The 72,089-nt window shown below is 46.2% G+C and overlaps 1 protein-coding gene across 1 annotated transcript; it reads left to right on the plus strand.

Moving 5' to 3' along the window:
* The first annotated feature begins 2,640 nt into the window (after positions 1 to 2,640).
* NEURL4 (neuralized E3 ubiquitin protein ligase 4) lies at positions 2,641 to 46,888 on the plus strand. The gene is made up of 14 exons (XM_056551945.1): positions 2,641 to 2,665; positions 14,511 to 14,656; positions 15,110 to 15,325; positions 27,596 to 27,694; positions 30,311 to 30,448; positions 30,523 to 30,687; positions 41,060 to 41,218; positions 41,320 to 41,499; positions 41,580 to 41,673; positions 43,367 to 43,471; positions 44,064 to 44,208; positions 44,284 to 44,393; positions 44,465 to 44,624; positions 46,241 to 46,888. Exons 1-14 carry the CDS (start codon positions 2,656 to 2,658, stop codon positions 46,443 to 46,445), a joined length of 1,932 nt encoding a protein of 643 aa, XP_056407920.1. The 5' UTR covers positions 2,641 to 2,655; the 3' UTR covers positions 46,446 to 46,888.
* Positions 46,889 to 72,089: the final 25,201 nt, after the last annotated feature.

A 72,089-nucleotide genomic window follows, 5' to 3' on the forward strand; every position in this document is an offset into this window, starting at 1 on the left:
ACATCAGTGTCTACAGGGACTGAGGCGGCCATCTTGTCCTCACTGCTTTATACATCTCTGTCTGACCACCATACATCAGTGTCTACAGGGACTGAGGCGGCCATCTTGTCCTCACTGCTTTATACATCTGTCTGATCACCATACATCAGTGTCTACAGGGACTGAGGCGGCCATCTTGTCCTCACTGCTTTATACATCTGTCTGATCACCATACATCAGTGTCTACAGGGACTGAGGCGACCATCTTGTCCTCACTGCTTTATACATCTGTCTGATTACCATACATCAGTGTCTACAGGGACTGAGGCGGCCATCTTGTCCTCACTGCTTTATACATCTCTGTCTGACCACCATACATCAGTGTCTACAGGGACTGAGGCGGCCATCTTGTCCTCACTGCTTTATACATCTCTGTCTGATTACCATACATCAGTGTCTACAGGGACTGAGGCGGCCATCTTGTCCTCACTGCTTTATACATCTCTGTCTGACCACCATACATCAGTGTCTACAGGGACTGAGGCGGCCATCTTGTCCTCACTGCTTTATACATCTCTGTCTGACCACCATACATCAGTGTCTACAGGGACTGAGGCGGCCATCTTGTCCTCACTGCTTTATACATCTCTGTCTGATCACCATACATCAGTGTCTACAGGGACTGAGGCGGCCATCTTGTCCTCACTGCTTTATACATCTGTCTGATCACCATACATCAGTGTCTACAGGGACTGAGGCGGCCATCTTGTCCTCACTGCTTTATACATCTCTGTCTGACCACCATACATCAGTGTCTACAGGGACTGAGGCGGCCATCTTGTCCTCACTGCTTTATACATCTGTCTGATCACCATACATCAGTGTCTACAGGGACTGAGGCGGCCATCTTGTCCTCACTGCTTTATACATCTGTCTGATCACCATACATCAGTGTCTACAGGGACTGAGGCGACCATCTTGTCCTCACTGCTTTATACATCTGTCTGATTACCATACATCAGTGTCTACAGGGACTGAGGCGGCCATCTTGTCCTCACTGCTTTATACATCTCTGTCTGACCACCATACATCAGTGTCTACAGGGACTGAGGCGGCCATCTTGTCCTCACTGCTTTATACATCTCTGTCTGACCACCATACATCAGTGTCTACAGGGACTGAGGCGGCCATCTTGTCCTCACTGCTTTATACATCTGTCTGATCACCATACATCAGTGTCTACAGGGACTGAGGCGGCCATCTTGTCCTCACTGCTTTATACATCTGTCTGACCACCATACATCAGTGTCTACAGGGACTGAGGCGGCCATCTTGTCCTCACTGCTTTATACATCTGTCTGATCACCATACATCAGTGTCTACAGGGACTGAGGCGGCCATCTTGTCCTCACTGCTTTATACATCTGTCTGACCACCATACATCAGTGTCTACAGGGACTGAGGCGGCCATCTTGTCCTCACTGCTTTATACATCTGTCTGATCACCATACATCAGTGTCTACAGGGACTGAGGCGGCCATCTTGTCCTCACTGCCTTATACATCTCTGTCTGATCACCATACATCAGTGTCTATGAGGACTGAGGCGGCCATCTTGTCCTCACTGCTTTATACATCTGTCTGATCACCATACATCAGTGTCTACAGGGACTGAGGCGGCCATCTTGTCCTCACTGCTTTATACATCTCTGTCTGATCACCATACATCAGTGTCTACAGGGACTGAGGCGGCCATCTTGTCCTCACTGCTTTATACATCTGTCTGATCACCATACATCAGTGTCTACAGGGACTGAGGCGGCCATCTTGTCCTCACTGCTTTATACATCTCTGTCTGACCACCATACATCAGTGTCTACAGGGACTGAGGCGGCCATCTTGTCCTCACTGCTTTATACATCTCTGTCTGATCACCATACATCAGTGTCTACAGGGACTGAGGCGGCCATCTTGTCCTCACTGCTTTATACATCTCTGTCTGACCACCATACATCAGTGTCTACAGGGACTGAGGCGGCCATCTTGTCCTCACTGCTTTATACATCTCTGTCTGATCACCATACATCAGTGTCTACAGGGACTGAGGCGGCCATCTTGTCCTCACTGCTTTATACAGAGGGGATGAAAAGTTTTGGCCCCCAGGAATAATCTGTATTAATGCATAAAGAAGCCGAGGAAAGATGGAAAAATCTCCAAAAGGATCAGATTACAGATTAGAGATTCTTATAATATGTCACCAAAAGTTACATTTTATTTCCATCATTTACATTTCACAATAACAGAAAACAAAAAAATGGCGTCTGCAGAAGTTTGTGCCCCCTGCAGAGTTTATAGCATGTACTGCCCCCTTTATACAGCTGAGACCAGTGTCATGGATTGTTCTCTATCATCTGGGAAGACCATGTGATGTCATCTCATAAATGCCCAGACTCATCTGACCTTGCCCCAACAATCAGCACCACGGGTTCTTCTAAGCAGTTGTCTAGAAATCTGAAACTGAAAATAGTTGACGCTCACAAAACTGGAGAAGGATATAAGAAGATAGCAAAACGTTTCAGGTGTCAATATATAAAAAGAAAAAGGAGCTGCAGCGCCTCGTATAATCCTGCGAATGTACAGGAGGTGGGGGAGCAGCTGTCCGGGAGACTGTCACCTAATGGGCGCAGGTAACGGTCACATAACCCCCAGTAACGGTCACATAACCCCCGATAACGGTCACATGACCCCCCGGTAACAAGATCACATGACCCCCCGGTAACGAGATCACATGAACCCCCGGTAACGGTCACATAACCCCCGATAACGGTCACATAACCCCCGATAACGGTCACATAATCCCCAGTAACGAGATCACATAACCCCCGGTAACGAGATCACATAACCCCCGGTAACGGTCACATGACCCCCCGGTAACGAGATCACATAACCCCCGGTAACGAGATCACATAACCCCCGGTAACGAGATCACATAACCCCCGGTAACGAGATCACATAACCCCCGGTAACGAGATCACATAACCCCCGGTAACGAGATCACATAACCCCCGGTAACGAGATCACATAACCCCCGGTAACGAGATCACATAACCCCCGATAACGAGATCACATAACCCCCGGTAACGAGATCACATAACCCCCGGTAACGAGATCACATAACCCCCGGTAACGGTCACATAACCCCCGGTAACGGTCACATAACCCCCGGTAACGAGATCACATAACCCCCGGTAACGAGATCACATAACCCCCGATAACGAGATCACATAACCCCCGGTAACGAGATCACATAACCCCCGGTAACGAGATCACATAACCCCCGGTAACGGTCACATAACCCCCGATAACGGTCACATAACCCCCGGTAACGGTCACATAACCCCCGGTAACGGTCACATAACCCCCGGTAACGAGATCACATAACCCCCGGTAACGAGGTCACATAACCCCCGGTAACGAGGTCACATAACCCCCGGTAACGGTCACATAACCCCCGGTAACGGTCACATAACCCCCGGTAACGATCACATAACCCCCGGTAACGATCACATAACCCCCGGTAACGATCACATAACCCCCGGTAACGATCACATAACCCCCGGTAACGATCACATAACCCCCGGTAACGGTCACATAACCCCCGGTAACGGTCACATAACCCCCGGTAACGGTCACATAACCCCCGGTAACGAGATCACATAACCCCCGGTAACGAGATCACATAACCCCCGGTAACGAGATCACATAACCCCCGGTAACGAGATCACATAACCCCCGGTAACGGTATCACATAACCCCCGGTAACGAGATCACATAACCCCCGGTAACGAGATCACATAACCCCCGGTAACGAGATCACATAACCCCCGGTAACGAGATCACATAACCCCCGGTAACGAGATCACATAACCCCCGGTAACGAGATCACATAACCCCCGGTAACGAGATCACATAACCCCCGGTAACGAGAGCACATAACCCCCGGTAACGAGATCACATAACCCCCGGTAACGAGATCACATAACCCCCGGTAACGAGACCACATAACCCCCGGTAACGAGATCACATAACCCCCGGTAACGATCACATAACCCCCGGTAACGATCACATAACCCCCGGTAACGGTCACATAACCCCCGGTAACGAGGTCACATAACCCCCGGTAACGAGGTCACATAACCCCCGGTAACGGTCACATAACCCCCGGTAACGGTCACATAACCCCCGGTAACGATCACATAACCCCCGGTAACGATCACATAACCCCCGGTAACGATCACATAACCCCCGGTAACGATCACATAACCCCCGGTAACGGTCACATAACCCCCGGTAACGGTCACATAACCCCCGGTAACGGTCACATAACCCCCGGTAACGGTCACATAACCCCCGGTAACGAGATCACATAACCCCCGGTAACGAGATCACATAACCCCCGGTAACGAGATCACATAACCCCCGGTAACGAGATCACATAACCCCCGGTAACGGTATCACATAACCCCCGGTAACGAGATCACATAACCCCCGGTAACGAGATCACATAACCCCCGGTAACGAGATCACATAACCCCCGGTAACGAGATCACATAACCCCCGGTAACGAGATCACATAACCCCCGGTAACGAGATCACATAACCCCCGGTAACGAGATCACATAACCCCCGGTAACGAGATCACATAACCCCCGGTAACGAGATCACATAACCCCCGGTAACGAGATCACATAACCCCCGGTAACGAGATCACATAACCCCCGGTAACGAGATCACATAACCCCCGGTAACGAGATCACATAACCCCCGGTAACGAGATCACATAACCCCCGGTAACGAGATCACATAACCCCCGGTAACGAGATCACATAACCCCCGGTAACGAGATCACATAACCCCCGGTAACGAGATCACATAACCCCCGGTAACGAGATCACATAACCCCCGGTAACGAGATCACATAACCCCCGGTAACGAGATCACATAACCCCCGGTAACGAGATCACATAACCCCCGGTAACGGCGTGGAGGAATGGCCGGCCGATGGAGCTTTGACCAGAGACTCTGGCTGGAGGTCCAGTAGCGTAATAGACAGAAAGGAAATAACAGGCTCCAACCAAGGGCGCCATTCCTTATGGATATAATGAGGATTTACTATTCCTTATGGATATAATGAGTGGATTTACTATTCCTTATGGATATAATGAGGATTTACTATTCCTTATGGATATAATGAGGATTTACTATTCCTTATGGATATAATGAGAGGATTTACTATTCCTTATGGATATAATGAGGATTTACTATTCCTTATGGATATAATGAGGATTTACTATTCCTTATGGATATAATGAGGATTTACTATTCCTTATGGATATAATGAGGATTTACTATTCCTTATGGATATAATGAGGATTTACTATTCCTTATGGATATAATGAGGATTTACTATTCCTTATGGATATAATGAGGATTTACTATTCCTTATGGATATAATGAGGATTTACTATTCCTTATGGATATAATGAGAGGATTTACTATTCCTTATGGATATAATGAGTGGATTTACTATTCCTTATGGATATAATGAGAGGATTTACTATTCCTTATGGATATAATGAGAGGATTTACTATTCCTTATGGATATAATGAGGATTTACTATTCCTTATGGATATAATGAGAGGATTTACTATTCCTTATGGATATAATGAGAGGATTTACTATTCCTTATGGATATAATGAGAGGATTTACTATTCCTTATGGATATAATGAGGATTTACTATTCCTTATGGATATAATGAGGATTTACTATTCCTTATGGATATAATGAGAGGATTTACTATTCCTTATGGATATAATGAGAGGATTTACTATTCCTTATGGATATAATGAGAGGATTTACTATTCCTTATGGATATAATGAGGATTTACTATTCCTTATGGATATAATGAGGATTTACTATTCCTTATGGATATAATGAGGATTTACTATTCCTTATGGATATAATGAGGATTTACTATTCCTTATGGATATAATGAGTGGATTTACTATTCCTTATGGATATAATGAGAGGATTTACTATTCCTTATGGATATAATGAGAGGATTTACTATTCCTTATGGATATAATGAGGATTTACTATTCCTTATGGATATAATGAGAGGATTTACTATTCCTTATGGATATAATGAGGATTTACTATTCCTTATGGATATAATGAGAGGATTTACTATTCCTTATGGATATAATGAGGATTTACTATTCCTTATGGATATAATGAGAGGATTTACTATTCCTTATGGATATAATGAGAGGATTTACTATTCCTTATGGATATAATGAGAGGATTTACTATTCCTTATGGATATAATAAGAGGATTTACTATTCCTTATGGATATAATGAGGATTTACTATTCCTTATGGATATAATGAGAGGATTTACTATTCCTTATGGATATAATGAGGATTTACTATTCCTTATGGATATAATGAGGATTTACTATTCCTTATGGATATAATGAGGATTTACTATTCCTTATGGATATAATGAGAGGATTTACTATTCCTTATGGATATAATGAGAGGATTTACTATTCCTTATGGATATAATGAGAGGATTTACCATTCCTTATGGATATAATGAGGATTTACTATTCCTTATGGATATAATGAGGATTTACTATTCCTTATGGATATAATGAGGATTTACTATTCCTTATGGATATAATAAGAGGATTTACTATTCCTTATGGATATAATGAGAGGATTTACTATTCCTTATGGATATAATGAGGATTTACTATTCCTTATGGATATAATGATAGGTTTTACTATTCCTTATGGATATAATGAGGATTTACTATTCCTTATGGATATAATGAGGATTTACTATTCCTTATGGATATAATGAGAGGATTTACTATTCCTTATGGATATAATGAGAGGATTTACTATTCCTTATGGATATAATGAGGATTTACTATTCCTTATGGATATAATGAGAGGATTTACTATTCCTTATGGATATAATGAGAGGATTTACTATTCCTTATGGATATAATGAGAGGATTTACTATTCCTTATGGATATAATGAGAGGATTTACTATTCCTTATGGATATAATGAGGATTTACTATTCCTTATGGATATAATGAGGATTTACTATTCCTTATGGATATAATGAGAGGATTTACTATTCCTTATGGATATAATGAGGATTTACTATTCCTTATGGATATAATGAGAGGATTTACTATTCCTTATGGATATAATGAGGATTTACTATTCCTTATGGATATAATGAGAGGATTTACTATTCCTTATGGATATAATGAGGATTTACTATTCCTTATGGATATAATGAGAGGATTTACTATTCCTTATGGATATAATGAGAGGATTTACTATTCCTTATGGATATAATGAGAGGATTTACTATTCCTTATGGATATAATAAGAGGATTTACTATTCCTTATGGATATAATGAGGATTTACTATTCCTTATGGATATAATGAGAGGATTTACTATTCCTTATGGATATAATGAGGATTTACTATTCCTTATGGATATAATGAGGATTTACTATTCCTTATGGATATAATGAGGATTTACTATTCCTTATGGATATAATGAGAGGATTTACTATTCCTTATGGATATAATGAGAGGATTTACCATTCCTTATGGATATAATGAGGATTTACTATTCCTTATGGATATAATGAGGATTTACTATTCCTTATGGATATAATGAGAGGATTTACCATTCCTTATGGATATAATGAGGATTTACTATTCCTTATGGATATAATGAGGATTTACTATTCCTTATGGATATAATGAGGATTTACTATTCCTTATGGATATAATAAGAGGATTTACTATTCCTTATGGATATAATGAGAGGATTTACTATTCCTTATGGATATAATGAGGATTTACTATTCCTTATGGATATAATGATAGGTTTTACTATTCCTTATGGATATAATGAGAGGATTTACTATTCCTTATGGATATAATGAGGATTTACTATTCCTTATGGATATAATGATAGGTTTTACTATTCCTTATGGATATAATGAGGATTTACTATTCCTTATGGATATAATGAGGATTTACTATTCCTTATGGATATAATGAGAGGATTTACTATTCCTTATGGATATAATGAGAGGATTTACTATTCCTTATGGATATAATGAGGATTTACTATTCCTTATGGATATAATGAGAGGATTTACTATTCCTTATGGATATAATGAGAGGATTTACTATTCCTTATGGATATAATGAGAGGATTTACTATTCCTTATGGATATAATGAGAGGATTTACTATTCCTTATGGATATAATGAGGATTTACTATTCCTTATGGATATAATGAGGATTTACTATTCCTTATGGATATAATGAGAGGATTTACTATTCCTTATGGATATAATGAGAGGATTTACTATTCCTTATGGATATAATGAGGATTTACTATTCCTTATGGATATAATGAGGATTTACTATTCCTTATGGATATAATGAGGATTTACTATTCCTTATGGATATAATGAGGATTTACTATTCCTTATGGATATAATGAGAGGATTTACTATTCCTTATGGATATAATGAGGATTTACTATTCCTTATGGATATAATGAGGATTTACTATTTCTTATGGATATAATGAGTGGATTTACTATTCCTTATGGATATAATGAGAGGATTTACTATTCCTTATGGATATAATGAGAGGATTTACTATTCCTTATGGATATAATGAGAGGATTTACTATTCCTTATGGATATAATGAGAGGATTTACTATTTCTTATGGATATAATGAGAGGATTTACTATTCCTTATGGATATAATGAGGATTTACTATTCCTTATGGATATAATGAGAGGATTTACTATTCCTTATGGATATAATGAGAGGATTTACTATTTCTTATGGATATAATGAGGATTTACTATTCCTTATGGATATAATGAGGATTTACTATTCCTTATGGATATAATGAGAGGATTTACTATTCCTTATGGATATAATGAGAGGATTTACTATTCCTTATGGATATAATGAGGATTTACTATTCCTTATGGATATAATGAGGATTTACTATTCCTTATGGATATAATGAGGATTTACTATTCCTTATGGATATAATGAGAGGATTTACTATTCCTTATGGATATAATGAGTGGATTTACCATTCCTTATGGATATAATGAGAGGATTTACTATTCCTTATGGATATAATGAGAGGATTTACTATTCCTTATGGATATAATGAGGATTTACTATTTCTTATGGATATAATGAGAGGATTTACTATTCCTTATGGATATAATGAGGATTTACTATTCCTTATGGATATAATGAGAGGATTTACTATTCCTTATGGATATAATGAGGATTTACTATTCCTTATGGATATAATGAGGATTTACTATTCCTTATGGATATAATGAGAGGATTTACTATTCCTTATGGATATAATGAGAGGATTTACTATTCCTTATGGATATAATGAGGATTTACTATTCCTTATGGATATAATGAGGATTTACTATTCCTTATGGATATAATGAGAGGATTTACTATTCCTTATGGATATAATGAGAGGATTTACTATTCCTTATGGATATAATGAGTGGATTTACTATTCCTTATGGATATAATGAGAGGATTTACTATTCCTTATGGATATAATGAGAGGATTTACTATTCCTTATGGATATAATGAGAGGATTTACTATTCCTTATGGATATAATGAGGATTTACTATTCCTTATGGATATAATGAGAGGATTTACTATTCCTTATGGATATAATGAGAGGATTTACTATTCCTTATGGATATAATGAGTGGATTTACTATTCCTTATGGATATAATGAGAGGATTTACTATTCCTTATGGATATAATGAGTGGATTTACTATTCCTTATGGATATAATGAGAGGATTTACTATTCCTTATGGATATAATGAGAGGATTTACTATTCCTTATGGATATAATGAGAGGATTTACTATTCCTTATGGATATAATGAGGATTTACTATTCCTTATGGATATAATGAGGATTTACTATTCCTTATGGATATAATGAGGATTTACTATTCCTTATGGATATAATGAGGATTTACTATTCCTTATGGATATAATGAGTGGATTTACTATTCCTTATGGATATAATTAGAGGATTTACTATTCCTTATGGATATAATGAGGATTTACTATTCCTTATGGATATAATGAGGATTTACTATTCCTTATGGATATAATTAGAGGATTTACTATTCCTTATGGATATAATGAGGATTTACTATTCCTTATGGATATAATGAGAGGATTTACTATTCCTTATGGATATAATGAGGATTTACTATTCCTTATGGATATAATGAGGATTTACTATTCCTTATGGATATAATGAGAGGATTTACTATTCCTTATGGATATAATGAGGATTTACTATTCCTTATGGATATAATGAGAGGATTTACTATTCCTTATGGATATAATGAGGATTTACTATTCCTTATGGATATAATGAGAGGATTTACTATTCCTTATGGATATAATGAGGATTTACTATTCCTTATGGATATAATGAGGATTTACTATTCCTTATGGATATAATGAGGATTTACTATTCCTTATGGATATAATTAGAGGATTTACTATTCCTTATGGATATAATTGGTGCGCCAGTATATATCGATTGATTTAGTTCCTGAGATACATGATGTAGCTGGTGCTGCAGTTCAGACGGGATTTCATTTGGAAATGGTCTCCTTTGGTTCTGGATGTCAATTTGTTTTTAGCGTTTATAGTTGTGTCTGCACTCGGGGGTCATGTTTAAAAGAGCCTAAAGGAACAGATAGGAAAGAGTGAGAATTGGGATTTTGTTTGGTTAGTTTAGTTTGCTGGGGGCTAACATATTTTTGAGAGATTTTGATTTGGTAGTTTGTGGTTTGGATTTTTATGACCTCTCTTATATAGGGGTCTAACCTTAAAGGGGCTCTCATTTTTTTGTGATCAGAGCTAAAATTTGTGATAAAATTACTTCTAAAATGATCATTAAAATTCTTGGATTGTGATAAAATAAATTCCTCTTTTGGCAGTAAGCAGGTCTGCTGGTCATGTGTACCTGCTTTTTGTCTGGCATTTATAATTAGAGATTTTGGGTAGCCCTTCTTCTTAACCCCTTAAGGACTGAGCCCTTTTTCGCAATTCTGACCACTGTCACTTTAAGCAATAATAACTCTGATGTTTTTACCGAATATTCTGATTCTGAGATAATTTTTCGTGACATATTCTTCTTTATGTTAGTGGTAAATTTTCGGCATTACTTGCATCCTTTCTTGGTGAAAAATCCCAAAATTTCATGAAAATGTTGAAAATTTAGCATTTTTGTAACTTTGAAACTCTCTGCTTGTAAGGAAATTTGATATTCCAAATAAATTATATTTTCCTTCACAAAAACAATATGTCTACTATATGTTGGCCTCATAAAATGGACACATTTTTAGTTATTGAAAAAATTTGAGGGCTTCAAACTGTAGCAGCAATTTTCAAAATTTTCATGAAAATTGCAAAATCTGAAGGGACAGATGTTACAGAACTACAACTCCCAGCATGCCTGGGCAGTCTTGGCATGCTGAGAGTTGTAGTTTGGCAACATCTGGAGGGCTACCATTTGGGCACCACTGTACTAGTGGTCTCCAAACTGTGATCCTCCAGATGTTGCACTTTGGCAACCACTAGAAGGGTAGCAGTCAAGATCGCTTTACTGCCACCTTTCTTTCACCCTTTCTTTCTTTTCTTTCGCACCACTGCAACCTCGCTTCTATCCCTCAGGATGATCGGGGCTGTCACTGACAGCTCCGATCATCCCTATTTTCTTGGTGATCAGGTCACCAGAGACCCAATCAGCCCAGAATAGCAGAGAATCGCATGTCTGACTTGACATGCGATTTCCTGCGATCGCCGACATGGGGGGGGGGGGGGATTGGTTTCAGGACCCCCCCTCCCCTGTGATGTGCCAGAATGCCTGCTGAATGATTTCAGCATGCATCCCGGTCCGGTCCCCGACCTGCTAGCGGCAGGGACCGGAATTCCCCTGGGCGTAGCCATACGCCCTCAGTCCTTAAGGACTTTAAAACGAGGGTGTATGGATACGCCCGCCGTCCTTAAGAGGTTAAATCTTGACAGCAGGGTTTTGCTCTGTAACATATAAGTTTCCTTTTTGGTACAATTTCACTGTATTCTTTTAAACTGGTCATAGGGAATATTAAGGAGCCACTTATCATAATGTGCACTTTTAAAATCAAAATAACTGTTGCTATCGACAGGTTAAAAAAACGTCTGTGTCTCCAGTGTATTATCTTTATTGTGTGACATCACCATATCTAAGAACTCCGCATGATTTAGAAGCATATTGCTTGGAAAGTGTTGGTGTTAATGTCTGTAACAAATATGTCTTGTCCCCCCCCATACAATAAGAATATCATCAATGTATCTATTGTACCATACACATTCGGATGCGAACAAATAATTATTCATAAAAACCCATCAAAAGATAAACTAGGTGCAAATCGCGAGCCCATCGCTGTGCCACATTCCTGTTTGTAGATGCGACAAAGTAATTGGGATTCAAGATGATTCGGACGCCTTCCAAGATACATTTTAGTGGCGTCTGTGACATGTTGGTGTCTAATTCCAAAAAATGTGACACTGCGGCAATTCCTACCTCATACTCAATAATAGTGTATAAATATGTCACATCCATGGTGAGAAAGAAGTAATGAGGTTGTCAGGGAATGGTGAGTATGGTTAGTAATGAAGTGCGGTATCTCTGGTGTAGGGGGGTAGTGAAATGACATAGGCTGCAGAATAATATCAATGTGTCCGGACAGATGTGAAGTGAGAGTTGATGCCTGAAATAATGGGGCGGCCGGGGGGGGTTCAGCGTTCTTGTGGGGGTGTATTGGGTTCAGTGATGGTTAAATATTGCAGTTCTTTTTTTTACTAATGACCCTAATGTACTATGTCAGACTAATCGCCCCTCCCACTATACATCTGCAATTGAGAAAGGGTAATATCCTACCCGAAACGCGTCTTGCCCATGGATGTACATGCAGACCACTTAAATGCAAATAAAGTCTAAGTTCTGCTAAATCCATTGAGTCATCCATTCTTTTAATTTTTATTTTATTTCATTTTTACTTGTAAATCCACTCATTATATCCATAAGGAATAGCGCCCTTGGTTGGAGCCTGTTTTTTTTTCCTTTCTGTCTAATATCCTCTGTTAGGAATGTAATTAAGAAATGGCAGTCATCAGGAACAGTGGAAGTTAAAGCAAGATCTGGAAGACCAAGAAAATATCAGACAGAACAGCTCGCAGAATTGTGAGAAAAACAATTCAAACCCCACGTTTGACTGCACAATCCCTCCAGAAAGATCTGGCAGACACTGAAGTTGTGGTTCACTATTCCACTATAAAGAGATACTTGTACAAATATGGTCTTCATGGAAGAGTCATCAGAAGAAAACCTCTTCTACGTCCTCACCACAAAAATCAGTGTTTGAACTTTGCAAATGAACATATAGACAAGCCTGATGCATTTTGGAAACAGGTTCTGTGGACCCATGAGGTTAAAATTGAACTTTTTGGTCGGAATGAGCAAAGGTACGTTTGGAGAAGAAGGGAAACAGAATGTAATGAAAGAACCTCTGTCCAACTGTTAAGCATGGGGGTGGATCAATCATGCTTTGGGGGGTTGTATTGCAGCCAGTGGCACAGGGAACATCTCACAAGTAGAAGGAAAAATGGATTCACTAAAATTTCAGCAAATTTTGGATGCTAACCTGATGCCATCTGTGAAAAAGCTGAAGTTAAAGAGAGGATGGCTTCTACAAATGGTTAATGATCCTAAACACACCTCGAAATCCACGGGGGATTACATCAAGAGGTGTAAACTGAAGGTTTTGCCATGGCCTTCACAATCTCCTGACCTCAACATCATTGAAAATCTATGGATAGACCTTAAAAGAGCAGTGCGTGACAGACAGCCCAGAAATCTCTAAGAACTGGAAGACTTTTGTAAGGAAGAATGGGCAAAGATACCTCAAACAAGAATTGAAAGACTCTTGGCTGATACAAAAAACGTTTACAAGCTGTGATACTTGCCAAAGGGGGCAGTACAAGATATTACCTCTGCAGGGTGCACAAACTTTGGCAGACGCCATTTTTTTGTTTTCTGTTATTTTGAAAGTGTAAATGATGGAAATAAAATGTAACTTTTGTTGACATATTATAAGAATGTCTAATCTGTAATTTGATGCCTTTTGGGGATTTATCCATCTTTCCTTGGCTTCTTTATGCCCAAACTTTTGATCCCCACTGTACATCTGTCTGATCACCATACATCAGTGTCTATGAGGACTGAGGCGGCCATCTTGTCCCTACTGCTTTACACATCTCTTGTTCTCTCTGATCCAGTCCCCAGCGTGTCTCACCGATTCCACTCCATCTGTGGGAAGAACATGTCCGTCCTGTGTGATGGCACTCGAGCGGAGCGACATGCCAGTTACGGGGACGGCATTTTGTTTAGCAGTAGTGAACTCCTGGTCAGTGAGGTCTTTGAGGTAAGAGGCGTAGGGGTCACGTGGGGTCATGTAATATGTGGGGTCGTGATATGTGGAGGTCATGTGATATGAGGGGAGCCCGTGGGGTCATGTGTTTAGTCATGTGATATGTTGGGTTATGTGATATGTGGGGTCACGTTGGGTCATGTGATATGTGTGGGGGTCACATTGGGTCATGTGGTATGTGGGGTCATGCTTTGTCATGGGGTATGTTGGGTCATGTGATATGTGAGGGGGTCACGTTGGGTCATGTGGTATGTGGGGTCATGTTTAGTCATGGGGTATGCTGGGTCATGTGATATGTGAGGGGGTCACGTTGGGTCATGTGATATGTGGAGTCATGTTTAGTCATGTGGTATGTTGAGTCATGTGGTATGTGGGGTTATATGTGTATAGTGCGGACTGTACGGTATGGTGCACACTCCTCTAAGTTCTGCACCATTTTCATTCCAGGTAAAGGTGGAGCGTCTGGAGCCGCACTGGTCAGGATCCTGTCACATAGGGGTCACCTCAATCCCACCCCACGAGGCCCCCTTCCTGGGTGGAGGGCTCCCGCCATCGGCTATTGATCTCCGTACCCGTGTCACTTGGTTGGTTTCCGGATCTGAGGTTCTAAGGAACGGACAGCGCCTCCGGGAGAATTACTGCAGCAACTTAGAGCGGATTCGGGTAAGTGACCGCCGGAGGGACTATAGCTTCACATTAGTCATTGCTCTAGAACCCACTCCATCTGTGTGCGGAGTCTGGGTAGTAAGTGCAGGCACCATGTTCTCTGGCCAGAGTGCTCTTCCTCTTTGTCATTGATTTTGGTTAAATATCCCTTTCTTCCTATAATATACTGACCTAGAACATGGCTTCTTCCAATAATATACTTACCAAAAACATGGCTTCTTCCTATAATATATGGACCTAGAACATGGCTTCTTCCTATAATATATGGACCTAGAACATGGCTTCTTCCAATAATATACTGACGTAGAACATGGCTTCTTCCTATAATATACTGACCTAGAACATGGCTTCTTCCAATAATATACTTACCTAAAACATGGCTTCTTCCTATAATATACGGACCTAGAACATGGCTTCTTCCTATAATATACGGACCTAGAACATGGCTTCTTCCTATAATATACTGACCTAGAACATGGCTTCTTCCTATAATATACGGACCTAGAACATGGCTTCTTCCAATAATATACTGACCTAGAACATGGCTTCTTCCAATAATATACTGACCTAGAACATGGCTTCTTCCTATAACATACTGACCTAGAACATGGCTTCTTCCTATAATATACTGACCTAGAACATGGCTTCTTCCAATAATATACTGACCTAGAACATGGCTTCTTCCTATAATATACTGACCTAGAACATGGCTTCTTCCTATAATATACTGACCTAGAACATGGCTTCTTCCAATAATATACTGACCTAGAACATGGCTTCTTCCTATAATATACTGACCTAGAACATGGCTTCTTCCAATAATATACTGACGTAGAACATGGCTTCTTCCTATAATATACTGACCTAGAACATGGCTTCTTCCAATAATATACTTACCTAAAACATGGCTTCTTCCTATAATATACGGACCTAGAACATGGCTTCTTCCAATAATATACTGACCTAGAACATGGCTTCTTCCAATAATATACTGACCTAGAACATGGCTTCTTCCTATAACATACTGACCTAGAACATGGCTTCTTCCTATAATATACTGACCTAGAACATGGCTTCTTCCAATAATATACTGACCTAGAACATGGCTTCTTCCTATAATATACTGACCTAGAACATGGCTTCTTCCTATAATATACTGACCTAGAACATGGCTTCTTCCAATAATATACTGACCTAGAACATGGCTTCTTCCTATAATATACTGACCTAGAACATGGCTTCTTCCTATAATATACTGACCTAGAACATGGCTTCTTCCTATAATATACTGACCTAGAACATGGCTTCTTCCAATAATATACTGACCTAGAACATGGCTTCTTCCCATAATATACTGACCTAGAACATGGCTTCTTCCTATAATAATATACTGACCTAGAACATGGCTTCTTCCTATAATATACTGACCTAGAACATGGCTTCTTCCAATAATATACTTACCTAGAACATGGCTTCTTCCAATAATATACTTACCTAGAACAATCTTCTTCCAATAATATACTTACCTAGAACATGGCTTCTTCCAATAATATACTTACCTAGAACAAGACTTCTTCCAATAATATACTTACCTAGAACATGGCTTCTTCCAATAATATACTTACCTAGAACATGGCTTCTTCCTATAATATACTGACCTAGAACATGGCTTCTTCCAATAATATACTTACCTAGAACATGGCTTCTTCCAATAATATACTTACCTAGAACATGGCTTCTTCCTATAATATACTGACCTAGAACATGGCTTCTTCCCATAATATACTGACCTAGAACATGTCTTCTTCCTATAATATACTGACCTAGAACATGGCTTCTTCCTATAATATACTGACCTAGAACATGGCTTCTTCCTATAATATACTGACCTAGAACATGTCTTCTTCCTATAATATACTGACCTAGAACATGTCTTCTTCCTATAATATACTGACCTAGAACATGGCTTCTTCCAATAATATACTTACCTAGAACATGGCTTCTTCCTATAATATACTTACCTAGAACATGGCTTCTTCCTATAATATACTGACCTAGAACATGGCTTCTTCCTATAATATACTGACCTAGAACATGTCTTCTTCCTATAATATACTTCTTTCTGTAATGAACTGACCGATCTAGTATACACCCCTCCCCTCTCTGATTCTGTTTAGTGATCTAGTATACACCCCTCCTCTCTGATCCTGTGTAGTGATCTAGTATACACCCCTCCTCTCGCTGATCCTCTGTAGTGATCTAGTATACACCCCTCCTCTCTGATCCTGTGTAGTGATCTAGTATACACCCCTCCTCTCTCTGATCTGCTGTAGTGATCTAGTATACACCCCTCCTCTCTCTGATCCTGTGTAGTGATCTAGTATACACCCCTCCTCTCTCTGATCTGCTGTAGTGATCTAGTATACACCCCTCCTCTCTCTGATCCTGTGTAGTGATCTAGTATACACCCCTCCTCTCTCTGATCTGCTGTAGTGATCTAGTATACACCCCTCCTCTCTCTGATCCTGTGTAGTGATCTAGTATACACCCCTCCTCTCGCTGATCCTGTGTAGTGATCTAGTATACACCCCTCCTCTCTCTGATCCTTTGTAGTGATCTAGTATACACCCCTCCCCTCTCTAATCCACTGTAGTGATCTAGTATACACCCCTCCTCTCTCTGATCCTGTGTAGTGATCTAGTGTACACCCCTCCTCTCGCTGATCCTGTGTAGTGATCTAGTATACACCCCTCCTCTCGCTGATCCTGTGTAGTGATCTAGTATACACCCCTCCTCTCTCTGATCCTGTGTAGTGATCTAGTATACACCCCTCCTCTCTCTGATCCTGTGTAGTGATCTAGTATACACCCCTCTTCTCTCTGATCTGCTGTAGTGATCTAGTATACACCCCTCCTCTCTCTGATCCTGTGTAGTGATCTAGTATACACCCCTCCTCTCTCTGATCCTTTGTAGTGATCTAGTATACACCCCTCCCCTCTCTAATCCACTGTAGTGATCTAGTATACACCCCTCCTCTCTCTGATCCTGTGTAGTGATCTAGTGTACACCCCTCCTCTCTCTGATCCTGAGTAGTGATTTAGTATACACCCCTCCTCTCGCTGATCCTATGTAGGAATCTAGTATACACACCTCCTCTCTCTGATCCGCTGTAGTGATCTAGTATACACCCCTCCTCTCTCTGATCCTGTGTAGTGATCTAGTATACACCCCTCCTCTCGTTGATCCTGTGTAGTGATCTAGTATACACCCCTCCTCTCTCTGATCCTGTGTAATAATCTAGTATACACCCCTCCTCTGTCTGATCTGCTTTAGTGATCTAGTATACACCCCTCCTCTCTCTGATCCTGTGTAATAATCTAGTATACACACCTCCTCTCTCTCATCTGCTGTAGTGATCTAGTATACACCCCTCCTCTCTCTGATCCTGTGTAGTGATCTAGTATACACCCCTCCACTCTCTGATCCGCTATAGTGATCTAGTATACACCCCTCCTCTCTCTGATCCTGTGTAGTGATCTAGTATACACCCCTCCACTCTCTGATCCGCTATAGTGATCTAGTATACACCCCTCCTCTCTCTGATCCTGTGTAGTGATCTAGTATACACCCCTCCTCTCTCTGATCCTGTGTAGGGATCTAGTATACGTCCCCTCATTTCTGATCCTGTGTAGTGATCTAGTATACCCCCCTCCTCTCTCTGTTCCTGTGTAGTGATCTAGTATACACCCCTCCTCTTGCTGATCCTGTGTAGTGATCTTGTATACACCCCTCCTCTCGCTGATCCGCTGTAGTGATCTAGTATACTTCCCTCCTCTCTCTGATCCTGAGTAGTGATCTATAATATACTGACCTAGAACATGGCTTCTTCCAATAATATACTTACCTAGAACATCGCTTCTTCCAATAATATACTTACCTAGAACAATCTTCTTCCAATAATATACTTACCTAGAACATGGCTTCTTCCAATAATATACTTACCTAGAACAAGACTTCTTCCAATAATATACTTACCTAGAACATGGCTTCTTCCAATAATATACTTACCTAGAACATGGCTTCTTCCTATAATATACTGACCTAGAACATGGCTTCTTCCAATAATATACTTACCTAGAACATGGCTTCTTCCAATAATATACTTACCTAGAACATGGCTTCTTCCTATAATATACTGACCTAGAACATGGCTTCTTCCTATAATATACTGACCTAGAACATGGCTTCTTCCCATAATATACTGACCTAGAACATGTCTTCTTCCTATAATATACTTCTTTCTGTAATGAACTGACCGATCTAGTATACACCCCTCCCCTCTCTGATTCTGTTTAGTGATCTAGTATACACCCCTCCTCTCTGATCCTGTTTAGTGATCTAGTATACACCCCTCCTCTCTGATCCTGTGTAGTGATCTAGTATACACCCCTCCTCTCTCTGATCCTGTGTAGTGATCTAGTATACACCCCTCCTCTCGCTGATCCTGTGTAGTGATCTTGTATACACCCTCCTCTCGCTGATCCTCTGTAGTGATCTAGTATACACCCCTCCTCTCTCTGATCTGCTGTAGTGATCTAGTATACACCCCTCCTCTCTCTGATCCTGTGTAGTGATCTAGTATACACCCCTCCTCTCTCTGATCTGCTGTAGTGATCTAGTATACACCCCTCCTCTCTCTGATCCTGTGTAGTGATCTAGTATACACCCCTCCTCTCGCTGATCCTGTGTAGTGATCTAGTATACACCCCTCCTCTCTCTGATCCTTTGTAGTGATCTAGTATACACCCCTCCCCTCTCTAATCCACTGTAGTGATCTAGTATACACCCCTCCTCTCTCTGATCCTGTGTAGTGATCTAGTATACACCCCTCCTCTCTCTGATCCTGTGTAGTGATCTAGTGTACACCCCTCCTCTCTGATCCTGTGTAGTGATCTAGTATACACCCCTCCTCTCTCTGATCCTGTGTAGTGATCTAGTATACACCCCTCCTCTCGCTGATCCTGTGTAGTGATCTTGTATACACCCTCCTCTCGCTGATCCTCTGTAGTGATCTAGTATACACCCCTCCTCTCTCTGATCTGCTGTAGTGATCTAGTATACACCCCTCCTCTCTCTGATCCTGTGTAGTGATCTAGTATACACCCCTCCTCTCTCTGATCTGCTGTAGTGATCTAGTATACACCCCTCCTCTCTCTGATCCTGTGTAGTGATCTAGTATACACCCCTCCTCTCGCTGATCCTGTGTAGTGATCTAGTATACACCCCTCCTCTCTCATCCTTTGTAGTGATCTAGTATACACCCCTCCCCTCTCTAATCCACTGTAGTGATCTAGTATACACCCCTCCTCTCGCTGATCCTGTGTAGTGATCTAGTGTACACCCCTCCTCTCGCTGATCCTGTGTAGTGATCTAGTATACACCCTCCTCTCGCTGATCCTGTGTAGTGATCTAGTATACACCCCTCCTCTCGCTGATCCTGTGTAGTGATCTAGTATACACCCCTCCTCTCTCTGATCCTGTGTAGTGATCTAGTATACACCCCTCCTCTCTCTGATCCTGTGTAGTGATCTAGTATACACCCCTCTTCTCTCTGATCTGCTGTAGTGATCTAGTATACACCCCTCCTCTCTCTGATCCTGTGTAGTGATCTAGTATACACCCCTCCTCTCTCTGATCCTGTGTAATAATCTAGTATACACCCCTCCTCTGTCTGATCTGCTTTAGTGATCTAGTATACACCCCTCCTCTCTCTGATCCTGTGTAATAATCTAGTATACACCCCTCCTCTCTCTGTTCCTGTGTAGTGATCTAGTATACACCCCTCCTCTCGCTTATCCTGTGTAGTGATCTAGTATACACCCCTCCTCTCGCTGATTCTGTGTAGTGATCTAGTATACATACCTCCTCTCGCTTATCCTGTGTAGTGATCTAGTATACACCCCTCCTCTCGCTGATTCTGTGTAGTGATCTAGTATACACACCTCCTCTCTCTCATCTGCTGTAGTGATCTAGTATACACCCCTCCTCTCTCTGTTCCTGTGTAGTGATCTAGTATACACCCCTCCACTCTCTGATCCGCTATAGTGATCTAGTATACACCCCTCCTCTCTCTGATCCTGTGTAGTGATCTAGTATACACCCCTCCTCTCTCTGATCCTGTGTAGTGATCTAGTATACACCCCTCCTCTCTCTGATCCTGTGTAGGGATCTAGTATACGTCCCCTCATTTCTGATCCTGTGTAGTGATCTAGTATATACCCCTCCTCTCTCTGATCCTGTGTAGTAATCTAGTATACACCCCTCCTCTCTCTGATCCTGTGTAGTGATCTGGTATACACCCCTCCTCTCGCTGATCCTGTGTAGTGATCTAGTATACCCCCCTCCTCTCTCTGTTCCTGTGTAGTGATCTAGTATACACCCCTCCTCTTGCTGATCCTGTGTAGTGATCTTGTATACACCCCTCCTCTCGCTGATCCGCTGTAGTGATCTAGTATACTTCCCTCCTCTCTCTGATCCTGAGTAGTGATCTAGTATACACCCCTCCTCTCTCTGATCCACTGTAGTGATCTAGTATACACCCCTCCTCTCGCTAATCCTGTGTAGTGATCTAGTATACACCCCTCCTCTCTCTGATCCACTGTAGTGATCTAGTATACACCCCTCCTCTCTGATCCGCTGTAGTGATCTAGTATACACCCCTCCTCTCGTTGATCCTGTGTAGTGATCTAGTATACACCCCTCCTCTCTCTGATCCTGTGTAGTGATATAGTATACACCCCTCCTCTCTCTGATCCTGTGTAGTGATCTAGTATACACCCCTCCTCTCGTTGATCCTGTGTAGTGATCTAGTATACACCCCTCCTCTCTCTGATCCTGTGTAGTGATTTAGTATACACCCCTCCTCTCTCTGACCCGCTGTAGTTATCTAGTATACACCCCTCCTCGCTGATCCGCTGTAGTTATCTAGTAAACACCCCTCCTCTCTCTGATCCTGAGTAGTGATCTAGTATACACCCCTCCTCTCTCTGACCCGCTGTAGTTATCTAGTATACACCCCTCCTCTCTCTAATCCTGTGTAGTGATCTAGTATACACCCCTCCTCTCTCTGATCCTGTGTAGTGATCTAGTATACACCCCTCCTCTCGCTGATCCTGTGTAGGGATCTAGTATACACCCCTCCTCTCTCTGATCCTGTGTAGTGATATAGTATACACCCCTCCTCTCTCTGATCCTGTGTAGTGATCTAGTATACACCCCTCCTCTCTCTGACCCGCTGTAGTTATCTAGTATACACCCCTCCTCTCTCTGATCCTGAGTAGTGATCTAGTATACACCCCTCCTCTCGCTGATCCTGTGTAGGGATCTAGTATACACACCTCCTCTCTCTCATCCGCTGTAGTGATCTAGTATACACCCCTACTCTCTCTGATCCTGTGTAGTGATCTAGTATACACCCCTCCTCTCTCTGATCCTGTGTAGTGATCTAGTATACACCCCTCCTCTCTCTGATCCTGTGTAGTGATCTAGTATACACCCCTCCTCTCTCTGATCCGCTGTAGTGATCTAGTATACACCCCTCCTCTCTGATCCTGTGTAGTGATCTAGTATATACCCCTCCTCTCTCTGATCCTGTGTAGGAATCTAGTATACACCCCTCCTCTCTCTGATCCTCTGTAGTGATCTAGTATACACCCCTCCTCTCTCTGATCTGCTGTAGTGATCTAGTATACACCCCTCCTCTCTCTGATCCTGTGTAGTGATCTAGTATACACCCCTCCTCTCTCTGATCCTGTGTAATAATCTAGTATACACCCCTCCTCTGTCTGATCTGCTTTAGTGATCTAGTATACACCCCTCCTCTCTCTGATCCTGTGTAATAATCTAGTATACACCCCTCCTCTCTCTGTTCCTGTGTAGTGATCTAGTATACACCCCTCCTCTCGCTTATCCTGTGTAGTGATCTAGTATACACCCCTCCTCTCGCTGATTCTGTGTAGTGATCTAGTATACATACCTCCTCTCGCTTATCCTGTGTAGTGATCTAGTATACACCCCTCCTCTCGCTGATTCTGTGTAGTGATCTAGTATACACACCTCCTCTCTCTCATCTGCTGTAGTGATCTAGTATACACCCCTCCTCTCTCTGTTCCTGTGTAGTGATCTAGTATACACCCCTCCACTCTCTGATCCGCTATAGTGATCTAGTATACACCCCTCCTCTCTCTGATCCTGTGTAGTGATCTAGTATACACCCCTCCTCTCTCTGATCCTGTGTAGTGATCTAGTATACACCCCTCCTCTCTCTGATCCTGTGTAGGGATCTAGTATACGTCCCCTCATTTCTGATCCTGTGTAGTGATCTAGTATATACCCCTCCTCTCTCTGATCCTGTGTAGTAATCTAGTATACACCCCTCCTCTCTCTGATCCTGTGTAGTGATCTGGTATACACCCCTCCTCTCGCTGATCCTGTGTAGTGATCTAGTATACCCCCCTCCTCTCTCTGTTCCTGTGTAGTGATCTAGTATACACCCCTCCTCTTGCTGATCCTGTGTAGTGATCTTGTATACACCCCTCCTCTCGCTGATCCGCTGTAGTGATCTAGTATACTTCCCTCCTCTCTCTGATCCTGAGTAGTGATCTAGTATACACCCCTCCTCTCGCTAATCCTGTGTAGTGATCTAGTATACACCCATCCTCTCTCTGATCCACTGTAGTGATCTAGTATACACCCCTCCTCTCTGATCCGCTGTAGTGATCTAGTATACACCCCTCCTCTCGTTGATCCTGTGTAGTGATCTAGTATACACCCCTCCTCTCTCTGATCCTGTGTAGTGATATAGTATACACCCCTCCTCTCTCTGATCCTGTGTAGTGATCTAGTATACACCCCTCCTCTCGTTGATCCTGTGTAGTGATCTAGTATACACCCCTCCTCTCTCTGATCCTGTGTAGTGATTTAGTATACACCCCTCCTCTCTCTGACCCGCTGTAGTTATCTAGTATACACCCCTCCTCGCTGATCCGCTGTAGTTATCTAGTATACACCCCTCCTCTCTCTGATCCTGAGTAGTGATCTAGTATACACCCCTCCTCTCTCTGACCCACTGTAGTTATCTAGTATACACCCCTCCTCTCTCTAATCCTGTGTAGTGATCTAGTATACACCCCTCCTCTCTCTGATCCTGTGTAGTGATCTAGTATACACCCCTCCTCTCGCTGATCCTGTGTAGGGATCTAGTATACACCCCTCCTCTCTCTGATCCTGTGTAGTGATATAGTATACACCCCTCCTCTCTCTGATCCTGTGTAGTGATCTAGTATACACCCCTCCTCTCTCTGACCCGCTGTAGTTATCTAGTATACACCCCTCCTCTCTCTGATCCTGAGTAGTGATCTAGTATACACCCCTCCTCTCGCTGATCCTGTGTAGGGATCTAGTATACACACCTCCTCTCTCTCATCCGCTGTAGTGATCTAGTATACACCCCTACTCTCTCTGATCCTGTGTAGTGATCTAGTATACACCCCTCCTCTCTCTGATCCTGTGTAGTGATCTAGTATACACCCCTCCTCTCTCTGATCCTGTGTAGTGATCTAGTATACACCCCTCCTCTCTCTGATCCTGTGTAGTGATCTAGTATACACCCCTCCTCTCTGATCCTGTGTAGTGATCTAGTATATACCCCTCCTCTCTCTGATCCTGTGTAGGAATCTAGTATACACCCCTCCTCTCTCTGATCCTCTGTAGTGATCTAGTATACACCCCTCCTCTCTCTGATCTGCTGTAGTGATCTAGTATACACCCCTCCTCTCTCTGATCCTGTGTAGTGATCCAGTATACACCCCTACTCTCTCTGATCCTGTGTACTGATCTAGTATAAACCCCTCCTCTCTGATCCTTTGTAGTGATCTAGTATACACCCCTCCTCTCTCTGATCCTGTGTAGGGATCTAGTATACACACCTCCTCTCTCTGATCCGCTGTAGTGATCTAGTATACACCATCCCCTCCTCCCTGATCCTGAGTAGTGATCTAGTATACACCCCTCCTCTCTCTGATCCGCTGTAGTGATCTAGTATACACCCCTCCTCTCTCTGATCCTGTGTAGTGATCTAGTATATACCCCTCCTCTCTCTGATCCTGTGTAGGGATCTAGTATACACCCCTCCTCTCTCTGATCCTGTGTAGTGATCTAGTATACACCCCTTCTCTCTCTGATCCTGTGTAGTGATCTAGTATATACCCCTCCTCTCTCTGATCCTGTGTAGGGATCTAGTATACACCCCTCCTCTCTCTGATCCTGTGTAGGGATCTAGTATACACCCCTCCTCTCTCTGATCCTGAGTAGTGATCTAGTATACACCCCTCCTCTCGCTGATCCTGTGTAGGGATCTAGTATACACACCTCCTCTCTCTCATCCGCTGTAGTGATCTAGTATATACCCCTCCTCTCTCTGATCCTGTGTAGGGATCTAGTATACACCCCTCCTCTCTCTGATCCTGTGTAGTGATCTAGTATACACCCCTTCTCTCTCTGATCCTGTGTAGTGATCTAGTATATACCCCTCCTCTCTCTGATCCTGTGTAGGGATCTAGTATACACCCCTCCTCTCTCTGATCCTGTGTAGGGATCTAGTATACACCCCTCCTCTCTCTGATCCTGTGTAGTGATCTAGTACACACCCCTCCTCTCTGATCCAGTGTAGTGATCTAGTATTCACCCCTCCTCTCTCTGATCTGCTGTAGTGATCTAGTATACACCCCTCCTCTCTCTGATCCGCTGTAGTGATCTAGTATACACCCCTCCTCTCTCTGATCCTGTGTAGTGATCTAGTATACACCCCTACTCTCTCTGATCCTGTGTAGTGATCTAGTATACACCCCTCCTCTCTCTGATCCTGTGTAGTGATCTAGTATACACCCCTCCTCTCTCTGATCCTGTGTAGTGATCTAGTATACACCCCTCCTCTCTCTGATCCGCTGTAGTGATCTAGTATACACCCCTCCTCTCTGATCCTGTGTAGTGATCTAGTATATACCCCTCCTCTGTCTGATCCTGTGTAGGGATCTAGTATACACCCCTCCTCTCTCTGATCCTCTGTTGTGATCTAGTATACACCCCTCCTCTCTCTGATCTGCTGTAGTGATCTAGTATACACCCCTCCTCTCTCTGATCCTGTGTAGGAATCTAGTATACACCCCTCCTCTCTCTGACCCGCTGTAGTTATCTAGTATACACCCCTCCTCTCTCTGATCCGCTGTAGTGATCTAGTATACACCCCTCCTCTCTCTGATCCTGTGTAGTTATCTAGTATACACCCCTCCTCTCTAATCCGCTGTAGTGATCTAGTATACACACCTCCTCTCTCTGATCCGCTGTAGTGATCTAGTATACACCATCCCCTCCTCCCTGATCCTGAGTAGTGATCTAGTATACACCCCTCCTCTCTCTGATCCGCTGTAGTGATCTAGTATACACCCCTCCTCTCTCTGATCCTGTGTAGTGATCTAGTATAGACCCCTACTCTCTCTGATCCTGTGTAGTGATCTAATATACCCCCTTCCTCTCTAATCCTGTGTAGTGATCTAGTATACACCCCTCCTCTCACTGATCCTGTGTAGTGATCTAGTATATACCCCTACTCTCTCTGATCCTGTGTAGTGATCTAGTATACACCCCTCCTCTCTAATCCGCTGTAGTGATCTAGTATAGACCCCTACTCTCTCTGATTCTGTGTAGTGATCTAATATACCCCCTTCCTCTCTAATCCTGTGTATTGATCTAGTATACACCCCTCCTCTCACTGATCCGCTGTAGTGATCTAGTATACACCCCTCCTCTCTAATCTGCTGTAGTGATCTAGTATACACCCCTCCTCTCTCTGATCCGCTGTAGTGATCTAGTATACACCCCTCCTCTCTAATCCGCTGTAGTGATCTAGTATACACCCCTCCTCTCACTGATCCGCTGTAGTGATCTAGTATATACCCCTCCTCTCTAATCCGCTGTAGTGATCTAGTATACACCCTTCCTCTCTCTGATCCGCTGTAGTGATCTAGTATACACCCCTCCTCTCTCTGATCCGCTGTAGAGATCTAGTATACACCCCTCCTCTCTCTGATCCGCTGTAGTGATCTAGTATACACGCCTCCTCTTTCTGATCCTGTGTAGTGATCTAGTATACACCCCTCCCATCACTGATCCTGTGTAGTGACATCTCTATGCTCTGTATATATCTTGTAGACTGGCTGCAGACTCGGGGTCCGGCGCGATAGTGATGAAACCCTCCACATAATAATCAACGGAGAAGACATGGGGTCGGCGGCCAGCGGGATCCCTAAAGTAAGAGGATGGAGGCTCAATCTGGTGATCAGTCATAGATCTCTATACATTCTGGTGAACAGTCATAGATCTCTATACAATCTGGTGATCAGTCATAGATCTCTGTATAATCTGGTGATCAGTCATAAATCTCTATACAATCTGGTGAACAGTCATAGATCTCTGTATACTCTGGTGATCAGTCATAGATCTCTATATAATCTGGTGATCAGTCATAGATCTCTATATAATCTGGTGATAAGTCATAGATCTGTATACAATCTGGTGATCAGTCATAGATCTCTATACAATCTGGTGATCAGTCATAGATCTCTGTACAATCTGGTGAATAGTCATAGATCTCTATACAATCTGGTGATCAGTCATAGATTTTTATATAATCTGGTGATCAGTCATAGATCTCTTTACAATCTGGTGATCAGTCAGAGATCTCTGTATAATCTGGTGATCAGTCATATATCTCTATACAATCTGGTGATCAGTCATAGATCTCTGTATAATCTGGTGATCAGTCATAGATCTCTATACAATCTGGTGATCAGTCATAGATCTCTGTATAATCTGGTGATCAGTCATAGATCTCTATACAATCTGGTGATCAGTCATAGATCTTTGTATAATGTGGTGATCAGTCATAGATCTCTATGCAATCTGGTGATCAGTCATAGATCTCTATACAATCTGGTGATCAGTCATAGATCTCTATACAATCTGGTGATCAGTCATAGATCTCTATACAATCTGGTGATCAGTCATAGATCTCTGTATAATCTGGTGATCAGTCATAGATCTCTATACAATCTGGTGATCAGTCATAGATCTCTATACAATCTGGTGATCAGTCAGATTTTTATACAGTCTGCTGATCAGTCATAGATTTTTATACAATCTGGTGATCAGTCATAGATCTCTGTATAATCTGGTGATCAGTCATAGATCTCTATACAATCTGGTGATCAGTCATAGATCTCTATACAATCTGGTGATCAGTCATAGATCTCTATACAATCTGGTGATCAGTCATAGATCTCTGTATAATCTGGTGATCAGTCATAGATCTCTATACAATCTGGTGATCAGTCATAGATCTTTGTATAATGTGGTGATCAGTCATAGATCTCTATGCAATCTGGTGATCAGTCATAGATCTCTATACAATCTGGTGATCAGTCATAGATCTCTGTATAATCTGGTGATCAGTCATAGATCTCTATACAATCTGGTGATCAGTCATAGATCTTTGTATAATGTGGTGATCAGTCATAGATCTCTATGCAATCTGGTGATCAGTCATAGAACTCTATACAATCTGGTGATCAGTCATATATCTCTGTACAATCTGGTGATCAGTCATAGATCTCTATACAATCTGGTGATCAGTCATAGATCTCTGTATAATCTGGTGATCAGTCATAGATCTCTATACAATCTGGTGATCTGTCATAGATTTTTATACAGTCTGCTGATCAGTCATAGATCTCTATACAATCTGGTGATCAGTCATAGATCTCTATACAATCTGGTGATCAGTCATAGATCTCTATACAATCTGGTGATCAGTCATAGATCTCTGTATAATCTGGTGATCAGTCATATATCTCTATATAATCTGGTGATCAGTCATAGATCTCTATACAATCTGGTGAACAGTCATAGAACTCTATGCAATCTGGTGAACAGTCATAGATCTCTATATAATCTGGTGAACAGTCATAGATCTCTATACAATCTTGTGATCAGTCATAAATTTTTATATAATCTGGTGATCAGTCATAGATCTCTATACAATCTGGTGATCACTCATAGATCTTTATACAGTTTGCTGATCAGTCATAGATCTCTATACAATCTGGTGATCAGTCATAGATCTCTATATAATCTGGTGATCAGTCATAGATCTCTATATAATCTGGTGATCAGTCATAGATCTCTATATAATCTGGTGAACAGTCATAGATCTCTATACAATCTGATGAACAGTCATAGATCTCTATACAATCTGGTGAACAGTCATAGATCTCTATACAATCTGGTGAACAGTCATAGATCTCTATACAATCTGGTGATCAGTCATAGATCTCTATACAATCTGGTGATCAGTCATAGATCTCTATACAATCTGGTGATCAGTCATAGATCTCTATACAATCCGGTGATCAGTCATAGATCTCTACAATCTGGTGATCAGTCATAGATCTCTATACAATCTGATGATCAGTCATAGATCTCTATACAATCTGGTGATCAGTCATAGATCTCTATACAATCTGGTGATCAGTCATAGATCTCTATACAATCTGGTGATCAGTCATAGATCTCTATACAATCTGGTGATCAGTCATTGATCTCTATACAATCTGGTGATCAGTCATTGATCTCTATACAATCTGGTGATCAGTCATAGATCTCTATATAATCTGGTGAACAGTCATAGATGTTTATACAATCTGGTGATCAGTCATAGATCTCTATATAATCTGGTGATCAGTCATAGATCTCTATACAATCTGGTGATCAGTCATAGATCTCTATACAATCTGTTGATCAGTCATAGATCTCTCTACAATCTGGTGATCAGATCTCTATATACTATAATGTTATTATCTCCCCCCTCAGGGTGTGTACGCCATCTTTGATCTCCACGGCTCAGTCACAGCTCTCTCTGTTGTCAGCTCCTCGGTTCTAGAAGAATCTGACGCCACAAAACCTCCGTCTGTAAATTCAGAGAGTGAAGAGGAAGATGTAGAGCACAATGTGAGCCCCCGACCCTCTGCTGTCATGGCCGCCCCCCACAGGGCAGTGATAATCCTGTTGTTCTCTCCTTTCAGGCTGACACTTTGCCGACCATTCAGCTTCACCACTTAAACTTTATGGGGAATCATGGGAAGAACATCCAGCTGTCACATGACAACAGAACAGCGACACGCGTGTGCAGCTACAACCAGGGCATCGTGGTCCTGACCCAACCATTGCCTCGCCTCTTCTTATTCCAGGTACTGGGGGGGCACATATTTATGGTCTATATGATCCTGATCTCCTGGTGATGGAGTAGACTCTGGACATGGACCATAAAGTGTAGTCATGTCTGTTCTGTATCTCATAGTCCTGGTGATGGAGTAGACTCTGGACATGGACCATAAAGTGTAGTCATGTCTGTTCTGTATCTCATAGTCCTGGTGATGGAGTAGACTCTGGGCATGGACCATCATGTGTAGTCATGTCTGTTCTGTAGCTCATCATTCTGGTGATGGAGTAGACTCTGGACATGGACCATCACGTGTAGTCATGTCTGTTCTGTAGCTCATCATTCTGGTGATGGAGTAGACTCTGGACATGGACCATCATGTGTAGTCATGTCTGTTCTGTATCTCATAGTCCTAATGATGGAGTAGACTCTGGACATGGACCATCACGTGTAGTCATGTCTGTTCTGTACCTCGTAGTCCTGGTGATGGAGTAGACTCCTGACTTAGACCATCACGTGTAGTCATGTCTGTTCTGTATCTCATAGTCCTGGTCATGGAGTAGACTCTGGACATGGACCATCACGTGTAGTCATGTCTGTTCGGTACCTCATAGTCCTGGTGATGGAGTAGACTCTGGACTTAGACCATCATGTGTAGTCATGTCTGTTCGGTACCTCATAGTCCTGGTGATGGAGTAGACTCTGGACATGGACCATCACGTGTAGTCATGTCTGTTCTGTATCTCATAGTCCTGGTGATGGAGTAGACTCTGGACTTAGACCATCACGTGTAGTCATGTCTGTTCTGTACCTAATAGTTCTCCTGGTGATTGGGCAGACTCTGCACATGAACCCTCACGTGCACTCATGTCTGTTCATTACCTCAGTAGACTCTGGACATGGACCATCACCTGTAGTCATGTCTGTTCTGTACCTCATAGTCCGGGTGATGGAGTAGACTCTGGACAGGGACCATCATGTGTAGTCATGTCTGTTCTGTACCTCATAGTCCTGGTGATGGAGTAGACTCTGGACATGGACCATCACGTGTAGTCATGTCTGTTCTGTACCTCATAGTCCTATAGTCCTGGTGATGGAACAGACTCTGGACATGGACCATCACGTGTAGTCATGTCTGTTCTGTACCTCATAGTCCTATAGTCCTGGTGATGGAGTAGACTCTGGACATGGACCATCATGTGTAGTCATGTCTGTTCTGTACCTCATAGTCCTGGTGATGGAGTAGACTCTGGACATGGACCATCACGTGTAGTCATGTCTGTTCTGTACCTCATAGTCCTGGTGATGGAGTTGACTCTGGACATGGACCATCATGTGTAGTCATGTCTGTTCTGTACCTCATAGTCCTGGTGATGGAGTAGACTCTGGACATGGACCATCACGTGTAGTCATGTCTGTTCTGTACCTCATAGTCCTGGTGATGGAGTAGACTCTGGACATGGACCATCACGTGTAGTCATGTCTGATCTGTACCTCATAGTCCTGGTGATGGAGTAGACTCTGGACATGGACCATCACATGTAGTCATGTCTGTTCTGTACCTCATAGTCCTGGTGGTGGAGTAGACTCTGGACATGGACCATCATGTGTAGTCATGTCTGTTCTGTACCTCATAGTTCTCCTGGAGATGGAGCAGACTCTGGACATGGACCATCGCGTGTAGTCATGTCTGTTCTGTACCTCATAGTTCTCCTGGTGATGGAGTAGACTCTGGACATAGACCATCACGTGTAGTCATGTCTGTTCTGTACCTCATAGTCCTGGTGATGTAGTAGACTCTGGACATGGACCATCATGTGTAGTCATGTCTGTTCTGTACCTCATAGTCCTGGAGATGGAGCAGACTCTGGACATGGACCATCGCGTGTAGTCATGTCTGTTCTGTACCTCATAGTTCTCCTGGTGATGGAGTAGACTCTGGACATGGACCATTACGTGTAGTCATCTCTGTTCTGTACCTCATAGTTCTCGTGATGGAGTAGTCTCTGGACATGGACCATCACGTGTAGTCATGTCTGTTCTGTACCTCATAGTTCTGGTGGTGGAGTAGACTCTGGACATGGACCATCGCGTGTAGTCATGTCTGTTCTGTACCTCATAGTCCTGGAGATGGAGCAGACTCTGGACATGTACCATCACGTGTAGTCATGTCTGTTCTGTACCTCATAGTTCTCCTGGTGATGGAGTAGACTCTGGACATGGACCATCACGTGTAGTCATGTCTGTTCTGTACCTCATAGTTCTCCTGGTGATGGAGTAGACTCTGGACATGAACCATCACGTGTAGTCATGTCTGTTCTGTACCTCATAGTCCTGGTGATGGAGTAGACTCTGGACATGGACCATCATGTGTGGTCATATCTGTTCTGTACCTCATAGTTCTGGTGATGGAGTAGACTCTGGACTTAGACCATCATGTGTAGTCATGTCTGTTCTGTACCTCATAGTCCTATAGTCCTGGTGATGGAGTAGACTCTGGACATGGACCATCACGTGTAGTCATGTCTGTTCTTTACCTCATCATTTTGGTGGTGGAGTAGACTCTGGACATGGACCATCGCGTGTAGTCATGTCTGTTCTGTACCTCATAGTTCTCCTGGTGATGGAGTAGACTCTGGACATTGACCATCACGTGTAGTCATGTCTGTTCTGTACCTCATAGTTCTCGTGATGGAGTAGTCTCTGGACATGGACCATCACGTGTAGTCATGTCTGTTCTGTACCTCATAGTTCTGGTGGTGGAGTAGACTCTGTACATGGACCATCACGTGTAGTCATGTCTGTTCTGTACCTCATAGTTCTCCTGGTGATGGAGTAGACTCTGGACATGGACCATCACGTGTAGTCATGTCTGTTCTGTACCTCATAGTTCTTGTTGTGGAGTAGACTCTGGACATGGACCATCACATGTAGTCATGTCTGTTCTGTACCTCATAGTTCTGGTGATGGAGTAGACTCTGGACATGGACCATCACGTGTAGTCATGTCTGTTCTGTACCTCATAGTCCTGGTGATGGAGTAGACTCTGGACATGGACCATCACGTGTAGTCATGTCTGTTCTGTACCTCAAAGTTCTGGTGATGGAGTAGACTCTGGACATGGACCATCACGTGTAGTCATGTCTGTTCTGTACCTCATAGTCCTATAGTCCTGGTGATGGAGCAGACTCTGGACATGGACCATCACATGTAGTCATGTCTGTTCTGTACCTCATAGTCCTGTTGATGGAGTAGACTCTGGACATGGACCATCACGTGTAGTCATGTCTGTTCTGTACCTCATAGTCCTGGTGATGGAGTAGACTCTGGACATGGACCATCACGTATAGTCATGTCTTTTCTGTACCTCATCATTCTGGTGGTGGAGTAGACTCTGGACATGGACCATCACGTGTAGTCATGTCTGTTCTGTACCTCATAGTTCTCCTGGTGATGGAGTAGACTCTGGACATAGACCATCACGTGTAGTCATGTCTGTTCTGTACCTCATAGTCCTGGTGATGGAGTAGACTCTGGACATGGACCATCATGTGTAGTCATGTCTGTTCTGTATCTCATAGTCCTGGAGATGGAGCAGACTCTGGACATGGACCATCGCGTGTAGTCATGTCTGTTCTGTACCTCATAGTTCTCCTGGTGATGGAGTAGACTCTGGACATGGACCATTACGTGTAGTCATGTCTGTTCTGTATCTCATAGTCCTGGTGATGGAGTAGTCTCTGGACATGGACCATCACGTGTAGTCATGTCTGTTCTGTACCTCATAGTTCTGGTGGTGGAGTAGACTCTGGACATGGACCATCACGTGTAGTCATGTCTGTTCTGTACCTCATAGTCCTGGAGATGGAGCAGACTCTGGACATGGACCATCACGTGTAGTCATGTCTGTTCTGTACCTCATAGTTCTCCTGGTGATGGAGTAGACTCTGGACATGGACCATTACGTGTAGTCATGTCTGTTCTGTACCTCATAGTTCTCGTGATGGAGTAGTCTCTGGACATGGACCATCACGTGTAGTCATGTCTGTTCTGTACCTCAAAGTTCTGGTGATGGAGTAGACTCTGGACATGGACCATCACATGTAGTCATGTCTGTTCTGTACCTCATAGTTCTGGTGATGGAGTAGACTCTGGACATGGACCATCACGTGTAGTCATGTCTGTTCTGTACCTCAAAGTTCTCCTGGTGATGGAGTAGACTCTGGACATGGACCATCACGTGTAGTCATGTCTGTTCTGTACCTCATAGTCCTGGAGATGGAGCAGACTCTGGACATGGACCATCACGTGTAGTCATGTCTGTTCTGTACCTCATAGTCCTGGTGATGGAGTAGACTCTGTACATGGACCATCACGTGTAGTCATGTCTGTTCTGTACCTCATAGTCCTGGAGATGGAGCAGACTCTGGACATGGACCATCACGTGTAGTCATGTCTGTTCTGTACCTCATAGTTCTCCTGGTGATGAAGTAGACTCTGGACATTGACCATCACGTGTAGTCATGTCTGCTCTGTACCTCATAGTTCTCCTGGTGATGGAGTAGACTCTGGACATGGACCATCACGTGTAGTCATGTCTGTTCTGTACCTCATAGTCCTGGAGATGGAGCAGACTCTGGACATGGACCATCACGTGTAGTCATGTCTGTTCTGTACCTCATAGTTCTCCTGGTGATGGAGTAGACTCTGGACATGGACCATTACGTGTAGTCATGTCTGTTCTGTACCTCATAGTTCTCGTGATGGAGTAGTCTCTGGACATGGACCATCACGTGTAGTCATGTCTGTTCTGTACCTCAAAGTTCTGGTGATGGAGTAGACTCTGGACATGGACCATCACATGTAGTCATGTCTGTTCTGTACCTCATAGTTCTGGTGATGGAGTAGACTCTGGACATGGACCATCACGTGTAGTCATGTCTGTTCTGTACCTCATAGTTCTCCTGGTGATGGAGTAGACTCTGGACATGGACCATCACGTGTAGTCATGTCTGTTCTGTACCTCAAAGTTCTGGTGATGGAGTAGACTCTGGATTTAGACCATCATGTGTAGTCATGTCTGTTCTGTACGTCATAGTCCTATAGTCCTGGTGATGGAGCAGACTCTGGACATGGACCATCACATGTAGTCATGTCTGTTCTGTACCTCATAGTCCTGGTGATGGAGTAGACTCTGGATTTAGACCATCATGTGTAGTCATGTCTGTTCTGTACCTCATAGTCCTGGTGATGGAGTAGACTCTGTACATGGACCATCACGTGTAGTCATGTCTTTTCTGTACCTCATAGTTCTCGTGATGGAGTAGACTCTGGACATGGACCATCACGTGTAGTCATGTCTGTTCTGTACCTCATAGTTCTCCTGGTGATGGAGTAGACTCTGGACATGGACCATCACGTGTAGTCATGTCTGTTCTGTACCTTATAGTTCTCCTGGTGATGGAGTAGACTCTGGACATGGACCATCACGTATAGTCATGTCTTTTCTGTACCTCATCATTCTGGTGGTGGAGTAGACTCTGGACATGGACCATCACGTGTAGTCATGTCTGTTCTGTACCTCATAGTTCTCCTGGTGATGGAGTAGACTCTGAACATGGACCATCACGTGTAGTCAATTCTGTTCTGTACCTCATAGTTCTCCTGGTGATGGAGTAGACTCTGGACATAGACCATCACGTGTAGTCATGTCTGTTCTGTACCTCATAGTCCTGGTGATGGGGTAGACTCTGGACATGGACCATCATGTGTAGTCATGTCTGTTCTGTACCTCATAGTCCTGGAGATGGAGCAGACTCTGGACATGGACCATCGCGTGTAGTCATGTCTGTTCTGTACCTCATAGTTCTCCTGGTGATGGAGTAGACTCTGGACATGGACCATTACGTGTAGTCATGTCTGTTCTGTACCTCATAGTTCTCGTGATGGAGTAGTCTCTGGACATGGACCATCACGTGTAGTCATGTCTGTTCTGTACCTCATAGTCCTGGTGATGGAGTAGACTCTGGACATGGACCATCACGTGTAGTCATGTCTGTTCTGTACCTCATAGTTCTCGTGATGGAGTAGACTCTGCACATGGACCATCACGTGTAGTCATGTCTGTTCTGTACCTCATAGTCCAGGTGATGGAGTAGACTCTGGACATGGACCATCACGTGTAGTCATGTCTGTTCTGTACCTCATAGTTCTCCTGGTGATGGAGTAGACTCTGTACATGGACCATCACGTGTAGTCATGTCTGTTCTGTACCTCATAGTTCTCCTGGTGATGGAGTAGACTCTGTACATGGACCATCACGTGTAGTCATGTCTGTTCTGTACCTCATAGTCCTGGAGATGGAGCAGACTCTGGACATGGACCATCACGTGTAGTCATGTCTGTTCTGTACCTCATAGTTCTCCTGGTGATGGAGTAGACTGTGGACATGGACCATCACGTGTAGTCATGTCTGTTCTGTACCTCATAGTCCTGGAGATGGAGCAGACTCTGGACATGGACCATCACGTGTAGTCATGTCTGTTCTGTACCTCACAGTCCTGGTGATGGAGTAGACTCTGTACATGGACCATCACGTGTAGTCATGTCTGTTCTGTACCTCATAGTCCTGGTGATGGAGTAGACTCTGGACATGGACATGGACCATCATGTGTAGTCATGTCTGTTCTGTACCTCATAGTCCTGGAGATGGAGCAGACTCTGGACATGGACCATCACATGTAGTCATGTCTGTTCTGTTCCTCATAGTCCTGGTGATGGAGTAGACTCTGTACATGGACCATCACGTGTAGTCATGTCTGTTCTGTACCTCATAGTTCTCCTGGTGATGGAGTAGACTCTGGACATGGACCATCACGTGTAGTCATGTCTGTTCTGTACCTCATAGTCCTGGTGATGGAGTAGACTCTGTACATGGACCATCACGTGTAGTCATGTCTGTTCTGTACCTCATAGTTCTCGTGATGGAATAGTCTCTGGACATGGACCATCACGTGTAGTCATGTCTGTTCTGTACCTCATAGTTCTCCTGGTGATGGAGTAGACTTTGGACATGGACCATCACGTGTAGTCATGTCTGTTCTGTACCTCATAGTCCTGGTGGTGGAGTAGACTCTGGACATGGACCATCACGTGTAGTCATGTCTGTTCTGTACCTCATAGTCCTGGTGATGGAGTAGACTCTGGACATGGACCATCACGTGTAGTCATGTCTTTTCTGTACCTCATAGTTCTCCTGGTGATGGAGTAGACTCTGGACATGGACCATCACGTGTAGTCATGTCTGTTCTGTACCTCATAGTTCTCCTGGTGATGGAGTAGACTCTGGACAAGGACCATCACGTGTAGTCATGTCTGTTCTGTACCTCATAGTTCTCCTGTTATGGAGTAGACTCTGGACATGGACCATCACGTGTAGTCATGTCTGTTCTGTACCTCATAGTCCTGGTGATGGAGTAGACTCTGGACATGGACCATCACGTGTAGTCATGTCTGTTCTGTACCTCATAGTTCTCGTGATGGAGTAGACTCTGGACATGGACCATCACGTGTAGTCATGTCTGTTCTGTACCTCATAGTCCAGGTGATGGAGTAGACTCTGGACATGGACCATCACGTGTAGTCATGTCTGTTCTGTACCTCATAGTTCTCCTGGTGATGGAGTAGACTCTGTACATGGACCATCACGTGTAGTCATGTCTGTTCTGTACCTCATAGTTCTCGTGATGGAGTAGACTCTGGACATGGACCATCACGTGTAGTCATGTCTGTTCTGTACCTCATAGTCCAGGTGATGGAGTAGACTCTGGACATGGACCATCATGTGTAGTCATGTCTGTTCTGTACCTCATAGTTCTCGTGATGGAGTAGACTCTGTACATGGACCATCACGTGTAGTCATGTCTGTTCTGTACCTCATAGTTCTCCTGGTGATGGAGTAGACTCTGTACATGGACCATCACGTGTAGTCATGTCTGTTCTGTACCTCATAGTCCTGGAGATGGAGCAGACTCTGGACATGGACCATCACGTGTAGTCATGTCTGTTCTGTACCTCATAGTTCTCGTGATGGAGTAGACTCTGGACATGGACCATCACGTGTAGTCATGTCTGTTCTTTACCTCATAGTCCTGGAGATGGAGCAGACTCTGGACATGGACCATCACGTGTAGTCATGTTTGTTCTGTACCTCATAGTCCTGGTGATGGAGTAGACTCTGTACATGGACCATCACGTGTAGTCATGTCTGTTCTGTACCTCATAGTCCTGGTGATGGAGTAGACTATGGACATGGACCATCATGTGTAGTCATGTCTGTTCTGTACCTCATAGTCCTGGAGATGGAGCAGACTCTGGACATGGACCATCACGTGTAGTCATGTCTGTTCTGTACCTCATAGTTCTGGTGGTGGAGTAGACTCTGGACATGGACCATTACGTGTAGTCATGTCTGTTCTGTACCTCATAGTCCTGGTGATGGAGTAGACTCTGTACATGGACCATCACGTGTAGTCATGTCTGTTCTGTACCTCATAGTCCTGGTGATGGAGTAGACTCTGGACATGGACCATCATGTGTAGTCATGTCTGTTCTGTACCTCATAGTCCTGGAGATGGAGAAGACTCTGGACATGGACCATCACGTGTAGTCATGTCTGTTCTGTACCTCATAGTTCTCCTGGTGATGGAGTAGACTCTGGACATGGACCATCACGTGTAGTCATGTCTGTTCTGTACCTCATAGTCCTGGTGATGGAGTAGACTCTGTACATGGACCATCACGTGTAGTCATGTCTTTTCTGTACCTCATAGTTCTCGTGATGGAATAGTCTCTGGACATGGACCATCACGTGTAGTCATGTCTGTTCTGTACCTCATAGTTCTCCTGGTGATGGAGTAGACTCTGGACATGGACCATTACGTGTAGTCATGTCTGTTCTGTACCTCATAGTTCTGGTGGTGGAGTAGACTCTGTACATGGACCATCACGTGTAGTCATGTCTGTTCTGTACCTCATAGTTCTCCTGGTGATGGAGTAGACTCTGGACATGGACCATCACGTGTAGTCATGTCTGTTCTGTTCTGTACCTCATAGTCCTGGTGATGGAGTAGACTCTGGACATGGACCATCACGTGTAGTCATGTCTGTTCTGTACCTCATAGTCCTGGTGATGGAGTAGACTCTGGACATGGACCATCACGTGTAGTCATGTCTGTTCTGTACCTCATAGTCCTGGTGATGGAGTAGACTCTGGACATGGACCATCACGTGTAGTCATGTCTGTTCTGTACCTCATAGTTCTGGTGATGGAGTAGACTCTGGACATGGACCATCACGTGTAGTCATGTCTGTTCTGTACCTCATAGTCCTGGTGATGGAGTAGACTCTGTACATGGACCATCACGTGTAGTCATGTCTGTTCTGTACCTCATAGTCCTGGTGATGGAGTAGACTCTGGACATGGACCATCACGTGTAGTCATGTCTGTTCTGTACCTCATAGTCCTGGTGATGGAGTAAACTCTGGACATGGACCATCACGTGTAGTCATGTCTGTTCTGTACCTCATAGTTCTCGTGATGGAATAGACTCTGGACATGGACCATCACGTGTAGTCATGTCTGTTCTGTACCTCATAGTTCTCCTGGTGATGGAGTAGACTCTGGACATGGACCATTACGTGTAGTCATGTCTGTTCTGTACCTCATAGTCCTGGTGATGGAGTAGACTCTGTACATGGACCATCACGTGTAGTCATGTCTGTTCTGTACCTCATAGTTCTCGTGATGGAGTAGACTCTGCACATGGACCATCACGTGTAGTCATGTCTGTTCTGTACCTCATAGTCCTGGTGATGGAGTAGACTCTGGACATGGACCATTACGTGTAGTCATGTCTGTTCTGTACCTCATAGTTCTGGTGGTGGAGTAGACTCTGTACATGGACCATCACGTGTAGTCATGTCTGTTCTGTACCTCATAGTTCTCCTGGTGATGGAGTAGACTCTGTACATGGACCATCACGTGTAGTCATGTCTGTTCTGTACCTCATAGTTCTCCTGGTGATGGAGTAGACTCTGGACATGGACCATTACGTGTAGTCATGTCTGTTCTGTACCTCATAGTTCTGGTGGTGGAGTAGACTCTGTACATGGACCATCACGTGTAGTCATGTCTGTTCTGTACCTCATAGTTCTCCTGGTGATGGAGTAGACTCTGGACATGAACCATCACGTGTAGTCATGTCTGTTCTGTACCTTATAGTCCTGGTGATGGAGTAGACTCTGGACATGGACCATCACGTGTAGTCATGTCTTTCCATTGTAAGACCCTGGTCCTCACCCTCCTCCTTCTCTAATCCCGCCATTATTGCCATCCCCAGGTCCGGATAGATCAGCTCTCCTTACGATGGACATCCTCTCTTTCCATTGGAGTCATTGGTGTTTCACCCGAGAGACTTAACTTCCCGGCCACGGCGGCCGCCATTAAGAAGAGTGCGTGGATCTTCCAGCGCAGCGCTGTTCTGTACAATGGAGCCAAGGTAGCACAGCCTGATGTGTATCCTGTGTATAGTCAATGTATGTGATGTCACGTGACCCACATATATATATATATATATATCACTACTGTCTGCTCTTCTAGGTCCGTGAAGGTTATGGACCCAATCTTGACTTGTGTCCTGAAGGGACGTTTGTCGGCCTCCTGTTGGATTCCTCCGGGGGGCTCCACTTATACATCAATGGCCTGGATCAGGGGGTGGGGGCCCAGGACCTCCCAGACCCATGTTACGTGGTGGTGGACCTGTATGGGCAGTGTGAGCGGGTCAGTGTCTGTCCGGTACTGGTGGCCTCAGGGTATTGTCATTCCCACCTCTAATGATGGTTATCCTCTTCCTTCTCCAGGTCTCCATAGTGACAGGAGAAGTGCAGGGGGCCGAGTCTAGTGCTCACGAGGGGCATATCCCTGGAGAGAGAGAGAAGGCCGACATGGTGGATGGTGAGGGCCGGGCCAGGGGGGGTGGGAGGTCTGGATGGGGGAGAGAGAAGGCCGACATGGTGGATGGTTAGGGGGGGGGGGGGAGAGAGAGAGAGAAGGCCGACATGATGGATGGTGAATGGCTGGGCGGGGGGGTTCTATATCGGTCACTGGGTGAAAGAATTAAGGTCATGGAGAAGAACCAGTGTGTATCACCACAACCAGTGTATCTAATCCGGACCCGGCCTTTAGATAACAATTGTTAGGGACTCAAGTATCACTAAGCACTCCATATGTTCTCTCCTCTCCCTACGAAGCACTCTATATGTTCTCTCCTCTCCCTATGAAGCACTCTATATGTTCTCTCCTCTCCCTATGAAGCACTCTATATGTTCTCTCCTCTCTATGGAGCACTCTAGATGTTCTCTCCTCCCTATGAAGCAATCTATATGTTCTCTCCTCTCCCTCTGAAGCACTCTAGATGTTCTCTCCTCCCTCCTATGAAGCACTCTATATGTTCTCTCCTCCCTATGAAGCACCCTAGATGTTCTCTCCTCTCCCTATGAGGCACTCTATATGTTCTCTCCTCTCTAAGAAGCACTCTAGATGTTCTCTCCTCTCAATGAAGCACTAGTTTCCCTCTTCTCCCTATGAAACACTCTATATGTTCTCTCCTCTCTCTATGAAGCACTCTAGATGTTCCCTCCTCTCCCTATGAAGCACTCTATATGTTCTCTCCTCTCTATGAAGCACTCTATATGTTCCCTCCTCTCCCTATGAAACACTATATCTTCTCTCCTCTATGAAGCACTCTATATGTTCCCTCCTCTCCCTATGAAGAACTTTATATGTTCCCTCCTCTCCCTATGAAGCACTCTATATGTTCTCTCCTCCCTATGAAGCACTCTGTATGTTCTCTCCTCTCTATGAAGCACTCTAGATGTTCTCTCCTCCCTATGAAGCACTCTAGATGTTCTCTCCTCCCTATGAAGCACTCTATATGTTCTCTCCTCTCCCTATGAAGCACTCTAGATGTTCCCTCCTCTCCCTATGAATCTCTCTATATGTTCTCTCCTCTCTCTATGAATCACTCTATATGTTCTCTCCTCTCCCTATGAAGCACTCTGTATGTTCTCTCCTCTCTCTATGAATCACTCTATATGTTCTCTCCTCTCCCTATGAAGCACTCTGTATGTTCTCTCCTCTCTATGAAGCACTCTGTATGTTCTCTCCTCCCTATGAAGCACTCTGTATGTTCTCTCCTCCCTATGAAGCACTCTAGATGTTCTCTCCTCTCTCTATGATGCACTCTAGATGTTCTCTCCTCCCTATGAAGCAACCTAGATGTTCTCTCCTCCCTATGAAGCACTCTATATGTTCTCTCCTCCCTATGAAGCACTCCATATGTTCTCTCCTCCCTATGAAGCACTCTATATGTTCTCTCCTCCCTATGAAGCACTCTAGATGGTCTCTCCTCTCTATGAAGCACTCTATATTCTCTCTATGACGCACTCTATAGATAGCATTTTTTTGTCTCTTTTCCTTCAGTTTATTTTAGGCTTTGGGGGAGATGTAGCCTTATTCCAGTCACCTTGGCTTGTTCTCTGGGGTGGGTCACATGTTCTGTATTAGTCAGCTTACTCCTGACCCTTGGCTTGTTCTGTGGTGGGGTCACACATGTTCTTTATTTCTCAATGGTCTCCTCTGTCTCTAGGTGTTAAGGAGAGTCTATGCTGGCTGCCCCCTGACCCCATGGCTCTTCTCAGCTGTGAGTATCTGGCCCTCTGCCTCCGCTTCAAGGAGCTGCTGCTTCTGCCTGGTAAGATCTTCTTCCTGCTCCCACATCTCCTCCTTCCAGTCTTCTTTTTACCCGCTACTTTTCCTTTCTCCGCAGCCTCTTCCTCCTCGTTCCTCTCCTTTTCCTCTTTTTCTTCCTTCCCATCTCATCGGCCTCTTCTTCCTCTACTCTCTCTCTCGCCTCGGTCTCCTCATTTCCATCTCCTCAGCCTATTCCTCCTCGTCTTCCCTGTCTCCTCGTAATCCTTGTCCCCCCCCCTGTCCTTCTCCTCCTCTAGTCTTACTCCTTTTCTCCTCTGCCTCTTCCTCCCCGTCGCCTCTTCCTCCCCGTAGCCTCTTCCTCCCCGTAGCCTCTTCCTCCCCGTAGCCTCTTCCTCCCCGTCGCCTCTTCCTCCCCGTCGCCTCTTCCTCCCCGTCGCCTCTTCCTCCCCGTCGCCTCTTCCTCCCCGTCGCCTCTTCCTCCCCATCGCCTCTCATTCATTGATCCACTCTTGTCCTCCTCTTCCTTCACTCCCCCCCCCCCCCCCAGCCTCCACTTCCCAGCCTCCTCTTCCTCCCAGCCTCCTTGTCTTCCTCCCCTCTGCCTCTCATTGATCCGCTCTCGTCCTCTGTAGACGGTTACTTCATGGAGGACTCTAAGTTGTGCGTCTGTCACTGTGAGTCGTGTCGCAAGCTGCGAGGAGATGAGTTGTACAGTAAGAGAGGAGACCCTCCTCGGGAATACGCCGAGCCCACCGGCTGGTGCAGCTTCCCTCTCAGGTACTGGTTGACTTCACATAGTGATCTTGGTAAATGTTGGCAATTCCTTATCCTCACCGCTGCGCCACTTTTCAGGCTTAGTCCGCGGTTATCATGCACCCAATACAAGAAGTGGCACATTGCGTACCAGGGCAGCAGTGCGGGGAGCGTGCGGAGGACGCTGGATCGGGGGGAGCTGCTCCCAGGTGAGTGATCTGAGCGGTGCAGTCTATGTCTTCATTACTCCATGTTCTCACCCTGTCCTCCTCCTCCACAGGTTCCTTGTGTATCCTCACGTCTGTGCCGACCAAATCTGACTCCCAGAATGGCTTCCCAGCGCCGGAGCCCAACGTCCTGCAGAGCTGTGAGGTGCAGAGCGTGGTCCTGTCCCCTACTCTACGATACGCCGGCCTGCCCGACTTCTGCCCCAAAGTCCAGTGAGTGTGAGATCCTCTGAGAACCGGGCCTGGAGGCCTCATGAATATCCCAGTGTGGGGCCGGGCCTGTAGGCCTCATGAATGTCCCAGTGTGGGCCAGACCTGGAGGCCTCTTGAATGACCCAGTGTGGGCCGGACCTGGAGGCCTCATGAATGACCCAGTGTGGGCCGGACCTGGAGGCCTCATGAATGACCCAGTGTGGGCCGAACCTGGAGGCCTCATGAATGACCCAGTGTGGGCCGGACCTGGAGGCCTCATGAATGACCCAGTGTGGGCCGGGCCTGGAGGCCTCATGAATGACCCAATGTGGGCCGGACCTGGAGGCCTCATGAATGACCCAGTGTGGGCCGGGCCTGGAGGCCTCTTGAATGACCCAGTGTGGGCCGGGCCTGGAGGCCTCATGAATGACCCAGTGTGGGCCGGACCTGGAGGCCTCATGAATGACCCAGTGTGGGCCGGGCCTGGAGGCCTCATGAATGACCCAGTGTGGGCCGGACCTGGAGGCCTCATGAATGACCCAGTGTGGGCCGGGCCTGGAGGCCTCTTGAATGACCCAGTGTGGGCCGGGCCTGGAGGCCTCATGAATGACCCAGTGTGGGCCGGACCTGGAGGCCTCATGAATGACCCAGTGTGGGCCGGACCTGGAGGCCTCATGAATGACCCAGTGTGGGCCGGACCTGGAGGCCTCATGAATGACCCAGTGTGGGCCGAACCTGGAGGCCTCATGAATGACCCAGTGTGGGCCGGACCTGGAGGCCTCATGAATGACCCAGTGTGGGCCGGGCCTGGAGGCCTCATGAATGACCCAATGTGGGCCGGACCTGGAGGCCTCATGAATGACCCAGTGTGGGCCGGGCCTGGAGGCCTCTTGAATGACCCAGTGTGGGCCGGGCCTGGAGGCCTCATGAATGACCCAGTGTGGGCCGGACCTGGAGGCCTCATGAATGACCCAGTGTGGGCCGGGCCTGGAGGCCTCATGAATGACCCAGTGTGGGCCGGACCTGGAGGCCTCATGAATGACCCAGTGTGGGCCGGGCCTGGAGGCCTCTTGAATGACCCAGTGTGGGCCGGACCTGGAGGCCTCATGAATGACCCAGTGTGGGCCGGACCTGGAGGCCTCATGAATGACCCAGTGTGGGCCAGGCCTGGAGGCCTCATGAATGACCCAGCGTGGGCTTGGCCTGGAGGCCTTATGATTGATCCAGTACAGGCCGGGCCTGGGCAGTGGGGGTGGAGATGGAAGATAGATATATCCTTGTAGTTTGTCTCCCATGAGGCATCCTTTCTTGTTTAACCCTTCACAGACTAAAGACAGTAAGAGGGGTGGAGTCTGAGTCTATTGTGCAAAAACAATATAAATGGGCGGAGTTTGACACATTTTGCCGAACAATATAAAGCAGCAGAATCTAAGGCCATTGTGGGAAACCATATAAAGGGGCGGAGTCTAAGGCTATTGTGGGAAACCATATAAAGGGGCGAAGCCTGAGGCCATTGTAGGAAACAATATAATGGGGTGGAGTCTGACACATTGTGGAACACAATATAAAGGGGCGGAGTTAGAACATTTTGGCAGTAGCCTCCATGTCCATATTCTAAGCCTTTTTTTCCGTTTCAGGTTCAGGGACCCCCGATCTCATCGCACATTTGGAGTCCAGGTTGCCCTTCAGGTCTGCGTACGGCCGGGATCATACAAGATGGGTCCAGCATCGGCGGGGACCTCCGACCTCTCAGATCCCAGGATCCCCAGCTCTGAGGTGGAGTGGCTGACCAAGGAGAAGGGGGCCACCGTCCTGAGGGGTCTCCTGGTCCGTGTGGAATGAACATTTGTCAGGTTCTGCTGACGGCGGGAAAAATCTGTGCCACAAAGGGGGAACCCTGACGTCTCCCCCTCACCCTGACTAGTGCCCTCCTCCATTTTGTCTTGCTCCTCCCCCCAGCTGTTTACATCCCCTCCCCTTTAATTTATTGAGACAAATGAAGCGTTCTAGCTGGGGGGCCTGACACATGGGCTGGGCCAAGCGTCTCCCGTGTTTTCCTGGCCTCGCCCCTCACCTTTTTATTTAAGCTGCTGTTTTTTGTTTTTTCATGATTTGTACATTAAGTTTATTTTTTTTTAATACATAAATTTCTTGTACAGAACCTTGGTGTAATGATGGATTGTACACCGCACTAAAGGGGGACTCCGGCCTCAGAACATAATAAGGATCACTCACCTGTTCCTCCCGGTTCTCAAAGTACCAAAAATCTATTTGTTTATGGTCTTAGCACTTCTTCCCTTCAGCTCTTTATCACAGCCACCCCGCCTGCTCCCCTCATTCAGCACTCCTGCAAGCCCAGAGCTGCTGCAGAACATTACTCTATATAGCAGAATAGTCTGCAGCACAAGAGTATAACCTCACTTTTTACTAAATGTCTTATCTATAAGGATATACATGTGTATATAGGGGCTGGATAGAGGTGGTGACATCACTCAGGGGGCGGGGCTAGAGCTCAGAGACAAGATCCAGACCGCCTCCTGAGGCTGATGCATCCTCTGTTTGGTGGATCAGATATTTCTATGGCTATAGCCTGCTCCAGCTATGGCTTCCTGAGAAGGAAGAGCAACAAGAAGAGAAGGCCCCAGGCAATGGCCCCAGACGATAATGACAACGATCCCCAGATGATAACAATTGTTTAAATCAAGAATTTGTTACGCAGATATTTAAGGTTTTCTTTCTATATTATAATAATCCTGAAATCTTCACTTCTCATTCTCACCACTAGGGACATTATGAGCGGAGACTTCCTGCTGTGTCTGTGATGATAAGGAGGAGTAAAATGGGGAAACAGACAGGTGGCTCTGTGTAGATTTTTATTAGAGGTTTGTGCCCAATCACCACAGAGTAGTAAGGCATAAAACTGTGGGAGAAGTTACCCCAGATGATAACAATGATTGCCCCAGGGAATAATGACAACAATCCCTACACGATAATGACAACGATGCCCAGACAATGACGACTCCAGATGATAACGACGGCCCCAGGCAATGGCCCCAGACGATAATGATAACAATCCCTAGACGATAATGACAACAATCCCCAGACAATTACTGCCCCAGATGATAACAACAACGACCCCAAACAATGATCCCCAGACAAAGGTGAGGGCCCCAGACGATGACAGCGACGGCCCCAGACAATGATGACAACGATCCCCAGACGATAACAATGACACTGACAGCCTAAGACGATGATAACGACAATCCCCAGGCGATAATAATGACAGCCCCAGACGATAATGACAACGATCCCCAGACGATGACTATGATTGCCCCAGACAATGACTATGATGGCCCCAGGCAATGACTACGACGGCCCCTGACGATGACGGCAATGATGACCCCAGACGATGATTATGATGGCCCCAGGCAATGACTACGACGGCCCCAGACGATGACAGCGACGGCCCCAGACAATGATGACAACGATCCCCAGATGATAACAATGACAGCGACGACCTAAGACGATGATAACGACGATCACCAGGCGATAATAATGACAGCCCCAGACGATAATGACAACGATCCCCAGACGACGACTATGATGGCCCCAGGCAATGACTACGACAGCCCCAGACGATGACGGCAATGATGACCCCAGACGATGATTATGATGGCCCCAGGCAATGACTACAACGGCCCCAGACGATGACAGCGACTGCCCCAGACAATGATGACAACGATCCCCAGATGATAACAATGACAGCGACGGCCTAAGACGATGATAACGACGATCACCAGGCGATGATAATGACAGCCCCAGACGATAATGACAACGATCCCCAGACGACGACTATGATGGCCCCAGGCAATGACTACGACAGCCCCAGACGATGACGGCAACGATGACTATATCCAGACGATGACTATATCCAGACGATGACTATACCCAGACGATGACGATCCCCAGTTGATGACTAAGACAGCCCCAGACAATAACGACGACAGTCCCAGACAGTGACGCCAACAGATGATTAGTACGACTGCCCCAGATGATGCCGATGCCGGTCAATAAAGTGTGAGAGATGGCATAGAATGGGCCGAAATAATAGGTCTATAAAATGTGAGTGATGGCATGGAAGGGCCCGAAATAATTGGTCTATAAAGTGTGAGTGATGGCATGGAAGGGCCCGAAATAATTGGTCTATAAAGTGCCAGAGATGCTATTGAAGGGCCCAATATAATCTATATATATATATATAAAACTCAACGTGTGTATGTATGTGTGTGTTCCAGCATCACATCCAAACGGCTAAAGATATTAACATGAAACTTGGCACACATGTTACTTATATGTCACCAACAAACATAGGATAGGTGATTTAACCCTTACCCACCCCCATTTGCCAGGGGCGGGGTTTATGTTTAAAGTCCCATACAAGTCAATGGGAAATATATGTTACTGCATAACTTCCAAACGGCTGGAGATATTTCCATAATACTTGGTCACATGTTACTTATATGTCCACTTAAAATATAGATGCTCAATATGCAGAAAAAATTGGAAACACAAAAGGGAAGCGCAACAATGTGCCGTAAAAGTTTTCAGATATAACGAAGACAAAGAGGTGAAAAAAAACTTGCTCACCTTCTGGTGTTGTGCAGTGGGCACAACACCATATCGCGCTTGTATCCCGTTACAAAGGGAATAGTGAAATCAGGGGGTGCAGCTCACACCGTGGCGTCCTGGAATTCCTGGACGTCTGGAGAATGCAAGAGGTGAAGATCCCCGGGGCTCCGGTTCACGTGTAAAAGAGGTGTGTTCGAGCGCTCACTCCTGTAGAATAGCTTGGCTGGGATCGTGGCAGTAAGAAGTAGCCGGACACGGTTAAAGATATAATAACCGGATTTTATTTGTATAGATCACAGATAACGCGTTTCGAGGGGTGGGACCCCCTCTTCGTCAGATCAATGATGTGGCAGATGTGGGAGGCCACTAATTTATGCAAAAAAAGCCCGCGAAATTTAACAGCAATTACAGGGTACACATTAAAATACAAATATGCATCTGTGCAATACAATTTCCACAGTGTTGAAGATGTCTCAAATCCAAAGCAAAACATAAATTTAAATTAAAATTTAACACATATTACAATTAACATGAATGGTGCTTGGATGGCAGATCAAATAAGGTATTACTGCTATTAGCCTGGCCTTCCGTTCGGGGAGCTGAGCAAGTAGAAAAATCAAAGCGCCGCTCTCCATGTTGCGGTGTCATCTCAAAGATAGAGGCACAACTGGACCCTGGTCTTCCCCTGTATGGGAGACCCCTCATCCAGGTGCTCGGGAGGAAATGTCCCAAATTACAAAAAAGTTCATAGTAGGAGCGCATATCCTGCGCTGGACCGATTTAACAAACACAGGCATCGGCATTGCAATAAAGCATATTCTATGCAGTAGTGCCGTAGTGTATATTGATGTCATTGATACAAACATTTATATATATATATATATATATATATATATATATATATATATATATATATACACATGCGCAGTTGTACACACATCCTCCCATGTATTCTTCTTTGGTTGATTGCTGGGCTGGTGGGGGTCATCTTTATTGGTAAGAGGGCAGGATGACACATTCAGTGAATGAGCTCTGTAGCCTCATTCAGCCCATGGGGTTGGAGCGATTCTAGTCTGTAAATCCAATACATCTCTTTCTTTCCCAGAGCTTCCAGGCGATTGGTAACATGTGCTGGGATGTAGTCAATGGGCAGGATGGATGAAATTCCTGTGGCCCCATTGTGTTTGGTCGTGACGTGTCGTGACAAACCTTGGAGCATAAATCCCTTTTTTATATATTGCATCTGTGCTGGTTGAGTCTTTGGTGTAATTTCTGAGTGGTTCGACCCACGTACTGTTTCCCAAAAAAGGTACATAACTATTCGAGTCGACAGTTTTGAAGAACGTGGAGGTGATGATTTGGCTATTTTCGTGAGCAATTAGTAGATCAAGAAATTCGATTTCTTTATCGGAAATGTTTGGTGTTAGGGTAATGCCCCAATCGTTGCTGTTTATTTCATGGATCAGTGTATGGATTTGTTCAGCTGTACCCCTCCAAAGAAAGAACAGGTCGTCCATATAACGTTTATATACGACTGTATGTTCCAAATTGCTCACGAAAATAGCCAAATCATCACCTCCACGTTCTTCAAAACTGTCGACTCGAATAGTTATGTACCTTTTTTGAGTGGACACTACTCTAAATGGAAACAGAATATACCCTATGGCCAATTCCGCCGAGTTCGGAAAAATTGTACCAACACCAGTACCTACATTGATCAATCCAAAATTCTGAAGAACAGATTTTCTGTGAAAGGATACCCTAAAACTCTGGTAGAGAATGCATTTTTAAAAGCGCTTGCACTCACCCAGGAATCATGTCTACCCTCCTCACCGCTGCCATCAGCCACTATAGCTCCAGGGTCATCACCCTCAGTCCAAGAGGCCTCGTGTGATCAAGAGGAGACAAACCAAAAAGAAAAATTCAAAAGACACACGAAACAACAACACAACTGGGGTAAAAAGAACAGCAGTTTTGTGACAACGTACTCCACGGGCCATTACAACATAAGGAAAATCCTACAAAAACATTGGAGTCTCCTCAAGAATGATCCCTACCTAAAAGAAATTTTACCTACCCAACCCCTACTAACATTTAGAAGAGCCCCTTCCCTCAGGAATATGCTGGCTCCAAGCCGTTTGAAAAGACAGAGGCCAGCTAAACGCATCACCACTGAGACCACTCTCAAAAAAGGTGATCAAATGCGGCAAGAAGAGATGTCTCTGCTGCAACATCATAGCGGACCGGAACACTGATTTTAGAAGCCATCATACAGGGGAAACCTTTGAGCTACCATTCCATCTGACATGCCAATCCCAGTTCGTCATCTACCTTATCAACTGTTGCTGTGGGAAACAGTACGTGGGTCGAACCACTCAGAAATTACACCAAAGACTCAACCAGCACAGATGCAATATATAAAAAAGGGATTTATGCTCCAAGGTTTGTCACGACACGTCACGACCAAACACAATGGGGCCACAGGAATTTCATCCATCCTGCCCATTGACTACATCCCAGCACATGTTACCAATCGCCTGGAAGCTCTGGGAAAGAAAGAGATGTATTGGATTTACAGACTAGAATCGCTAAACACCTACATAGGAGACTATACCTCTAAGGGGTAAGTAATGTGCAAAATAGAAGCACCACCAAAAATACAGAAAAAATTATGCACAGATAAATAACTAAACAATAAATGAGAGAAAGTTAACAAAATCTTTATTAAAGTATATCATTAATTAAAAGACAATAGCATAAATACAGAATAAAAACAAGGCACCAGAAAATACTGCAGATGGGTAGGTAAGGACTGGAACTAGGTATAGAGAGGTACTGGTTATGGATATAAATGCGAGGTCGTAGGGCAATAAGAATATGTGTCAAACAGTAAACGCACCAGATGGCTGCTAAACGCAAGCACAGGGGCAGGGAAAGAGTAGACACGAAGGATCAAACCCAGGGACCCAAGAGAACAAGTATGCCAGACCTTACCTACCAACCCCAACGATCGTTTCACCACTGAATGGCATACTTGTTCTCTTGGGTCCCTGGGTTTGATCCTTCGTGTCTACTCTTTCCCTGCCCCTGTGCTTGCGTTTAGCAGCCATCTGGTGCGTTTCCTGTTTGACACATATTCTTATTGCCCTACGACCTCGCATTTATATCCATAACCAGTACCTCTCTATACCTAGTTCCAGTCCTTACCTACCCATCTGCAGTATTTTCTGGTGCCTTGTTTTTATTCTGTATTTATGCTATTGTCTTTTAATTAATGATATACTTTAATAAAGATTTTGTTAACTTTCTCTCATTTATTGTTTAGTTATTTATCTGTGCATAATTTTTTCTGTATTTTTGGTGGTGAGACTAGAATCGCTCCAACCCCATGGGCTGAATGAGGCTACAGAGCTCATTCACTGAATGTGTCATCCTGCTCTCTTACCAATAAAGATGACCCCCACCAGCCCAGCAATCAACCAAAGAAGAATACATGGGAGGATGTGTGTACAACTGCGCATGTGTATATATATATATATATATATATATATATATATATATAAATGTTTGTATCAATGACATCAATATACACTACGGCACTACTGCATAGAATATGCTTTATTGCAATGCCGATGCCTGTGTTTGTTAAATCGGTCCAGCGCAGGATATGCGCTCCTACTATGAACTTTTTTGTAATTTGGGACATTTCCTCCCGAGCACCTGGATGAGGGGTCTCCCATACAGGGGAAGACCAGGGTCCAGTTGTGCCTCTATCTTTGAGATGACACCGCAACATGGAGAGCGGCGCTTTGATTTTTCTACTTGCTCAGCTCCCCGAACGGAAGGCCAGGCTAATAGCAGTAATACCTTATTTGATCTGCCATCCAAGCACCATTCATGTTAATTGTAATATGTGTTAAATTTTAATTTAAATTTATGTTTTGCTTTGGATTTGAGACATCTTCAACACTGTGGAAATTGTATTGCACAGATGCATATTTGTATTTTAATGTGTACCCTGTAATTGCTGTTAAATTTCGCGGGCTTTTTTTGCATAAATTAGTGGCCTCCCACATCTGCCACATCATTGATCTGACGAAGAGGGGGTCCCACCCCTCAAAACGCGTTATCTGTGATCTATACAAATAAAATCCGGTTATTATATCTTTAACCGTGTCCGGCTACTTCTTACTGCCACGATCCCAGCCAAGCTATTCTACAGGAGTGAGCGCTCGAACACACCTCTTTTACACGTGAACCGGAGCCCCGGGGATCTTCACCTCTTGCACTTAAAATATAGGATAGTTAATTTAACCCTTAACTACCCACATTTGTGAGGGTCAGGGCTTTTGTTTAAAGTCCCATGCAAATCAATGGGAAATGTATGTTCCAGCATAACTTCTGTACAGCTGGAGATATTTCAATACCCGGTATACATTATGGGTCGGGATAGGAGGTCGAGATAGGAGGTTGGGATAGATGGACTGGATAGGAGGACAGGATATGAGATTAGGATAGGAGGTCGAGATAGAAGCAGGGGATAGGAGGTCAGGATAGGTTGGGATAGATGGATTGGATAGGAGGACGGGATAGGAGGTAGGGATTGGAGGTCGGGAGAGGAGGTAGAGATAAGGATAGGAGGTCTAGATAGGAGGACAGGATAGGAGGACGGGATAGGAAGTCAGAATAGGAGGACAGGATAGGAGGATGGGAAAGGAGATTGGGATAGGAGGTCGGGATAGGAGGACGGGATAGTTGGTTGGGATATGACAACAATAAATGAGGACGGGATATGAAGTCACAAGCTTCCTCCTTAGTTTATTTTCCTTCCCAACAAGGATTAGGAAGGAAAAACCAGGCAACGCAGGGTACTCAGCTAGTAGGTCTATAAAGCGTAAGAGATGCCATGGAAGGGCCCGGAATAATAGGTCTATAAAGTGTGAGAGATGGCATGGAAGGCCCGAAATAATAGCTCTATATAGTGCCAGATATGACATGGAAGGGCCCGAAATAATTGGCCTATAAAGTGCCAGAGATGGCATAGAATGGCCCGAAATAATAGGTCTATAAAGTGCCAGAGATGGCATGGAAGGGCCCAGAATAATAGGTCTATAAAGTGTGAGAGATGCCATGGAAGGGCCCGGAATAATAGGTCTATAAAGTGTGAGAGATGGCATAGAATGGCCCGAAATAAGAGGTTTATAAAGTGCCAGAGATGGCATGGAAGGGCCCGGAATAATAGGTCTATAAAGTGTGAGAGACGGCATGGAAGGGCCCGAAATAATTGGTCTATAAAGTGCCAGAGATGCTATGGAAGGACCCGATATAATAGGTCTTTAAAGCGTGAGAGATGCCATGGAAGGGCCCGGAATAATAGGTCTATAAAGTGTGAGAGATGGCATGGAAGGCCCGAAATAATAGGTCTATATAGTGCCAGAGATGACATGGAAGGGCCCGAAATAATTGGTCTATAAAGTGCCAGAGACGGCATGGAAGGCCCGAAATAATAGGTCTATATAGTGCCAGAGATGCCATGGAAGGGCCCGATATAATAGGTCTATAAAGTGCCAGAGATGGCATGGAAGGGCCCGAAATAATAGGTCTATAAAGTGCCAGAGACGGCATGGAAGGCCCGAAATAATAGGTCTATATAGTGCCAGAGATGCCATGGAAGGGCCCGATATAATAGGTCTATAAAGTGCCAGAGATGGCATGGAAGGGCCCGAAATAATAGGTCTATAAAGTGCAAGAGATGGCATGGAAGGGCCCGGAATAATAGGTCTATAACGTGCCAGAGATGCCATGGAAGGGCCCGAAATAATAGGTCTATAAAGTGCCAGAGATGCCATGGAAGGGCCCGATATAATAAGTCTATAAAGTGCCAGAGATGTTCATGGAAGGGCCCGAAATAATAGGTCTATAAAGTGCAAGAGATGGCATGGAAGGGCCCGATATAATAGGTCTAAAAAGTGCCAGATATGTTCATGGAAGGGTCCGAAATAATAGGTCTATAAATTGCAAGAGATGGCATGGAAGGCCCGAAATAATTGGTCTATCTAGGCCAGAGATGACATGGAAGGGCCCGGAATAATAGGTCTATAAAGTCCCAGAGATCCCATGGAAGGGCCCAAAATAGGTCTATAAAGTGCCAGAGATGCCATGGAAGGGCCCGAAATAATAGGTCTATAAAGTGCCAGAGATGGCATGGAAGGGCCCGAAATAGGTCTATAAAGTGCCAGAGATGCCATGGAAGGGCCCGAAATAATAGGTCTATAAAGTGCCAGATATGGCATGGAAGGGCCCAAAATAATAGGTCTATAAAGTGCCAGAGATGCCATGGAAGGGCCCGAAATAATAGGTCTATAAAGTGCCAGAGATGCCATGGAAGGGCCCGAAATAATAGGTCTATAAAGTGCCAGAGATGGCATGGAAGGGCCCGAAATAATAGGTCTATAAAGTGCAAGAGATGGCATGGAAGGGCCCGAAATAATAGGTCTATAAAGTGCCAGAGATGCCATGGAAGGCCCGAAATAATAGGTCTATAAAGTGCCAGAGATGGCATGGAAGGGCCCGAAATAATAGGTCTATAAAGTGCCAGATATGGCATGGAAGGGCCCGAAATAATAGGTCTATAAAGTGCAAGAGATGGCATGGAAGGGCCCGGAATAATAGGTCTATAAAGTGCCAGAGATGCCATGGAAGGGCCCGAAATAATAGGTCTATAAAGTGTGAGTGATGGCATGGAAGGGCCCGGAATAATTGGTCTATAAAGTGCCAGAGATGCCATGGAAGGTCCCGGAATAATAGGTCTATAAAGTGCCAGAGATGGCATGGAAGGGCCCGAAATAATAGGTCTATAAAATGCCAGAGATGGCATGGAAGGACCCGAAATAATAGGTCTATGAAGTGTGAGTGATGCCATGGAAGGGCCCGGAATAATAGGTCTATAAAGTGCCAGAGATGCATGGAAGGTCCCGGAATAATAGGTCTATATAGTGCCAGAGATGCCATGGAAGGGCCCGAAATAATAGGTCTATAAAGTGCCAGAGATGCCATGGAAGGTCCCGGAATAATAGGTCTATAAAGTGCCAGAGATGGCATGGAAGGGCCCGAAATAATAGGTCTATAAAATGCCAGAGATGGCATGGAAGGACCAGAAATAATAGGTCTATAAAGTGTGAGTGATGCCATGGAAGGGCCCGGAATAATAGGTCTATAAAGTGCCAGAGATGCATGGAAGGTCCCGGAATAATAGGTCTATATAGTGCCAGAGATGCCATGGAAGGGCCCGAAATAATAGGTCTATAAAGTGCCAGAGATGCCATGGAAGGTCCCGGAATAATAGGTCTATAAAGTGCCAGAGATGCCATGGAAGGACCCGGAATAATAGGTCTATGAAGTGTGAGTGATGGCATGGAAGGGCCCGAAACAATAGGTCTCGCGGGGACATCTACTGTCCTTAAGGATTTTGAGCAGATGGTAAAACAATGAGGATATATCTATATATACAGTGATCTATAGATAAGTTATCTGTATGTGGGGGTCGTCTAACTGTATCCTGTATGTGGGGGTCGTCTGTATCCTGTATGTGGGGGTCGTCTGTATCTTGTATGTGGGGGTCATCTGATGGTATACTGTATTTGGGGGGTTGTCTGACTGTATCCTGTATGTGGGGGTCGTCTGTATCCTGTATGTGGGGGTCGTCTGACTGTATCCTGTATGTGGGGGTCGTCTGACTGTATCCTGTATGTGGGGGTCGTCTGACTGTATCCTGTATGTGGGGGTCGTCTGACTGTATCCTGTATGTGGGGGTCGTCTGACTGTATCATGTATGCGGGGGTCGTCTGACTGTATCCTGTATGCGGGGGTCGTCTGACTGTATCCTGTGTGTGGGGGTCGTCTGACTGTATCCTGTATGTGGGGGTCGTCTGACTGTATCCTGTATGTGGGGGTCGTCTGACTGTATCCTGTATGTGGGGGTCGTCTGACTGTATCCTGTATGTGGGGGTCGTCTGTATCCTGTATGTGGGGGTCATCTGACTGTATCCTGTATGTGGGGGGTCGTCTGTATCCTGGTATGTGGGGGTCGTCTGTATCCTGGTATGTAGGGGTCAATTGACTGTATCCTGTATGTGGGGGTCGTCTGTATCCTGTATGTAGGGGTCGTCTGATGGTGTACTGTATTTGGGGGGTCATCTGACTGTATCCTGTATGTGGGGGTCGTCTGTATCCTGTATGTGGGGGTCATCTGACTGTATCCTGTATGTGGGGGCCGTTTGACTGTATCCTGCATGTGGGGGGTCGTCTGACTATCCTGGTATGTAGGGGTTGTCTGACTGTATCCTGTATGTGGGGGTCGTCTGACTGTATCCTGTATGTGGGGGTCCTCTGTATCCTGTATGTGGGGGTCGTCTGACTGTATCCTGTATGTGGGGGTCGTCTGACTGTATCCTGTATGTGGGGGTCGTCTGACTGTATCCTGTATGTGGGGGTTGTCTGACTGTATCCTGTATGTGGGGGTAGTCTGACTGTATCCTGTATGTGGGGGTCATCTGTATCCTGTATGTGGGGGTCGTCTGACTGTATCCTGTATGTGGGGGTTGTCTGACTGTATCCTGTATGTGGGGGGGAGATGGCATGGAAGGACCCGGAATAATAGGTCTCGCGGGGACATCTACTGTCCTTAAGGATTTTGAGCAGATGGTAAAACAAAGAGGATATATCTATATCTACAGTGATCTATAGATAAGTTATCATCTGTAAGTGGGGGTCGTCTGACTGTATCCTGTATGTGGGGGTCGTCTGTATCCTGTATGTGGGGGTCGTCTGTATCCTGTATGTGGGGGTCTTCTGACTGTATCCTGTATGTGGGGGTCTTCTGACTGTATCCTGTATGTGGGGGTCGTCTGTATCCTGTATGTGGGGAACGTCTGTATCCTGTATGTGGGGGTCGTCTGACTGTATCCTGTATGTGGGGGTCGTCTGACTGTATCCTGTATGTGGGGGGGTCGTCTGTATCTTGTATGTGGGGGTCGTCTGACTGTATCCTGTATGTGGGGGGGTCGTCTGTATCTTGTATGTGGGGGTCCACTGAGGGTTTACTGTATTTGGGGGGTTGTCTGACTGTATCCTGTAGGTGGGGGTCGTCTGTATCCTGTAGGTGGGGGTCGTCTGTATCCTGTATGTGGGAGTCGTCTGACTGTATCCTGTATGTGGGGGTCGTCTGTATCCCGTATGTGGGGGTCGTCTGTATCCTGTATGTGGGGGTCATCTGACGGTATACGGTATGTGGGGGGTCATCTGACAGGATACTGTATTTGGGGGGTCGTCTGACTGTATCCTGTATGTGGGGGTCATCTGACTGTATCCTGTATGTGGGGGTCATCTGACTGTATCCTGTATGTGGGGGTCGTCTGTATCCTGTATGTGGGGGTTGTCTGACTGTATCCTGTATGTGGGGGTCCTCTGTATCCTGTATGCGGGGGTCGTCTGACTGTATCCTGCATGCGGGGGTCGTCTGACTGTATCCTGGTATGTGGGGGTCGTCTGTATCCTGGTATGTAGGGGTCGTCTGACTGTATCCTGTATGTGGGGGTCGTCTGTATCCCGTATGTGGGGGTCGTCTGTATCCTGTATGTGGGGGTCATCTGACGGTATACTGTATTTGGGGGGTCATCTGACTGTATCCTGTATGTGGGGGGTCACCTGACTGTATCCTGTATATGGGGGTCGTCTGTATCCTGCATGCGGGGGTTGTCTGTATCCTGGTATGTGGGGGTCGTCTGTATCCTGGTATGTAGGGGTCGTCTGACTGTATCCTGTATGTAGGGGTCGTCTGACTGTATCCTGTATGTGGGGGTCGTCTGTATCCTGTATGTGGGGGCCGTTTGACTGTATCCTGCATGTGGGGGCCGTCTGACTGTATCCTGTATGTGGGGGTTGTCTGACTGTATCCTGTATGTGGGGGTCGTCTGACTGTATCCTGTATGTGGGGATCGTCTGACTGTATCCTGGTATGTAGGGTTTGTCTGACTGTATCCTGTATGTGGGGGTCGTCTGACTGTATCCTGTATGTGGGGGTCGTCTGACTGTATCCTGTATGTGGGGGTCGTCTGTATCCTGTATGTGGGGGTCATCTGACTGTATCCTGTATGTGGGGGCCGTTTGACTGTATCCTGCATGTGGGGGGTCGTCTGACTATCCTGGTATGTAGGGGTTGTCTGACTGTATCCTGTATGTGGGGGTCGTCTGACTGTATCCTGTATGTGGGGGTCCTCTGTATCCTGTATGTGGGGGTCGTCTGACTGTATCCTGTATGTGGGGGTCGTCTGACTGTATCCTGTATGTGGGGGTCGTCTGACTGTATCCTGTATGTGGGGGTTGTCTGACTGTATCCTGTATGTGGGGGTAGTCTGACTGTATCCTGTATGTGGGGGTCATCTGTATCCTGTATGTGGGGGTCGTCTGACTGTATCCTGTATGTGGGGGTTGTCTGACTGTATCCTGTATGTGGGGGGGAGATGGCATGGAAGGACCCGGAATAATAGGTCTCGCGGGGACATCTACTGTCCTTAAGGATTTTGAGCAGATGGTAAAACAATGAGGATATATCTATATCTACAGTGATCTATAGATAAGTTATCATCTGTAAGTGGGGGTCGTCTGACTGTATCCTGTATGTGGGGGTCGTCTGTATCCTGTATGTGGGGGTCGTCTGTATCCTGTATGTGGGGGTCTTCTGACTGTATCCTGTATGTGGGGGTCTTCTGACTGTATCCTGTATGTGGGGGTCGTCTGTATCCTGTATGTGGGGGTCGTCTGTATCCTGTATGTGGGGGTCGTCTGACTGTATCCTGTATGTGGGGGTCGTCTGACTGTATCCTGTATGTGGGGGGGTCGTCTGTATCTTGTATGTGGGGGTCGTCTGACTGTATCCTGTATGTGGGGGGGTCGTCTGTATCTTGTATGTGGGGGTCCACTGAGGGTTTACTGTATTTGGGGGGTTGTCTGACTGTATCCTGTAGGTGGGGGTCGTCTGTATCCTGTAGGTGGGGGTCGTCTGTATCCTGTATGTGGGAGTCGTCTGACTGTATCCTGTATGTGGGGGTCGTCTGTATCCCGTATGTGGGGGTCGTCTGTATCCTGTATGTGGGGGTCATCTGACGGTATACGGTATGTGGGGGGTCATCTGACAGGATACTGTATTTGGGGGGTCGTCTGACTGTATCCTGTATGTGGGGGTCATCTGACTGTATCCTGTATGTGGGGGTCATCTGACTGTATCCTGTATGTGGGGGTCGTCTGTATCCTGTATGTGGGGGTTGTCTGACTGTATCCTGTATGTGGGGGTCCTCTGTATCCTGTATGCGGGGGTCGTCTGACTGTATCCTGCATGCGGGGGTCGTCTGACTGTATCCTGGTATGTGGGGGTCGTCTGTATCCTGGTATGTAGGGGTCGTCTGACTGTATCCTGTATGTGGGGGTCGTCTGTATCCCGTATGTGGGGGTCGTCTGTATCCTGTATGTGGGGGTCATCTGACGGTATACTGTATTTGGGGGGTCATCTGACTGTATCCTGTATGTGGGGGGTCACCTGACTGTATCCTGTATATGGGGGTCGTCTGTATCCTGTATGTGGTTGTTGTCTGACTGTATCCTGTATGTGGGGGTCCTCTGTATCCTGCATGCGGGGGTTGTCTGTATCCTGGTATGTGGGGGTCGTCTGTATCCTGGTATGTAGGGGTCGTCTGACTGTATCCTGTATGTAGGGGTCGTCTGACTGTATCCTGTATGTGGGGGTCGTCTGTATCCTGTATGTGGGGGCCGTTTGACTGTATCCTGCATGTGGGGGCCGTCTGACTGTATCCTGTATGTGGGGGTTGTCTGACTGTATCCTGTATGTGGGGGTCGTCTGACTGTATCCTGTATGTGGGGATCGTCTGACTGTATCCTGGTATGTAGGGTTTGTCTGACTGTATCCTGTATGTGGGGGTCGTCTGACTGTATCCTGTATGTGGGGGTCGTCTGACTGTATCCTGTATGTGGGGGTCGTCTGTATCCTGTATGTGGGGGTCATCTGACTGTATCCTGTATGTGGGGGCCGTTTGACTGTATCCTGCATGTGGGGGGTCGTCTGACTATCCTGGTATGTAGGGGTTGTCTGACTGTATCCTGTATGTGGGGGTCGTCTGACTGTATCCTGTATGTGGGGGTCCTCTGTATCCTGTATGTGGGGGTCGTCTGACTGTATCCTGTATGTGGGGGTCGTCTGACTGTATCCTGTATGTGGGGGTCGTCTGACTGTATCCTGTATGTGGGGGTTGTCTGACTGTATCCTGTATGTGGGGGTAGTCTGACTGTATCCTGTATGTGGGGGTCATCTGTATCCTGTATGTGGGGGTCGTCTGACTGTATCCTGTATGTGGGGGTTGTCTGACTGTATCCTGTATGTGGGGGGGAGATGGCATGGAAGGACCCGGAATAATAGGTCTCGCGGGGACATCTACTGTCCTTAAGGATTTTGAGCAGATGGTAAAACAATGAGGATATATCTATATCTACAGTGATCTATAGATAAGTTATCATCTGTAAGTGGGGGTCGTCTGACTGTATCCTGTATGTGGGGGTCGTCTGTATCCTGTATGTGGGGGTCGTCTGTATCCTGTATGTGGGGGTCTTCTGACTGTATCCTGTATGTGGGGGTCTTCTGACTGTATCCTGTATGTGGGGGTCGTCTGTATCCTGTATGTGGGGGTCGTCTGTATCCTGTATGTGGGGGTCGTCTGACTGTATCCTGTATGTGGGGGTCGTCTGACTGTATCCTGTATGTGGGGGGGTCGTCTGTATCTTGTATGTGGGGGTCGTCTGACTGTATCCTGTATGTGGGGGGGTCGTCTGTATCTTGTATGTGGGGGTCCACTGAGGGTTTACTGTATTTGGGGGGTTGTCTGACTGTATCCTGTAGGTGGGGGTCGTCTGTATCCTGTAGGTGGGGGTCGTCTGTATCCTGTATGTGGGAGTCGTCTGACTGTATCCTGTATGTGGGGGTCGTCTGTATCCCGTATGTGGGGGTCGTCTGTATCCTGTATGTGGGGGTCATCTGACGGTATACGGTATGTGGGGGGTCATCTGACAGGATACTGTATTTGGGGGGTCGTCTGACTGTATCCTGTATGTGGGGGTCATCTGACTGTATCCTGTATGTGGGGGTCATCTGACTGTATCCTGTATGTGGGGGTCGTCTGTATCCTGTATGTGGGGGTTGTCTGACTGTATCCTGTATGTGGGGGTCCTCTGTATCCTGTATGCGGGGGTCGTCTGACTGTATCCTGCATGCGGGGGTCGTCTGACTGTATCCTGGTATGTGGGGGTCGTCTGTATCCTGGTATGTAGGGGTCGTCTGACTGTATCCTGTATGTGGGGGTCGTCTGTATCCCGTATGTGGGGGTCGTCTGTATCCTGTATGTGGGGGTCATCTGACGGTATACTGTATTTGGGGGGTCATCTGACTGTATCCTGTATGTGGGGGGTCACCTGACTGTATCCTGTATATGGGGGTCGTCTGTATCCTGTATGTGGTTGTTGTCTGACTGTATCCTGTATGTGGGGGTCCTCTGTATCCTGCATGCGGGGGTTGTCTGTATCCTGGTATGTGGGGGTCGTCTGTATCCTGGTATGTAGGGGTCGTCTGACTGTATCCTGTATGTAGGGGTCGTCTGACTGTATCCTGTATGTGGGGGTCGTCTGTATCCTGTATGTGGGGGCCGTTTGACTGTATCCTGCATGTGGGGGCCGTCTGACTGTATCCTGTATGTGGGGGTTGTCTGACTGTATCCTGTATGTGGGGGTCGTCTGACTGTATCCTGTATGTGGGGATCGTCTGACTGTATCCTGGTATGTAGGGTTTGTCTGACTGTATCCTGTATGTGGGGGTCGTCTGACTGTATCCTGTATGTGGGGGTCGTCTGACTGTATCCTGTATGTGGGGGGTCGTCTGACTGTATCCTGTATGTGGGGGGGTCGTCTGACTGTATCCTGGTATGTAGGGTTTGTCTGACTGTATCCTGTATGTGGGGGTCGTCTGACTGTATCCTGTATGTGGGGGGTCGTCTGACTGTATCCTGTATGTGGGAGTCGTCTGTATCCTTTATGTGGGGGTCGTCTGTATCCTGTATGTGGGGGTCGTCTGACTGTATCCTGCATATGGGGGTCATCTGACTGTATCCTGTATGTGGGGGTCCTCTGTATCCTGTATGCGGGGGTCGTCTGACTTTATCCTGCATGCGTGGGTCGTCTGACTGTATCCTGTATGTGGGGGTCGTCTGTATCCTGGTATGTGGGGGTCGTCTGTATCCTGGTATGTAGGGGTCGTCTGACTGTATCCTGTATGTGGGGGTCGTCTGTATCCTGTATGTGGGGGGCGTTTGACTGTATCCTGCATGTGGGGGCCGTCTGACTGTATCCTGTATGTGGGGGTCGTCTGACTGTATCCTGTATGTGGGGGTCGTCTGACTGTATCCTGTATGTGGGGGTCGTCTGACTGTATCCTGTATGTGGGGGTCGTCTGACTGTATCCTGTATGTGGGGGTCGTCTGACTGTATCCTGTATGTGGGGGTCGTCTGACTGTATCCTAGTATGTGGGGGCCTTCTGACTGTATCCTGGTATGTAGGGTTTGTCTGACTGTATCCTGTATGTGGGGGGTCGTCTGACTGTATCCTGTATGTGGGGGGTCGTCTGACTGTATCCTGTATGTGGGGGGCCGTCTGTATCCTGGTATGTAAGGGTCGTCTGACTGTATCCTGTATGTGGGGGTCGTCTGTATCCTGTATGTGGGGGTCGTCTGACTGTATCCTGTATGTGGGGGTCGTCTGACTGTATCCTGTATGTGGGGGTCGTCTGACTGTATCCTGTATGTGGGGGTCGTCTGACTGTATCCTGTATGTGGGGGTCGTCTGACTGTATCCTGCATGTGGGGGTCGTCTGACTGTATTCTGGTATGTGGGGGGTCGTCTGACTGTATCCTGTATGTGGGGGTCGTCTGTATCCTGGTATGTGGGGGTCGTCTGTATCCTGGTATGTAGGGGTCGTCTGACTGTATCCTGTATGTAGGGGTCTTCTGACTGTATCCTGTATGTGGGGGTCGTCTGTATCCTGTATGTGGGGGTCGTCTGTATCCTGGTATGTGTTTGTCGTCTGTATCCTGATATGTAGGGGTCGTCTGACTGTATCCTGTATGTGGAGGTCGTCTGTATCCCGTATGTGGGGGTCGTCTGTATCCTATATGTGGGGGTCATCTGACTGTATCCTGTATATGGGGGTTGTCTGTATCCTGTATGTGGGGGTCGTCTGTATCCTGTATGTGGGGGTTGTCTGATTGTATCCTGTATGTGGGGGTCCTCTGTATCCTGTATGCGGGGGTCGTCTGACTGTATCCTGTGTGTGGGGGACGTCTGTATCCTGGTATGTGGGGGTCCTCTGTATCCTGATATGTAGTGGTCGTCTGACTGTATCCTGTATGTAGGGGTCGTCTGACTGTATCCTGTATGTGGGGGTTGTCTGTATCCTGTATGTGGGGGTCGTCTGTATCCTGGTATGTAGGGGTCGTCTGACTGTATCCTGTATGTGGGGGTCGTCTGTATCCTGTATGTGGGGGCCGTTTGACTGTATCCTGCATGTGGGGGCCGTTTGACTGTATCCTGCATGTGGGGGTCGTCTGACTGTATCCTGTATGTGGGGGGTTGTCTGACTGTATCCTGTATGTGGGGGTCGTCTGACTGTATCCTGTATGTGGGGATCGTCTGACTGTATCCTGTATGTGGGGGTCGTCTGACTGTATCCTGTATGTGGGGGTCGTCTGACTGTATCCTGTATGTGGGGGTCGTCTGACTGTATCCTGTAAGTGGGGGTCGTCTGACTGTATCCTGTATGTGGGGGGTCGTCTGACTGTATCCTGTATGTGGGGGTCGTCTGTATCCTGGTATGTGGGGGGTCGTCTGACTGTATCCTGTATGTGGGGGTCGTCTGTATCCTGTATGTGGGGGTCGTCTGACGGTATACTGTATTTGGGGGGTCGTCTGTATCCTGTATGTGGGAGTCGTCTGTATCCTGTATGTGGGGGTCGTCTGACTGTATCCTGTATGTGGGGGTCGTCTGACTGTATCCTGTATGTGGGGGTCGTCTGACTGTATCCTGTATGTGGGGGTCATCTGACTGTATCCTGTATGTGGGGGTCGTCTGACTGTATCCTGTATGTGGGGGTCGTCTGACTGTATCCTGTATGTGGGGGTCGTACTATATCCTGCATGTGGGGGTCGTCTGACTGTATCCTGGTATGTAGGGGTCGTCTGACTGTATCCTGTATGTGGGGGGTCGTCTGACTGTATCCTGTATGTGGGGGCCGTCTGACTGTATCCTGGTATTTAGGGGTTGTCTGACTGGATCCTGTATGTGGGGGGGTCGTCTGACTGTATCCTGTATGTGGGGGTCGTCTGTATCCTGTATGTGGGGGTCGTCTGACTGTATCCTGCATGTGGGGGCCGTCTGACTTTATCCTGCATGTAGGGGTCGTCTGACTGTATCCTGGTATTTAGTGGTCCTCTGACTGGATCCTGTATGTGGGGGGGTCGTCTGACTGTATCCTGTATGTGGGGGGGTCGTCTGACTGTATCCTGTATGTGGGGGTCGTCTGTATCCTGTATGTGGGGGTCGTCTGTATCCTGCATGTTGGGGTTGTCTGACTGTATCCTGTATGTGGGGGTCGTCTGACTGTATCCTGTATGTGGAGGTCGTCTGACTGTATCCTGTATGTGGGGATCGTCTGACTGTATCCTGTAAGTGGGGGTCGTCTGACTGTATCCTGTATGTGGGGGTCGTCTGACTGTATCCTGTATGTGGGGGTCGTCTGACTGTATCCTGTATGTGGGGCCGTCTGACTGTATCCTGGTATGTGGGGGCCTTCTGACTGTATCCTGGTATGTAGGGTTTGTCTGACTGTATCCTGTATGTGGGGGTCGTCTGTATCCTGTATGTGGGGGTCGTCTGTATCCTGTATGTGGGGGTCGTCTGTATCCTGTATGTGGGGTCGTCTGACTGTATCCTGTATGTGGGGGATCGTCTGTATCCTGTATGTGGGGAATCGTCTGTATCCTGTATGTGGGAGGGTCGTCTGACTGTATCCTGTATGTGGGGGATCGTCTGTATCCTGTATGTGGGGAATCGTCTGTATCCTGTATGTGGGGCCGTCTGACTGTATCCTGTATGTGGGGGGTCGTCTGTATCCTGTATGTGGGGGTCGTCTGTATCCTGCATGTAGGGGTCGTCTGTATCCTGCATGTGGGGGTCGTCTGTATCCTGTATGTGGGGGTCGTCTGTATCCTGGTATGTAGGGGTCGTCTGACTGTATCCTGTATGTAGGGGTCGTCTGTATCCTGTATGTGGGGGTCGTCTGTATCCTGTATGTGGGGGTCGTCTGTATCCTGTATGTGGGGGTCGTCTGACTGTATCCTGTATGTGGGGGTCGTCTGACTGTATCCTGTATGTAGGGGTCGTCTGACTGTATCCTGTATGTGGGGGTCGTCTGTATCCTGTATGTGGGGGTCGTCTGTATCCTGGTATGTAGGGGTCGTCTGACTGTATCCTGTATGTAGGGGTCGTCTGTATCCTGTATGTGGGGGTCGTCTGTATCCTGTATGTGGGGGTCGTCTGTATCCTGTATGTGGGGGTCGTCTGACTGTATCCTGTATGTGGGGGTCGTCTGACTGTATCCTGTATGTAGGGGTCGTCTGACTGTATCCTGTATGTGGGGGTCGTCTGTATCCTGTATGTGGGGGTCGTCTGTATCCTGTATGTAGGGGTTGTCTGACTGTATCCTGTATGTGGGGGTCGTCTGACTGTATCCTGTATGTGGGGGTCGTCTGACTGTATCCTGTATGTGGGGGTCGTCTGACTGTATCCTGTATGTGGGGGTCGTCTGACTGTATCCTGCATGTGGGGGTCGTCTGACTGTATTCTGGTATGTGGGGGGTCGTCTGACTGTATCCTGTATGTGGGGGGGTCGTCTGACTGTATCCTGTATGTGGGGGTCGTCTGTATCCTGTATGTGGGGGTCGTCTGTATCCTGTATGTGGGGGTCGTCTTTATCCTGGTATGTAGGGGTCGTCTGACTGTATCCTGTATGTAGGGGTCTTCTGACTGTATCCTGTATGTGGGGGTCGTCTGTATCCTGGTATGTGGGGGTCGTCTGTATCCTGGTATGTAGGGGTCGTCTGACTGTATCCTGTATGTGGGGGTCGTCTGTATCCTGTATGTGGGGGTCGTCTGACTGTATCCTGTATGTGGGGGTCGTCTGTATCCTGTATGTGGGGGCCGTTTGACTGTGTCCTGCATGTGGGGGTCGTCTGACTGTATCCTGTATGTGGGGGTCGTCTGACTGTATCCTGTATGTGGGGGTCGTCTGACTGTATCCTGTATGTGGGGGTCGTCTGACTGTATCCTGTATGTGGGGGTCGTCTGACTGTATCCTGTATGTGGGGCCGTCTGACTGTATCCTGGTATGTGGGGGCCTTCTGACTGTATCCTGCTATGTAGGGTTTGTCTGACTGTATCCTGTATGTAGGGGTCGTCTGTATCCTGTATGTGGGGGTCGTCTGTATCCTGTATGTGGGGGTCGTCTGTATCCTGTATGTGGGGTCGTCTGACTGTATCCTGTATGTGGGAGGGTCGTCTGACTGTATCCTGTATGTGGGGGATCGTCTGTATCCTGTATGTGGGGAATCGTCTGTATCCTGTATGTGGGGGTCGTCTGACTGTATCCTGTATGTGGGGGGTCGTCTGTATCCTGTATGTGGGGGTCGTCTGTATCCTGTATGTGGGGGTCGTCTGTATCCTGCATGTAGGGGTCATCTGTATCCTGCATGTGGGGGTCGTCTGTATCCTGTATGTGGGGGTCGTCTGTATCCTGGTATGTAGGGGTCGTCTGACTGTATCCTGTATGTAGGGGTCGTCTGTATCCTGTATGTGGGGGTCGTCTGTATCCTGTATGTGGGGGTCGTCTGTATCCTGTATGTGGGGGTCGTCTGACTGTATCCTGTATGTGGGGGTCGTCTGACTGTATCCTGTATGTGGGGGGTCGTCTGACTGTATCCTGTATGTAGGGGTCGTCTGACTGTATCCTGTATGTGGGGGTCGTCTGTATCCTGTATGTGGGGGTCGTCTGTATCCTGGTATGTAGGGGTCGTCTGACTGTATCCTGTATGTAGGGGTCGTCTGTATCCTGTATGTGGGGGTCGTCTGTATCCTGTATGTGGGGGTCGTCTGTATCCTGTATGTGGGGGTCGTCTGACTGTATCCTGTATGTGGGGGTCGTCTGACTGTATCCTGTATGTAGGGGTCGTCTGACTGTATCCTGTATGTGGGGGTCGTTTGTATCCTGTATGTGGGGGTCGTCTGTATCCTGTATGTAGGGGTTGTCTGACTGTATCCTGTATGTGGGGGTCGTCTGACTGTATCCTGTATGTGGGGGTCGTCTGACTGTATCCTGTATGTGGGGGTCGTCTGACTGTATCCTGTATGTGGGGGTCGTCTGACTGTATCCTGCATGTGGGGGTCGTCTGACTGTATTCTGGTATGTGGGGGGTCGTCTGACTGTATCCTGTATGTGGGGGGTCGTCTGACTGTATCCTGTATGTGGGGGTCGTCTGTATCCTGTATGTGGGGGTCGTCTGTATCCTGTATGTGGGGGTCGTCTTTATCCTGGTATGTAGGGGTCGTCTGACTGTATCCTGTATGTAGGGGTCTTCTGACTGTATCCTGTATGTGGGGGTTGTCTGACTGTATCCTGTATGTGGGGGTCGTCTGACTGTATCCTGCATGTGGGGGTCGTCTGACTGTATCCTGCATGTGGGGGTCGTCTGACTGTATTCTGGTATGTGGGGGGTCGTCTGACTGTATCCTGTATGTGGGGGGTCGTCTGACTGTATCCTGTATGTGGGGGTCGTCTGTATCCTGTATGTGGGGGTCGTCTGTATCCTGTATGTGGGGGTCGTCTTTATCCTGGTATGTAGGGGTCGTCTGACTGTATCCTGTATGTAGGGGTCTTCTGACTGTATCCTGTATGTGGGGGTCGTCTGTATCCTGTATGTGGGGGTCGTCTGTATCCTGGTATGTGGTGGTCGTCTGTATCCTGGTATGTAGGGGTCGTCTGACTGTATCCTGTATGTGGGGGTCGTCTGTATCCCGTATGTGGGGGTCATCTGTATCCTGTATGTGGGGGTCATCTGACGGTATACTGTATTTGGGGGGTCGTCTGACTGTATCCTGTATGTGGGGGTCATCTGACTGTATCCTGTATATGGGATTCGTCTGTATCCTGTATGTGGGGGTCGTATGTATCCTGTATGTGGGGGTTGTCTGATTGTATCCTGTATGTGGGGGTCCTCTGTATCCTGTATGCGGGGGTCGTCTGACTTTATCCTGCATGCGGGGGTCGTCTGACTGTATCCTGTGTGTGGGGGTCGTCTGTATCCTGGTATGTAGGGGTCGTCTGTATCCTAGTATGTAGGGGTCGTCTGACTGTATCCTGTATGTGGGGGTCGTTTGTATCCTGTATGTGGGGGTCGTCTGTATCCTGTATGTAGGGGTTGTCTGACTGTATCCTGTATGTGGGGGTCGTCTGACTGTATCCTGTATGTGGGGGTCGTCTGACTGTATCCTGTATGTGGGGGTCGTCTGACTGTATCCTGTATGTGGGGGTCGTCTGACTGTATCCTGCATGTGGGGGTCGTCTGACTGTATTCTGGTATGTGGGGGGTCGTCTGACTGTATCCTGTATGTGGGGGGTCGTCTGACTGTATCCTGTATGTGGGGGTCGTCTGTATCCTGTATGTGGGGGTCGTCTGTATCCTGTATGTGGGGGTCGTCTTTATCCTGGTATGTAGGGGTCGTCTGACTGTATCCTGTATGTAGGGGTCTTCTGACTGTATCCTGTATGTGGGGGTTGTCTGACTGTATCCTGTATGTGGGGGTCGTCTGACTGTATCCTGCATGTGGGGGTGGTCTGACTGTATCCTGCATGTGGGGGTCGTCTGACTGTATTCTGGTATGTGGGGGGTCGTCTGACTGTATCCTGTATGTGGGGGGTCGTCTGACTGTATCCTGTATGTGGGGGTCGTCTGTATCCTGTATGGGGGGTCGTCTGTATCCTGTATGTGGGGGTCGTCTGACTGTATCCTGTATGTGGGGGTCGTCTGACTGTATCCTGTATGTGGGGGTCGTCTGACTGTATCCTGTATGTAGGGGTCGTCTGACTGTATCCTGTATGTGGGGGTCGTCTGTATCCTGTATGTGGGGGTCGTCTGTATCCTGGTATGTAGGGGTCGTCTGACTGTATCCTGTATGTAGGGGTCGTCTGTATCCTGTATGTGGGGGTCGTCTGTATCCTGTATGTGGGGGTCGTCTGTATCCTGTATGTGGGGGTCGTCTGACTGTATCCTGTATGTGGGGGTCGTCTGACTGTATCCTGTATGTAGGGGTCGTCTGACTGTATCCTGTATGTGGGGGTCGTTTGTATCCTGTATGTGGGGGTCGTCTGTATCCTGTATGTAGGGGTTGTCTGACTGTATCCTGTATGTGGGGGTCGTCTGACTGTATCCTGTATGTGGGGGTCGTCTGACTGTATCCTGTATGTGGGGGTCGTCTGACTGTATCCTGTATGTGGGGGTCGTCTGACTGTATCCTGTATGTAGGGGTCTTCTGACTGTATCCTGTATGTGGGGGTTGTCTGACTGTATCCTGTATGTGGGGGTCGTCTGACTGTATCCTGCATGTGGGGGTCGTCTGACTGTATCCTGCATGTGGGGGTCGTCTGACTGTATTCTGGTATGTGGGGGGTCGTCTGACTGTATCCTGTATGTGGGGGGTCGTCTGACTGTATCCTGTATGTGGGGGTCGTCTGTATCCTGTATGTGGGGGTCGTCTGTATCCTGTATGTGGGGGTCGTCTTTATCCTGGTATGTAGGGGTCGTCTGACTGTATCCTGTATGTAGGGGTCTTCTGACTGTATCCTGTATGTGGGGGTCGTCTGTATCCTGTATGTGGGGGTCGTCTGTATCCTGGTATGTGGTGGTCGTCTGTATCCTGGTATGTAGGGGTCGTCTGACTGTATCCTGTATGTGGGGGTCGTCTGTATCCCGTATGTGGGGGTCATCTGTATCCTGTATGTGGGGGTCATCTGACGGTATACTGTATTTGGGGGGTCGTCTGACTGTATCCTGTATGTGGGGGTCATCTGACTGTATCCTGTATATGGGATTCGTCTGTATCCTGTATGTGGGGGTCGTATGTATCCTGTATGTGGGGGTTGTCTGATTGTATCCTGTATGTGGGGGTCCTCTGTATCCTGTATGCGGGGGTCGTCTGACTTTATCCTGCATGCGGGGGTCGTCTGACTGTATCCTGTGTGTGGGGGTCGTCTGTATCCTGGTATGTAGGGGTCGTCTGTATCCTAGTATGTAGGGGTCGTCTGACTGTATCCTGTATGTGGGGGTCGTTTGTATCCTGTATGTGGGGGTCGTCTGTATCCTGTATGTAGGGGTTGTCTGACTGTATCCTGTATGTGGGGGTCGTCTGACTGTATCCTGTATGTGGGGGTCGTCTGACTGTATCCTGTATGTGGGGGTCGTCTGACTGTATCCTGTATGTGGGGGTCGTCTGACTGTATCCTGCATGTGGGGGTCGTCTGACTGTATTCTGGTATGTGGGGGGTCGTCTGACTGTATCCTGTATGTGGGGGGTCGTCTGACTGTATCCTGTATGTGGGGGTCGTCTGTATCCTGTATGTGGGGGTCGTCTGTATCCTGTA

Source organism: Hyla sarda, unplaced genomic scaffold (genome assembly GCF_029499605.1).
Source record: "Hyla sarda isolate aHylSar1 unplaced genomic scaffold, aHylSar1.hap1 scaffold_1285, whole genome shotgun sequence".
Lineage (NCBI taxonomy): Eukaryota > Metazoa > Chordata > Amphibia > Anura > Hylidae > Hyla > Hyla sarda.

What these genes read in the sequence shown, in the direction of transcription:
- NEURL4 (XM_056551945.1), top strand. An exon ending in TGTATGGGCAGTGTGAGCGG is followed by an intron (nt 41,500 to 41,579) that starts GTCAGTGTCTGT and finishes TTCCTTCTCCAG; the next exon opens with GTCTCCATAGTGACAGGAGA. An exon ending in TCGGGGGGAGCTGCTCCCAG is followed by an intron (nt 44,394 to 44,464) that starts GTGAGTGATCTG and finishes CCTCCTCCACAG; the next exon opens with GTTCCTTGTGTATCCTCACG.